This window comes from Melospiza melodia, chromosome 3 (genome assembly GCF_035770615.1).
Source record: "Melospiza melodia melodia isolate bMelMel2 chromosome 3, bMelMel2.pri, whole genome shotgun sequence".
Lineage (NCBI taxonomy): Eukaryota > Metazoa > Chordata > Aves > Passeriformes > Passerellidae > Melospiza > Melospiza melodia.
The window spans coordinates 39736343-39808431 of record NC_086196.1 but is presented as its reverse complement, the minus strand read 5'-3'; the positions used below and the strand labels follow the sequence as shown (position 1 = coordinate 39808431).

Sequence of the window (72089 nt, the reverse complement as noted above, 5' to 3'; positions counted from 1 at the left end):
TCTAGAGGAAATGAGTCTGTCTAGAGCTGCCAGGTCAGAATCTCCTTCCTCAAGTGTCCCGTGTTTCATGCTGATGACCATGTCTGTAGGTCAGGATTAAAATGTTAACACTGTGCTCATGAGGAGGTAGGTGCCAGATAGCTGTTCTGTGGCAAGCCAAGCCAGGAAAAAATCTCTACTGAAGTTTGTGCCAGTTGTATGTGCTAATGTGTGAATGACTGGAGAGTCTAGACTTGAAATCAAGATGAAATATGTGCTAAGTGATAAACCTGGAGTTTCCTGGGCACATAATTGAAAAATCTGATGGGTTTCCAACAGCTAGCTTTAATGACTGTGGATTTGGTGTACATTGTGGGAAACAATAACAACAAAAATAGAACAAGTCCCAGATAGTTCCCAGAAGCAGCTGTGGCAATAATCTTTCTGGTGAATCAACGGAGTTCCGTCTAAAAATATTTGAAGATTTTGCTTCGCAATCCAAAATGAAGGTGGACTTCTTTGGAAATTAAACGCCTCCTGGTGTTATACAATGCAAACTCTTGGACTAATACACATAAATCTTCTGTTGTCTTCAGTGGCGTGAAGATTGGTGAGTTTGCAAGTCTCACTATATTCTGTTGCCATATTTTGCAGCATTATTTTGGATAAATAGAATTAAATATCTTGTTTTTTAAAGCAGCTTTAGAAGCATTGCCGCTGTATTTTATTGATTGTTATCCCTTTTATACTCCCCATGGAAAAAGTCTTGTCTTTACCTTTTTGTAGTTTTCTATTATTCTCATGAAAATTTGCACTTTTCCTGGTTTGATTTCCCACTGTTTGTTAGTCTTTCATACATTTAAGTTTCTTGTATAACTGACTTTCCTCTTCTTATGTACCAACATAACTTCTCAAACTCTTTCCTTAATAGAACTCCCCTATAATCATGACAGAATGAAAAATCTATTGTTCCAGTACTCACACAGTCTCCATCTCCTTAGAATAGTTCTTACTGTGAACACATTTCAGTTACAAAGACCAAACTCTCCTTCGTATTCCTGGTACCTAAACCATCCAACCATTCTTCAGCACTTTCACTGTTTAGTAACATCACTGAATCTCACCTAAATCTCTGAGAATAGTTAGCTAGTATCTAATTAAATAGGAACCTTGAAACATTTATAGTAAGAATGCTAGGGGAAAAAAAGTGATGGTAAGGTAAAAAAGAAAATACTAATTAGACCCCTGGCCTGCACACTCCTCCCAAAAAAAAAAATAAAAGTCAGTGAAGCAGAGACCTGTATTCAAGGATATCATGTGGCAAGTAGGAAATAAAAGAAAACATTTTGAAAAATGAATACAAGAGGAAGAACATAAAGAGCAGGACTGAAGGTTAATACCAGCGTCACAATCAGGCAGATTTATGTAAGGAACCATAGACCTTTTACCGGAGGAAGGACAGGAAGGAAGTATTTCTGCCAGGGACAAGAACACCTATTTCTGAAAAGCAATGAAGAATTCATTCTGTAATAAATTTCAAGAATAATTCTCTTCCAAGGCTCCTATTTAATTAGAACAAGGCTGACAATTCCCAGGCAGAATTCAGAGGCTCTTCAGTGATACCATTAGATTAACCCTTCAAGGAAGTGCTGAGAGAAGTACAAATGAGGATTTTCATGCCTTCCTGACAAGGTTCACTGGATGCCACTTGCTATTCTCAAACTACTGTGGGCCAGAGACAGCTAAACCACCGTTCCCTTGTGTGTGATCTTTATATATTACAATGCAAATGAAAATGAATCCAGCTTCTACTAGATGCAAATTTGCTCTGTGAAGAATGCAGTTTTATTTTCTCTCCTTTCCATCAAACTCCTGAACATAGTGTAATATCACCTTCTTCCTCAGACAGAAGTCTCTCCAGAAGTCAAATTACATTCATTTTTTACTAATTACATTTTAAAGTTTGGCACCCTAATATGACCACTATAAATGTAATTTTATTAGCTCTTAACTCTGCCAAAAGCAACAAATATCAGTTCCTGTAAAGTGTGACATGAACTGTTAATTAGACTCAGATGTTCAGCTTTAGTTTCCCATTTCGAAGCTATTAGGAACACACTAATTGTAGCGCAGCAGGTAAATAACAATCTGAAACTCTATTTCATAGCAATTACAAAGAAGACAAGATAAATGTGCAACTTACAAATGGATTTTAAAAGCACAGTGTGCTTAATGACAGCTTACACATATTACAAAACTTGACTGTTCCTAATAGTCCAACATTTATACAATAGTCAAACATTTGTATAAGAGAAGAGTGCATTTTGATGAGAAGACAGGGAGATCTGTAGTGTTACTGCATGTTCCATCTCCATATATACAGGACAGGATAAGCAAATGCCATCCTTGGTATAGAAGATGGAAGTATCTTGCTTCTGATAGTCACTGTTCCCTGGTGCCATGCAAGAACAAGTGTGACAAGAACTGACAGGGGCCAATAAATCCCACAGGTTTGACCAACCTGGTGACATGACAGTTCTAAAATATGTTAGGAAATACAAGATGATTCAATATTTCCATCTATTGGAGTTCTGAAAGTTTTGTGGCAAAGTGCTGCATTGAGTGTGACTTTGATATGGAGTAGCACTGCTTGCTGAAGTAAATTCAGTAAATTCAGTAAGCAGAGCATTCAGAAATAGCTCTGTCCTTCTTGAGGTTCAGCATTAAATTTAGTTTTTTATAAGTTGTAAACTTAAACTTTTCAGGTTTTGGGTTTGTTTGTTTGTTTGTTTGTTTGTTTGTTTGTTTTTCACCTTGCCATCACACTTCTCTCCAAGCTCAGACGTTTTTTCCCCAGGCCACATTTTAAGGGCAAGAGACACAGCTGGGTAACCACAGTAACTTAAACCACCCTTAATTACAAAGCAGCCTTGAACATGAACTTACAGCCTTACAAGGTAAGCAGATATCACTACAGAAGAGAATATTTGTATATCACCATAACAGAACACTATGTCCTACAGCAAAAAAAGGGCAGATCAATAGCATGCTGGCATTCCCTCAGGCTCATTATTTCATTTTAAAAAAAGTAGTAAGCAGTAGAAGTGTTAAAAAGACACACACACAAGCTAAGAAATTTTTCATAAGAGGCATTACATGAACTAAATACCAGCCTTTTCTGAAGGACTACATTTTGGTTAGCCTGCATCTTCTGTGCTATCTTATGATTTTATGATAAGATTTTTATTTACTGACTCTTTCCTGTATCTACCAAATTTTCATCATTCCCACTGCACTTTATGATGCCTTTGGTGAATATAAATTTCAGTGTCCAGAGATTCCAGGCATGATAAGAAAAAGATATTTGTACTGGAACTTCTTTTAAAATACAGAGGGCTGGTTGAGACCTTGCAGGACCAAGAGGGAAATCTTCAGAAAGATGTCACCAAGGAGTATAAAGCTCTTTGGGAGGGGTCACCCCCACATACCCAAATTAAGAGCAATGGCTCTGACATTCCCCATGCCTGACAGTGAAATAACAGTCAATGACATTAAGAAAATTTACAGAAATTACATTTCTTTTGTGATTTCCAAAATTTGAAAGTGAAGTTGGAGCAGATTTTGAAGGGGTTTCCTCGAGTTTTAGAGTGTAACTTTTGAAAATGTTACTCATTTGTTCCCTCTTTCCTCTTCTACACAAAGCCAGTGTAATCATACTTTTCCTAATTATCTATATTTACATGTGCTATTGAATTCCTCTGAAACAGATTCTGTTTTCCTTGGCATATGGATCTTGCATGGATGGCTCCTTTGAGCCCATATCTCTAATATGCCTCCTGTCTTGCAGTAGCCTGCAAAGCAAAACTTCCCATGAGTATTCATTATTTTTTCTCTTCTAACTGATACAATGTGAAAGGCAATTTCTTTTGGCTTTTTGAAAAGGCTTTATGGTAAATAAAGAGTTGAAATTCACATAACTGCAATATAGAGCAATACACAAAATACAGTCACATAGGATTTTCAGCATTATCAAAGGCTGGTGACATGATTGAACTGAAAACAGACACACTGACCTCATCCTTGAGGGCTTGACACATTTTCCCATGTGTAGTCATTTAAAATCCAACCAGAACCCTGGTAAAAGACCTTCCCATGTCTGCTCAGTGTCATCCAATGCTCAGCACATTGGTGCACTCCATTTAGGATTCCTGACTAAATTTATCCCACATCCCTTTTCTGAAAATCAGATCCTTGGCACATCTATAGCAGAAACTGGGTATGTGTAAGTGGAAATATATTAAATCATCCCCCCTTTCCCCTTTACAAATAGCATTGGTAGTAAAATGCAAGTGTAAGTCAATGCTACAGCTTTGCCCAGAGGGTGCTGCCCTCAGTATAATCCTTTCGTTACAAAACGTGTCTGATGATCAGATCCTATTGGTTAAATCTGTTTCTTCACTAGTGAAATTAGAAAAATGCAATAAGGCTGTGTCAAGAAAAAAACATTTTAAATAATCTTAAAATTCATGTCAATGGAATTCTGAGAGAAAATAGCATGACAAAGGTAAGACAGGACTTGCACAAATGTAACAGTGGAGGGAAAATGGAAGAGAAGTATAAAATAAAAATGGGCAGTGTTTTCCCCCTCTCCCCTGCAAATGGTAGAGCAACTAAAAGGAAGTAACAGAGCCTGAAAATCACAGAGCAAGCATATGAAAAATGGAAACAGACAGAGGAAATTAATAATTTCCTGTACAACAGAACAATGTTTTCAAGATAAACAATAGGCTTACAAATGAAAACAAAAGGAGAAAAAAGTTTCTAGAGAACATTCTTTCTTTTTGAAATGCTAAACAGCCCTGATTCTATGTATGTTCTGAAAGAAACCTTTTCAAGAAAAGCTTTGTGATAGGGCTAAATTTAGCTAATATATTTTCTTGTTGTTTTTTTTTTAATTCAATCAAGTAGATCTGAAATGTATAAAAATATTTAGCCCTGAAGATATATTAGAGTAACAGGTTTTCATGTGGATATCAGGAATAGACAGCTAGAATGCTCTTTGCATAAAATTGTGTGTGCTTCTTTATGATAGTTGTGTTATTTGCATTAAACAGCAAGTAAAGGATACATTAAGTTAAATTATCTAGGACATTATTAACACATGAATAAAACATGCTTTTGATAATGTAAAGTAATACTTTTGGACTGTGAGGGTCCCTAACATTTAATGGAGAGGAAAAGGAGCAAAGCACAGCATGGGCCAGCATACAGTGCTATCCCTCTGCTCACAGGGGTGACGCTGTTTTGCATCAAGTGAGGGTTTGGAATGAAACACTCCCCTTTCCCATTGACAGTCACCAAGTAAAGCAGATTTAGGGACACCAAGTGATGTGGTGTAAGAAAGCTGATCTTTGGCCCTTAAATCTCCTGCAGTTTTGAGCAACTCCAGAACAGCTCCCACGTCCAGGCAAAGTCACACAAATAGCAATGTGTTTTTTATGTCTAAAGGTTGCCAAGCAGTTCAAATTCCCAGCTTTGGGAGCAGCGGGGCCAAGCACAGGCTGATGAGTCTGATATCAGTGGCTGCTGTGATGTCCAAAGGAATCTCCAAGCATATGCTGCAGACATCATGAGGAACTTATGTCTCATTGGATCTTCATTGGATTTTAGGTAAAAGGCCAGCACTGTGCAATGGACAGAGATTCAGGTCAGTGAGACAAGACTCAAGGCAGGAAATTTGTTCAGACTTCCAATCTTAATTCCCTTGCACCACTGGAAAACTGACAAAAGTAGCTTCAAGCTTGTTATTTGAGAACTAAGTATTCACTCATAATCAGCTAAAATCTCTATTTTTCCTTCTAGCTAGGACTAAGACTGCAACTACTGCAAAGGCATAAGAAGATAAGAAGTATAGGGTTTCTTTTTCTATGTTGTTGTACTTTAGTACTTCTGGATGTTAACTTATTTTGATGATCACTAAAAGTTTTTAAAACAATTGCAAATTAATTTCCTGGTCACTGGAAAATGGCAGATAATTTATATAGCCTGTAGAGCCTCCTACTTGTCATGCTTGACAAGGAAGACATGATGAGTTTCTTTTGCTTCATTTCCCTGACTATTTTGACATTAAAATGAGGGGAGGATGTGATGTGATTGCAATGCACATGTGAGAAAAGGAAAGGAGGCACTGAAATTTTCCTACTTAATTACAAATCATAGGCTTATATAATACTGATTTTTTTCTAGTGTGAATTTTATTTTAAAAAAATTTAAAATAATTTTTTGCTTAAAAGGAATAAAACCCATAAAGAATATATAGGCAATTTTCTGTTTGCTTTAGATTGTAAGGGATTTTATCTATCACTTATACTGACTACATTGCAATTACACTGAGCTCTCATCTTCAAAGGATGTTTTGGCCCTAAACTCATCCTGTCAGGAGTCCTTTATTCTTAACAAAATGCAGTATTAGAAGCTGATAATGGGACCAAACAATCTGTCCCAAAGAATTTTGTGGATTTTTAGCTAGACCACTGGTCAGTCCCAGCAACTGTCTGAGTTTTCTTCATAAAGAAAGGAGTTCAAGTCTGTAGAATACTTCAGTCACTAAAGGTTGTTACTGATGCAGCTGCAAAAAAATTATATAGTTTTGCATTATTTACTTAATATTCAGCTCTGTGAGTGTTTGGACAGCATCGTTGGTGGAAGTCATTTGAAGTCAGTGAGATACTTTGGGGATTCTTTAACGTAAAAATTCTGTTTAGCTTAGTTACAAAGTGGAAAGACGAAACAAATACTTTGCACAAACAGAACAATGTGCAGGGGTTACAATTATTTGTCTTACTAATCATACCTCCCATTTGGCCTCTTTGTTACAAACCTGATTTTATAAACTCACCATGCATGTCATTCCATGAGTCATGGAATAGTCTAACTGGTAGATAACATAAAAATTACATCTTTTATTGGAGAATTTACTGGAATTCTGCTGCGTGTTTGGCTGTCTGTTTTTGTTTGCTGAAAATGCTCTGATACAGTGGAAATCAATCAAAATTAAAAGCAAATAAAATACCAGGGGTTTGATTCAAAGGTCATTAAAATCAGTAGAAAGTTTTAATGGATGTCACAGGTTAAGACATTACAACAGTAATGCAGGTGACACCAAGTTGGACAGGACTGTTGATCTGCTGAAGGGCAGGAAGGCTCTGCAGAGGGATCTGGACAGGATGGATCAGTATGGCAAGGCCAACAGTATGAGGTTCAACAAGACAGAGAGCTGGCCATCAGCCTTGAGTCACAACTACACCATGCAGCTCTTGAGGCAGTGTCTGAAAAGCTGCACAGCAGAAAAGGACCTGAGGGTGCTGGTCAGCAGCTACACCCGACGCTAAACAGAGTGCCCAAGTGGCCAAGAAGGTCAGCGGCACCCTGACCTGTAACAAAACCAGTGTGGCCAGCAGGGCCAGGGCAGGGATTTCCCCCCTGAACTCAGCACTGGTGAGGACACAACTAGAGTCAGGTTTTCAGTCCTGGGCCCCTCCCCAAAAGAAAGACATTGAGGAGGTGAAGCAACTCCAGAGAAGGACAACAGAGCTGGTGAAGGGTCTAGAGAATCAGACCCATGAGAAGTGGCTGAAGGAGCTGGGGTTGTTCAGCCTGGAGAAAAGAAGGCCCAGGGGAGACCTTACCACTCTCTACTACTGCCTGAAAGGAGAGTGTAGCCAGGGATCAGCCTCTTCTTTCAGGGAACCAGCTACAGAACAAGAGAACACAGCCTCAAGCTGCACCAGGGGAAGTTCAGGTCCGGCATCAGGAAGGATTTCTTCACTGAAAGGGTGGCTAAGAATTGGAGCAACCTGCCTGGGAAGGATGTGGAGTCACCATCCCCAGAAATGTTCAAGAAACATGGCACTCAGTGCTGATTTCAGTTGGTGTGGTGGTGCTTGTTCAAAGGTTGCACTCAGTGATCTTGGAGGTCTTTTCCAACCTCAATCAGTCATTTCCTCAATGATTCTGTGATAAATACAGAAGGGTTTTATCACTTCATTTTAATTGAAAAAACTTAACAGAACTGTATTTATAGTTCTGAATTATATTCCTGCCTAATATTCCTTGAGAATGGAAAAAAATAAAACTCTTTTTTCTCTGAATAATTTTATTTATATGAAGACTCTTCAAGAAAAATTAGAGTTCACATTTTTTGCCTACAAAAAGTGAAAGTTCACCACTCTGATAGAAACCTGATAAAAACAGAGGATGCCATAAAAGGGGCCAATGATTAAAGCCTATATTATAGACTTTATAGTTGTTATTACAATTGCCAAGGGTGAATGACTCTTTGCACACATCAAACACAAAATTATTTTAATTTTGGTTTTGTTTTCACTCTTACTGTCTCTATACTTTTTGGTTAGGCACTGCAGGAAATGAGTGCTATGAATGCAGCAAAAAACCCAATTCCCTGGGGTGAGGAAGTTGTAAGACATTTTATCTCCCACCACAAGGAAAGATGTTAGTCCTCACTAGGGCTTACAAGAAAATGCTTACAGGAAAATCAGCACCATGGAAGTTATCCTTTAATTTACCAAACAAGCTGTGAAAGTAGAAACAGGAGAAGACTTGGGTGAAATGGACACAATTTTTTTTCCAAGGATATTATATTTGCACCCCTCAATCAATACATTTTTTGATACACAAGAATTTGAAGAGGCCATGTAGTGGCTGTGACAGTATAATAGATCTTATAAGTTTTGTAGAAACAGCATTTTCATAGGTGATTCTGAGTAAAGTCAGGAAAGGACAGAATTAAGAAGAAATCAGTCAATAAACAGGCAATATAAAAATATTCAGGTCCTCATGCCTTGTTCATAATATTATATATGGTTATATAAGTGTATTTATATATTATGTGTATATTATATTTTATACCTAAAGACTACACGTATTAAACATACATGTCTATACACACATATGCATATAATTTGATTTTATTGCGTGATATATGACATACCAAAAAGAAATAACATGCTACAATCTAATAAACGGAGAGAGACACTCCATATGTATGTACATACATATGTTCTGCATATATGACATTTGAAATCTTGTCCTTTCTTTTGATTTAAGCACCTTTGAAACTTCAAGCAAAGACTCTTCTTTAGAAAGACTTGCATCTGTAAAAACTCCCTACTTCTGGGGATTTTATAGTGTTGGGAAAACCTTTATCGTTTCATAACATGTATGCATGTTTTCTTTGACAAATGAGGAACATTTTTGGCCTACTTTTAGGTAATTTTTATCAACATTATCACCAGTTATTAGTAACTTGGCACATAAGCAAGTACACAATGAGTGTGCAGTGAAATTTAAAATAACCAAGACCAAAGTAAGACACAGTAGGCAGATTATTGTCATCAAAATGTTTCAAAATTAAGAACACTTAGGGTAATTTTAACTGTTTCCAAGAGGCTAAAACTCTGGTAGCTGAATCCAAAATAACAACTTTTCTCTGAACCTTAGTGCTTTGGCTTCAGAGAGCTTTGATTAATTAGAACTCACACAAAATAAAGGGCGTGAAGGAACTTGAAAAAATATTTCAGTATTCCAAATCTTTGCTGTGTGCTCAGATAAATGCCTATATGCTTTGTCCATGAGTCTCTGTGCCAAATTTCTACCAGCAGCAGCATGTTGCCATAAGAACAGCAGAGACAAGAGGATAGTGAACCAGGTGACAGAGTGAACCATGTGCATCTGTTCCTCTCTGGAGACTGGGTTGGCTGCATCAGCTGGGGACAAATGAAGCCGAATATAGCAATCCAATGTTAGTGTCTGCCAAAACCCAACACAATTTGGCTAATTCTTTCCTCCTGATATGATTATCTGTTTAGCTGAAGAGTTACCATATTCATTATAATTCTGAACATCTCCTCAATCTATATTAATTATATGGATAATATTATTTAAAACACAGAGCTCACGAAGTCACATCACCAGTCAAGGAAGCACATTAGTCTCAGGCTAATTGCTTGAGTAAATTGTTGGGCTTCTGTACGTACAATTTAGACCATAATTCTGTTCACAACATAAATAATCACTAACTTTGCCTAAATTATCCTTTCAGTATAAGTTCCTATTTATGCTTAAAAGTGGAAACTTTCTCCGAAGTAAATTTAATTTTTTTTTTCTCTTCAGGTATCTGCAATTGCAAAGTCACTCCCTGAGGAGTGACTGTGCTTGTTTATCATGAAATGGAGGCACGATAAGAATTGAAGTAGAAACCAGTATGCACACGGATTGAATGGGATCTTGCTTTATAAACCAATTGTAAATCTAAGCAGCAAATGTATTCTATTGGCAAAGACAAGCTAAATGGTGAGTAATAAGCCAGTTGCAATGCAAAAATCACAAAGCCAATTGTATGAGTTATAATTAATAGAACAATAAACATAGAAAACTGCAGATACATTTAGTTGATTTTGTTGACAATCAACCAATGCCACCAAGTTCATGAATTTTAGCCTTGCAGGGAGGATTAATGCAGATGTGTTTTGCAAAGCAGCCTGAGAGCATTTTCCCTTGCACAAGAAAAATACAGCTGATATATCTGGATACACTAAGAAATCATAAAGCACATGGAAATAAGTGGCCATCATTCTTGGAACAGTAATTTAAAAAAAAAAAAAAAAAAAAAAAAAAAAAAGAAACCTGGTTTGGTAATAATTACAGCCATTCCAGATGAGGCAATTAGAAGCTCAGCTTAGTAAAAATGTGTTATTGTTTAAGACATCGCAACTAAGTCAAGCTGGCTTAGGAAGTGGGTCAGTGGTAAAGAGAAATGCACTGTGTCTGCTTTAAAATCAATCAGGCTCTCTGGGGGGAAGCATGCGACTGCGGAATAGAAACATTAACTAGCAGATTCACTGAAATCAGACCAAATCAGATTTAATTCAGGATACATTTTCAGTGCAAAGATGTGTTAGAAACAAGATGTATAGCTATTTCCACCAGCAAACTTTTAATTCTATAAATCCGTCACCAGTCACAAAATAAAATGGTTTCTGCCTTCTTACACTGATCAATGCCACCCTAAACACCCCTCCCCAAACATGACAGGTAATTTGCACAAATGATCTTCTCTGCTCAGAAGAATTATGCTTTTCTGTGGGAAATGACCGAGCCTGGTTCTGTCTCTGCTTGCACTTCACATTCCCTGGGTTAATTGATCCTCCAGCACAGGAGGCACATTCTGATCTGTTCTTGAAAACACATTCAAGTTCCTTTGAAGTCTCTAGTAATGTTTCTGCTGACTTCAAACAGCTTGGAAATAGCTGTTATAGGTAAACAGGGAAGAAAAATAAGGTAAGCAAGGAAAATTAGCTTGAAAAAAATACTGTTGGTACTGATCTAGAAAGAAAACATATACATGACACAGCATGTGATAACAAAGCATTCTCATGTAAAAGCTGCATCATAAACAATCAATTTTACACGCACAGGCATTTAGGAGGGAAATTTCAGCAAAATTATCCAGATTGCAAGTGGTACAGTGCTTAAGTCAATGCTTCAGTATAGCTCACTGATGAGGTAACATTTCCCCGATGAGTTCTGTGCCAGCAGACCCGTCAGACTATTGCTACCATTGCTTGACCCATCGAGGCTGACAGCCTGGAAGCTCTGTGTGCCCAAGACTGCCTCTGAACCAACACACCGTGCCTCCAGACGTCACCTCCTGCTGGATGTGACCTCCCACACCTGCCAGGCACTGCTCCTGCACACTGTGAGCTTGTGTCCAACAACAAATTAGAGACTCCCTGCCTTGGTCTCCATTTGTACCACAGGCATGCTTTCAGGAGCATGAATAATCCATGGTATCTGCTGCTGCTGAAGATATTAAATTAATCAGAAGGTTTCATCACAACTGCACAAATGTTCCAGGTATCCCTGGCTGCTCCCAGTCTGCTCAGATTTGTCCATTGCAAAATGAGTTCCCTTCTATTTGTACAAAGCCTTCAGTTACTAAAAAAATGAGATAACCTTCTGTATGAAGAAGCATTTGCTTGACTAGGATGGTTTTCTAATCCTAGGCTGGTTTTTTGAAAATCAGAGCCTTAAAATGCTGCAACTGTACTTTTAAAAAAATTTTGAAAGACTGCCCATGGCTGATTTAAAAGCATGAGGGAATACAAGCTCAATCTGCATTACAAATATTTTACTCGGCAAGACACAGTCACAATTCCAGTGCTATAAGCAAAGTCCTGATGTCAGCTACAGTGCTGTTCTGACTGTCCATCTGCTCAGGCTTTGCACTTTGCAGCAGAAATTAGTGGGGTGTGTTACCACTCTCCAGATTATATAGCTGGGGGATATTTACATACATATCTGTATATGGAAGCAGCCTTTGCCTATCTCCTTCAATAAGCTTTATGAACTGATCAGTTGAACTGGCAAGTGCTATTGATAATTCAAACATAAAACCATATTGCTAAGTATTACCTCCATCAACCTTCCTTATCTTTCTAAGATAAATCCTTCTCAGTGTAAGCTTTTTTGGAGGCAGAGAAGAAAGGCAAGAGAAAAGTATTGCAGGAGATGTACAGAAACTTATTTCCCCTTTTCACCACTACTAATTTCCACTCACACGCGCACACACACACACACACACCCATTATGGCTGTTCCAAGTATTGCTACTGAATACAAAGTATACTGGCTTAAAAACGTGGATTTGGAAATGCTGATGAAAAACCTGAAAGCTAGGAAGAACTAGCCAGGTCTTTGACTTCTAGTGTGTCTTGAATTTTTCTCCATTATTTTCATATTAACCTCAGTAATTTGAATTCAGCCAACATGTATTCCCAGAAATAACTCAAACTTCATTTGAAGATCTCAAGAATAAGTGTGATAGTAAAATTACTGTTCTTATTAATATTTAGAGCTTATCTTGGTGGTTTGGCTAATTGAGTAATTATGGCTTTTTAAAAAATGTGCTTATTTTCCCTCATCTAAATTATACAGCTTTAAGTCCAGAACATTTACTTTCATTACATTTTTTTTTTTTTTAAGTGAGCTGGAAAAATCCTAAAATACCTACTATTTTCTCTTCCTGAAGATACTTTTACAACTGAATCACGCTGCCTCTCTTACTTCCCTTAAACATACTAAATAATAGTGAAGCCCTCAATTCTTTGGAAGAAAGCCCTGTTTTACAGATCATTCATCACTTCTAGTCTTATATCCTCCCTATGTGGAAATTTTCACAATCCTTATAAAAATGTGGAATGCCATGGGATTCAGTGTGTTCCTTCCACAGGAAAGAAAAGAAAGTCATTTGCAGAGGTAAAGCCATGTATTTTCTAGTTCTCTCCCTCTATAAATAAGGATAACACTAGACGCTTTGTCTAATGTGTACAGTGGTATTTTTTTTTTTAATCTGGTTCTTGGTTACTGATGAGTATATTGAGTCAAACTGCACTAAAAACTACTCCTTGAAAATCTTCAATGGAAGTTCCTGCACTAGGTACTCCATTCATCCCTTATTTCTTATTAATGACAAGGTTTGAGAGCTTCAGGTGAGCTCTCATCTAATTATCTTGAGCATAAATGCCAGATTTCAATCTGAAGGTCATAAAGCACAAAGAAAACTGCTTACTCAAAGGCTTTGTGTTTTACAGAGCCTTTATCAGCAAAAGTCATTATCTCAATTCAAATTGATGTTATATATTGTAAAACAGATATACTCTGGGGGTGATTTTTTAGCTTCTGGAGAGTTTTTTCTCTTTTCCCGCAAAGGAAGCTACAGTGGTTGCCATTAATAATCTTGTCTCCCATCACTTCTTTATGAATTGAATCCAGTCTAAATTTTTCTATTATTCCCAAGAAGACTGTGACTGTCTGTCGCATACATCTTTTTATGAAAATCTTTTCTTAGGATTTTTTCTTCCTGACAAGCTGAGAGGCTCCAAGAACAAAATGTAAACAATGGTTATATGCTGCTGTGGAATGCAACAGGTGGATCCATGATTGGCCTCGTGTGGATGTTTGGATTTAACGACCAGTAACGGCAGAGCTGGCTCTCTCTCTCTGTCCGAGCCTGCTGCTTTTGTTATCATTCTTTTCTATTCTATTCTCAGCTTAGCTAGCCTTCTGAGATGAAACCTTTCCTTCTATTCGTTTTAGTATAGTTATAATGCAATATATATATCATAAAATAATAAATCAAGCCTTCTGAAATATGGAGTCAAATCCTCGTCTCTTCCCTCATCCAAAGACCCCTGTGACCACTGTCACAACTCTCCAAGCAAATCAATGTCGGGTCTGCAGGAGAAGTAAAACAGCATTTAGTGCTGGTGTCATGACAGGCCATCTACAGAAAAAGATCAGGATTTTTAATCAGTGTAATAAATGCAGTAGCAACCAGCACAGTACATTGTCTTTCTAATTCACTGAATCTCCAGGAACTGGGGAAATTACTGCCAAACACCCTACACACTGCACAAAGACTTGCATTGCACAAGGCACCCTTCCAGTTACTAAAATTTGTTATATCAGTAGAAATGCAACCCACAGGTTTCAAATTTACTTATCTGTGACCTTTATACCTGCTTTTGTGTGAGTTCTGAATCCAAATGCAAAATTTGAATGATGATCACATCTTTGCTTGCAAACTTTGAACACTATTGATTTTGCCCTTTAATTTTTGTCTCAGTTGTATCAGTCAACAACAGCTTTTGAATGTATATGCTTGCCTATGTTGCTATGGTTCCCTTTACTGTGCTGAGCAAAACCCTGTGAAATTAATTTACATTTTGCTGAGAGAAATCTGTCTTTTTGCTTCTTCTCCCCAGGAGATCATTCTTTGTGATATTTCAGACTCTTGCTGAGAACATTGTCTTAAAATTGCAGAGAATTAGGCTTTTTATGAGGTGATAATAACAAAAACTATACCATTTTTTATCAAAATGCTGTGTTGAAATGTAACAAAGATTATTTCATCAAGATAAAACAAGAGGACACTGTACTTAATATTTTCTTATAATTCAATAAAAAGGACACTTCAAACTTTGATTTCTTCTTTTTTTTCATTACAATTAGAAACAGAAAGAAAATAACTATGGTGTTGAAAAAGGTGCAAGAATATAAAGAAAAAATTGAAATTGTTTTTATTTTCTAGAGAATAGAACTACTAGAAAAAAGTCAGTCATATATCAAAGAAAACCTCCTAATATTTTAAGTTTTAACCCCAAAATTCAGGCAAAAATAGAAATAGGCTATTGCTTCCATATACATTTTGTAAGCCAACATTTTGTGCTACTGTCTGATATACTTAATACTGATATAATCTAACTAAAGTGCTGAAATCTTGGATTAGGGAATAAAAGTCACAAAATATCTACATCTCCTGAGCTGATTTAATTTTTGAAAAAAAAAAAAAAGATACCGTAACTGCAAAATGATGTGGTGCTTTGCCAGGTTATTGAAAATAGAGGAGTATGATTTTGTTACTGATTTTGTTACTGATTTTGTTACATCAGTCTAGAATGAAAAGGCCACACCCCAAAAGTCTAAATGATGCTTACTGCCAGGAACTATGTGAGCATGAAAAGGCAGCTGCATGTCTTGAGGACGTATGGCTTGCTCCTCTTCTTAGCAGGAAAACAGCTGACAAAATCTGGAACAGGAGCCCTCAGGACAGTAGGTTTTCTGCTTTTATAGCCACAAACACTGGAGTGCTGTCGCTAGTGTAACTTACGGCAAATTAATTGCATTTCAAAGAAGAAAGGAAGAGTTTAAATTCCCTGCCTTAATGAAACATGGACTTTGAAGCGACAGGAGCCCACATTCATGAGACTCCCTTTCCCTCATCCTTCCTCCCCTAGGGCTAGGGAAGCAAGAACTGGGTATTCACAAGGTAAAGTAGTAAAGCACTCTTTCTGGTGTTAACAGGTGATAATGCTACCATGTGGAGCTGCAATTTTTGTCAGAAGGGGAGACAAAAGTTATTTGTTACAAGTCATCATGCAGAAGAAAGTAGACAGCATGCTCCAAGGATCTCTGGGAAAGGAAAGGCTGTATTTATAAGTGATAATACACTATTTCTCCCTATTTTAACAATAGGGAGAAAGGAACCTAATCCAAATATAATTTGATATCTAATATTACATTCCAAAATATTCAAAATGTTTTAAGTTATTCTTTGTAGTATGTTTAAGTAGCTAGAAGCTACTTAGAATTCTAGGTGTAGCCATCAGAAGATGGTGACATCTTCAACTCAAAATGAGAAAAGCTGATGACTAAAACAGCCACGTGCGGTATCAGAATTATTTCCTAATGCTAGACTTAGACTCATAACACCTGCAAGCCCTACAGTTTCAGAAAACATTGCTAGAGTGTTTCTGTCTAACACAAATTTCCTTCTCAGAAAGAAATCTGAGAGCACATGAGCTGAACTTCAGCCAAGCATAAATAAGAGCAAACATCCTCTTTGGCTTCATGTTAAAGGTCATTCTTCTTCAAAAGCTGTCAGGTGCCAGATCACAGCCAGTAATTTTTCAAGCAGAGAAGTCAAGATTTTGTCATTAAGGGAGATGTTAGCAGAACTACACTGATTAATGTAATTAAGTATAATCCAGCATAATTTTAAACAGCAGAAGGAAGGCTCAGTAATGCCAGTGTAACAAACGTCTGGTCAATAGTATTCATTGGTAAGGCAGACTGTGGAGCCACAATGACTGCAATTATCCATTATTTAAAGTGAGAATTTATATCTCTTCATCAGAGACAAAATATGAGTGGTTAAATTTTCTGTTATAGAAAACTGACTTCAAAAACTAAAAGTCAGCTTTTAAAGCTCTTCTCAATTAATGTGATTTCAGGCTTCTCTGCTACATCTCTTTTTTCACCCCAAGAGACACAAAGTATTATTTAAGCCTTGGAAAAGTCTTCATTGGAGATTCCTTAGCAATAAAAATATTTAAACATTGTGGCCCCTTCTACAAATGTGCTGCTGGCTATTTGCACAATTAATACAAGAACATGAAATAGGATTCAGGAGAAAAGAATAGCACAGAGCGTGCTTGGATGAAAGAGAAAAGAACAAGAACAAAATGAATACTCTTAGAACAATCAGATAAACATGTGATTTTGTATCTCTGTGCTCCCATGTGGGTTATGCATGCTTTCCCTTTCAGATGTTCCCTTAGGCATGTTGTAAGTAGGATTGCATTTAGCTGTTTGTTCACTCACCAACAGGCTCAAGTTTGTGTCTAAGACCTTGTTTCTCCTTTGAACACATCTAATTCCCTTCAAAAAACAGTCTCTACCTCTCCATTCCCCTTTAAAGGAAACAAGTGAACTATTCTTGCAAAATAAAATTATACAGAAGAAGGTATAGTAGAAGTAAATATTAGAAATTCTCCTGCCCTCAGTGAGAAGGTGCCATCAGCAGGGACAGGGGGCCAGTCCCTGCCCCACACAGCACCCCAGGCTGCAGCCAGGCTCTGCTGGACTTAGCGTGGAACATTAGCATGAGCAAGGCTGTGCTGGAGATTCAGGCATCTGGCCATCAGCAGCAGAACACAGGGACCTGGAGCAGAGCATGGCTGCACAGCTAGAAACAGCAGCGCAAGGATGAAAGGAGGAGACCCAGATTTCCATCCCACACAACCTTGCTGCCCCCACAGCCCCCTGGGAGCCCACACCCTCAGTGAGCAACAGGAGGAGGCAGGAACGGGACCCCTCAGTACTGCCAGAAGAAGACAGCAAGGAGCTGCCTTGGCTGGCGAGCTTGAGCTTTCCCAGTTGGATGAGGCAGAAGACCAAGAGCTATCTAAAGGACAAAGGAACAAATACCAGGAAATGACCCAAGGGAAGGCCTGCATAGAGACAGAGCTGACCCCAGGAGATGCTGGCTGTTACAAGGAAATTTCCAATGGGGAGCCTGCATGGAGCAGAAGCTGACCCCAGGGAAATGTTGAGCACATCACTTGGTATCAGAAGGTATACGTTCTGAAGTACCAGAATGTATCCCAAGGGGAAATTTGCTGTGAGACAGAGCTGTCCCCAAGGGAGAACAGTGTCTATTCAGAAGTTTTCCAAGGCGAAGTCTTCAGTGTGCAAGAGCACTCCCCAGAGAGATGCTGCTAGCTACCTGGAAGAATCCAAAGGGGAATCTTGCAATGAGCCAGAAATGTCCCAGGGAAATGCTGGTCACTACCAGGAAACGTCCCAAGGAGAAGCCTTCAGTGAGCCAGAGCGGTCCCAGGGAGCTGCTGGTAGCTATTAGGAAGCTTCCCAGGGGGAAGTCTGCATTCAATGGGAGCTGACCCCAGGGGAATCTCGTAGATACCAGAATGTATCCTATGTAAAAGCCTGCAGTCAGCCAGAGCTGTCCCCAGGGAATGGCGGTAGATAGCTGGATGTGTTGTAAGGGGAAGCCTGTAATGAGCCAGAGCTACCCGGGGAGATGATGGTAGATAGCAGTAGTGTCCCAATGGGAAGCCTGTAGTGAGCCAGAGCTGTCTCAGGGAAATACTGGTATCTGCTGGGAGGTTTCCTAATGGGAAGCCTGCAGTGAGCGAGTGCTGTCCCCAGAAGATTCTGGTAGTTACTAGAACATATCCCAGAGGAAAGCCTGCAGTGAACCACAGCTGACTTGAAGGAGATGATGGTAGCTGCCTGTAAGTATACCAAGGTGTCACGATCCGTCCTTATGAAAGGGTTTTGTGATGGTTCATGGATTTGATCTCAGGGTGCAAAAAACAGACACAGCACAGGGGATTTGCAGTAATAATCAAAACAAATGCACCTTTAATGAATAACCACAGCAAAACGCAATAGAGGGATTAAGGGAGAGCAAAAGATAGAGAAAGAGAGAGAAAAGAGAGAGAGAGAAAGGGGGGGCGGGGGGGATATAGCTACCAAACGTAGAGGCGAAGTCCTTTGGTCCAGTCCAGTCAAGGATACACCTGTTACGTTGGGGAGATCTCAAAATCTCTAGCTAACTCAGAGGTTTTTATTATGATAACTCTAGTGAAAATTGGGGGGGGGCGGGGGGGGGGGGGGGACAGATACAATAAGGAATAGATGTAACAGGTAGTCCATATTCTCAGCAGTTAACGAGAGCCATTGTTATCATGGTCCAGTGGTCACATCCTGCAGGCAAACATCTCTCTTTGGTCAGCTTGCCTTCCCCACACACCTCCCCTGGGCTGGGGGTTTTAGTCCCAGTCCTTGGAAGGAGGACAGGGGCCTTTTCACATGGGGGTTTCATGTCTCAGTCCTTGATGGAGAGGCCTCTTACATCTCAGTCTGTCTGTCACGGTGGTTGTAAAACAGGTGAGGGTCTTCTGTGGGAGATCACCCAAAACTCAGGAAAACTCCAGTCAGGCCGAGAGGTGGGACAGCTTCTAAGGCTATTGTTGCAAAAAGGGCACAGTACCCCTTCTTAGCATACAGCAAACAACACCTGTGAAAACAATAACTTGGCAATGCTCTCAGATCTCAGGGCCTTGTTGGCCTGTGACTTTCTCCTGCAGAGCCAGAGATTCTAGACAGGGGGGCCTTCTCTTCAATGGTCCCCAAATGATGATCGTGGGCAGATGAGGGAAAATTCAGACAGACTCTCACACAAGGGGAAGCCTGCAGTGAGCCAGAGTTGACCCCTGGGGATGACAGTGTCCATCAGGAAGTGCTGTAAAGGGAAAGCATGCAGTGAGGCAAAGCAGGACCCTGGAGATGCCAGTAGCTACCAGGAAGAATCCCAAGGGGAAGCCTGCAGTGAGCAAGTGTTGTCCCCAGTAGTTGTCCCACTTGTAGCTACCACCAAGTGTCCCAAGGGGAAATCTACGGTGAGGCAGAGCTAACCCCAGGAGATGCTGGTATATACTGGGAAGATTCCCAACTGGAGGCCTGCAGTGAGCCAGAGCCGTCCCAGGGAAATGCTGGTCTGGAAGCTACGAGAAAGTGTTCCACAGGGAAGCCTGCAGTGTGCCAGAGCTGGCCCCTGGAGATGCTGGTATCTACCTGGAGGTATCCAAAGGCAAAGCCCGCACAGCTGCCCCAGCCCCTGGGCTCCTCACCTGGGAGCCCAGGCCTTCAGCCAGCAGCCGGCTTCCCCTCAGAAATGTCCCTCCCACCTCTGGCTAGCGCTGCAGGCAGCACACAGCCTCCTCTGCTGCCCCTGCCTGGCGGCACAGCCAGAAAATCAGTGCCCAGTGCCAGAGCCAGGCTGGGCCCCACAGATGGTGGCTGGCATGCAGCCTGCCCAGCATCCCGAGGGAGCCACACAGGCTGCCTCTGCCTGGACATGTCCCTGCAGGCTGAGCAATCCCCTGCTCTTTGGATCACCCCAAGCGGGCCTCCCCCAGACCAAGCGTTATCCATGTGGCCAGCCCCAAACCAGCACCCAAGGGTTGGTGCCAGGTGGCTCAGCAACGAATCACAGAGGGTCACCAGGGAGGGAAGAGACCCTGAAAGTCGTTCAGTCCCAACATGACCCCAGCACCACCAGCATCACCCCTAAGCCATGTCCCCAACTGCCACATCCACATCTTGAACACTTCCAGAGACAGCAACTCCACCACCTCCCTGAGTGACTTCTTCCAACATCTGACCACTGACAGGGGTAAATTGTTTCTGATATTTAATCAGAACCTCTCCCAGTGGAATCTAAAGCCATTTCCTCCCATCCTGACAGGATTATTTGTGATCCTTTGGGATTTTATCCATGAGGAATGGGCACAGACAGGAGGTACTGCTGCCAGGACCCCACTGCACACTGCAGGACTGCAACACACATAATTCATCCAAACCAAATAGAAGCTGGTTTTAAGAAATAGTAGTAGTAAGAAAAGAAAAAAAAGAAAAGACGCCCAAACAAACAAAACAACCCCCCCCCCAAAAAAAAAAACACAGAAAAAGAAAAGGACAAAGAATAGAAATGAGAATAATAAGAAGAAAAAAGAAAAAAAGAAAAATAATCAGAATCTGAATCAGAATCACTTGATGTAAAAAAAAGGTAGTAGCAAATAAGGAGAAAAATAAGAAAAAAGATAAGAACAAAAATGTGAATAAGTATAATTTAAAAAACATAAATAGGAAGAATAAGATAAGAAAAAATAGTAGTAATAGCAGGAAATAATTGGAAGAAGAAGTAAAAGAATAAAAATAATAAGAATACTAAGATGAAGAAGAATTAGTAGTAAATAAAATATTTATTATTATTATTATTATTATTATTATTATTATTATTATTATTATTATTATTATTATTATTATTATTATCCTATTTCTATCTCTCTCCCTCACATTTCTTGTTAAATAAAATCTACCTTAAATAAAATCTGTATCTTGTCATAATATGGTTGCCTTTGCACCTTAATTCAGGCAGGGGCATCTCTCCGTAATCTGATTTTAACACATGAAATGGGCCTCACTGGAAGGGCCGAGAATCAGACCAATTTTATCTATTCCCACTCAACAAAATATTGTTGACAGTAGTCCTATGAAACCTCGATTAGTGTCAATATGGGAATTGCCAATATTAAATAGTAAGCTGCTTGTTAAAAAAAATATTTCTAGTATGTTCTTTGATGAGAGAGTGACTGTGGAATTGAAATACTTCATTCCATCTTATACTGTTTCCCATCTCCAAGTGTTTTGCCATCCATAGTGGAAGGGAATAGCACTGGTAACACCTTTCCTTACTGGTTGGCATGTTCCTCTTCTTTGTAGGTCTTAGTGTTTCCTAGTTTTCCCATTTGGTAAATCATGGTTTGATGACTGATTATTCCAGATGAAATAATGGAACTAGGAAGGAGGTATATGGTAAACCTCAGGTAGCAGCTTAATCCTTTTTCTAAACCAACCTTGGTGTTTATTAACTATGAACAGAGACCCAAATATATTGGATTATGATACTTGATCAGGCCCATTGCAGACCATGGCGAAAGATGAAAGAGAACTCTGCCTACCAGAAGGCTTGGTTTCCAACTTTCTCACAGGGCTCAAAGCTTGCTGGAACATATAAATCATAGAACATGCTGAGTTGGAAGAGACCCATAATGGATTTGTTCAGTGGTGGATTTGATTGAAGCATATTTCATGGAATAATAACCTCTTTGTCCGGAAATTGACTTTTAATGTTCCTTCTCATTAATTTAAGGCTGACTACTTGTATAAATGTTCAAAAGCTCCAGTAAATATGCAAATTAGTTCGGAAAAAATCACGTCTTGATGGAGTTGGTCATCCAACATTAGAAGTGGAAATGTACTGTAAAGTTAAAAATATAAGAAAGTATGACCTGTTTCTTCCTGTTTTATTTATTTTACTAGGACAATATCAGGGAGAGGTACTGTTCTTCTCACATCCCAAGAAACATTTGGTTTTCTATTTTTAATATGAGAAATAAATCCCTGTCACTCAACAATTGAGTATTGTAACTTGAAAAAAAAGAGTGTCGTGAAAACTTAGACAGTGGCAGCAACTATGAAAACTTTATTTTCCATTAATTAGACAATATTTTATGAGTGGCATCTGACAGAATATATTTGTATAATTTTTTTTCTGTCTTAGTGGTCACGTTGGCTTTCCTTACACCCCATACAAACCTTATAAATTCAGTTTGGTTTTATCTTTTTTTGTTAATTTTCAGATCCTTGTGTTTCTCTTTGTGTGACACTCTTACAGAAAAATGCAGTACAGGTGAAATTATAGGTGAAGGCACATCTTTTACACTAAGCTGATATGTTGCTGTGGATGATAATGAAGTCAAACATATTCATTTAGCACCATTCGGCAATGCAAAATTGATGACTCCTCTCTTCCCCGGCCTGAAATATTCAAGTTAGGTCTTTGAACCTCAGCTTTTGTAGAGTAATTATTTCTGATTTCCCCAAGTTAAACTCTGGTCACTTCATTCTTGAATTACAGGTAACTTCATAGATATTCACTGCATGTAAAGCTAATACTGTTAATGCAGGCAAGTCTGTGAAATTTGTGAATTATATCTTCCTAAAGTGAATTTTTTTAACATCATTTATTCCTCTTCTGTACAGAAAAATAGGTTTAAATTATATAAGACAAAAGTAACTGATCATGACAGATGTCCTTAAGCATGAATGCTGATAAGTCGTGGTACAACATGCTACCAACATCTGCAATAAAAGGTGTCCTAATGATTGTAAAATCCTAAAGTTGTGACTTGACTGTAGTACTATTTTTAGGCTCAGTGCTTGACTGTTTGGAGCCAGTATAAAACAGTCCCCAAATACATTGATTTTTGGGAATCAGATCACTTATTGCAGCTTCAGTAGATGCACCCTCTGAGTGTTCATGTAAGCACTGTGGACAGTAAATGTGATAGTGGGAAGTGCTTGGGTTTAAGCATTTTGGATCAAACTGTATCTGAAAGGGAAATAAGTTCCTATGAACATGTAATAAGACCACAGATGTGTAATATTAAAAATATTGTGTTCTCCTTGGAAATTCCAACTGAAATAGGTCTAATTATTTTTCACATCCATTATTAGAAGAAATCAAACGTTTGTACTCCCAGACAGTATAAAACAACTGAAAAAATAATATTTTCTAAAATAAATTATGATTTTTTAAATACATTCAGCACATACTGAAATGGCAATACTGTATTTACTCACATAACTGTGATACACAAGCATATATTTATAACCAAGAAAATATCTAGCTACTACTATCTGTCTCTTAGGAAAGAAGGTGTCAGTGGAAGAGAAGCCCATCCCATCTGCAGAACCTGTTGAATCAGTGCTGTGTGGCAGCTTGGCCATTGGGGGAACATCACCTGCCATAGCAAAGGCTGGTGCCACCATTAGCCATAACCCACTGTACTTATATATTGCACTGCTGAAACATGAGCAGGTACATGAGGTTTTTGTCTTTTGGTTTATTTTAGCCCAGTTATCATAATTACTGCAGAATTCTGAAGCCAGTTGGGACAGTTATTAAATTTACCTCATACAATACACCCTTCACCCTATCGCCTGTAGCAGCCTTTCAACCCTGTGCCATACTTAATATATGTCAGAAATTATTCTGATATTTTTATTTTCACCTGACATTCCCAATTACAGAAGTCACCTAAAAAAACCACTCCCAATGGTTACTCTGTTGAGCTGTGAACAAATTTCACCTGCAAAACTGAAATTAGTGAAAGAAGTTATGCTTATACCACCAGTTGAGTTATCACTTAAACAGGCACTGTTTTTTTTCTTTATAAATGTATTCTATAGACATCGTACTAACTATATATGTACATAAGCATATAGGTGTTTTCAATATAGTTCTTAAAAACTATATTAAAAACTTTATTTTTCATGTTTTGTTGGCTTGCCAGGGCAAAGTTGTAACAAATGCTAGTGCAGAATTCTAACACCCATAACATTAAATTAAGTAAAAAGATTATTTAAAAGAAGAACTATGAAGATTTATGTTAAAAAAAATGTTAATATAGAGAAATAAATCAGTATTTTGAAGATGGTGTCAAGGATTTGTGTTACACAGCATTAGAACATGATTTTGCATTAGTAGATGATAAATATTAACAGTTGATATACCATACAAAACAAGAAAACGTGTAACAAATTCCCAGGAAAGCATAAAATATTTGGAAATAGGTTGCTTTAAAATGAAACTGTGACACTAGAAGGGAATACTGAGAGCAAGAAGGATGGGTGAGACAGATGGGATCTACCCTCTATCTTTTTGTTTAGCATGTGTTGCATTAAAAAATGTATTTGCACAAGATGCCTATCTTAGGGCTGTGATTTCTACTTTGTATGCTGGTGACCTGAACAAATAGCTGAGCTCAATTCTCCTTCTTTTTGCTTTTCCTTTAACTTTTCCAAATTATCTCCCAGAGCTGTTAATAAGGTCACTTATTCACAATATAAAATTTTTGGAAGTTAACAAAGTGATTGAAATGCGTTTAAGCAAGACATTCTTCCTTGTGATTTAATCTTATGCTTGAATTCCCATAAAATTATACAAGTCTATTATCTGTGAAGGAGCTATGAAGACTAGACAAAACAGATGTTTTAAATTTATTTTATTTTCCTTTCACTATAATGATTCTGTATTTTTTTTCTCTGTTCTCTTTCTACTATTCTTCCCCCTGCTTCCTTTTTTTCTGTTCACTCTTGGCTACAATAATTGTAATAATAGTAACTCATGCTCTCAAAACCCACATGGTGTCCCTGTAATGAATCAGGAGATTAGGAGAGTAGTTGCAGCAACCTTTTTTTGAACATAAAATAATCTACCTACTGGAGGACTGTTTTGTCATGGGTTGGCAATGCATAGAAAGAAATAGAAATACATAGAAAAAAATATTGTGGTATTAATATCTGGAAAATAAATCAGAGAAAGGGATTAGACCAGTATTTACAGTGCCTGTGATTAGGTTTGGCTTTCTTCCCAGTCAAAGAAATCAAATGCCTTTAATATTATTAAGAACTAATACTATGTTGAAAGGCAATAGATTTTGTTAACTCATCAAAGTGGATCTACATATTCAGATCTAAATGAATGATACTTCATTTATAACCATCCCTTCTTTTCTACAACTGCACATCCCTTAGTTTAGCTCTTTCTTATCACATTACTGAAGATGAGTTTGCTCATGTTTCTGTTGTCATCAGCAAGCAATTCAGCGAGAAAAGAATGCCTTAACTGTCTTTTCAATTTCAGGTTCTTGGACCTTGAAAAAGGCATTTCCATGGTGTGGCAGCTGAAATAGCACAACTAATCCCAGTGATGGAAGAGCATTCTTGTAGCTCTCATATGAGTTAGCAGGCTGTGGTAAAGAATGGTAGGAAACCAAGCATGTACCCTACCTGGTAAGAACTACTGACATTTCGTCTCTGCTGGTCCATTCTATTCAGTGGCCATCACCAGGAGATGAAGTCCATCACCCATGAAGGCAGAAAGTTCTCCTTGCAAAATCATTAATACAGCTCTAGGGTAAGTCTACACTGCCCTTCTGTGCCAGATCCTTTCCTGCACTGCAACTGGCAGTGACAGGGACATTACCTAGAACAGCTTTAAAGTAGTTTTTCATCTGAAGCAACCATGTCTCTCTTTGTACTGCCACAAAAAATGAGTTGAAATTCTAGAGACCCTGCAACACACTGCCCAAAAATTATTGGCTACCAATTTGCTAATTGTCGGCAGGTGTTCTTTAGGCAGGCATATGTTGAGGGACAACCGATTTGTTCTGCAAATAATAAAAAACTTAGAGTGACAGTGAGCAGCTGCCAATGAACCAGCATCTGGAGCTTTCAGCAAAGGCACACAAGGCTTCTGTCCTATTCATTGTTTGAGCCTGACTCTTCAAAAGATAGTCTCAGGAATACTTTCTCTGCCTATGTAATGGAAGCTGTTGCCGAAAATGCCTGGATGTTCCCTGGTGGATGGATCCTGGAGGATTTGTGCTGACTGGTTTTCATTGACCATGTACTGAGAGATGACAGTATCCACTGCTAGAATCAACATATTTAATCACTTTTAGAAAATTAAGATATCAGAAACTCCCTTCCTAGTTTCTTCCAGGGGATGGAGACTCCAAAGAGTGCTGCATGTGTCAGCATGACCCAGAAATAAGCAACCTTCCTCCTTGCTTCCCAGCTAGATCTTTTTCCCAGAAAACAGTATACAGTAAACTGAAAACAAATCAAGCTGATACAGCAGCTGCCAGAAGTAACACGGGTGCTGCACAGTTCTATCACGGAGTCAATATCTCTTAGGGCAACTGTCCTCCTTGAAGCTGTGAGAGCTTCTTCATGGCCAAAAGGCTTATGTGACAGCAGCCTGCTGACACACTCAGCAGGTACCTCCAGCTTCCCCTAACCCAGGTTCCTGTCTCCAAGATATCACTGCTGCCTGTTCCGTACCTTCAGGCCGACCCATCCCGAGTCACTGATCGGTTTCATCTGTCCATCCCAGCCTTTCCTGTGTGTCTTCTCAACTCCCCGTGAGTGTGTGACGGCCTCTTGGCATCTCCCTATTCTTCACAGCTGGTCTATTTTTAACACCTATTTCACTCTAAGTAATGCTGGAAACTTAAGACACCTAATCATTCTTTCCTTCCTCTCCCACTTTACTTTTGTCATTTACTCAAGCTAAGATGGTCACAAGCAGATTGCTGCCTTTTTCTGAGCTGGCAACCCTTGCTTCAGATTTAGGATCTACGATTCAGTACAATGTGTGGAAACTGCTCATGGTCCATACTCTGCTAGGATTATTGGCTTCCCTGACAGGCTTAGTGGAACACATGCTAAAGCAAAGGGTGGAAGATGAGAGCATATCATATGCATGTTAATCAGAAAACTAATTGAAGAATTATCAGTCTTAACTTCATTGTGTGAATTCCCAGAGGAGCTGGTAGGTTGGAACAGTACACTACTGAAAAACATTCAGTATTGAATCTCACTGTGTAGGTTACTTACTATATAGTCTACTTACTATCTTAGTGCCCATTGTTATGCTTTTCTGATTTTTAAAATCCCTAAATGGGCATTCAGGGAATACTTCCTCTCAAAGGTGACCATTATATTTGTGTGTACCTTAGACAGTTGCAGTCACTTCAGTCATAAGTGATGGACTAAACCACAGCTACTTTTTGATCCATCACATTGCTGTTGACACACCAAAAGAACACCCCTTTACCCTACAGAGAATATTACTCTTTTTACAGGGTTGACTCTTCATTTCTTCCTCCCAAGAAAAATCTTCTCATTGCTTATATGGATGAAAAACCATCAGCATAACAAAGAGTTGGCTTTAGGCAAACAGCTAGAGGACTAATTACTTGCTAGAGGATTAATTACTTGAGAGAAACATATGTTTGGACACCTTTTTGGTCAGTTTTGAGTATGTGAATACTTTGGAAATCCTGCATCAAAATAGAATATTTTTCTGCAGAGCCAGAATGTCTGCCAAGAACTGGTAAAAAGCAACAATTCTGCTTAAAAGTACTACATCCAAAAATTCTGAAAACAAAAACATTGAGTTTGAGGTTGATTAAGAAATACTATTCTGGGGAAGTGAACTGGCAAAAAGATCGAGAGGCCAGTTTTTAGGGATTAACTTCAAATCCTATTCAGCTGTGTCAACTAAAAGTTTAATCCTTTGTGGATTCCTACCAAAATGTAAAATTCTCACTCTGGGGGGAAAAGCCTTAATTTGAAAAGCTACCACAGTACATACTAATCAACCTTCTTTCTGAGAGTCATTACAGATATGGCAACAGCTGAATGAGCATAAAGTCTGGAAACAAGGAAATTGCTTGGCAGTTTTTGGAAATGCAAGGTTCATCTGAGGAAAAAAAAATTGCTATATGTTCTAGGTAATGAATATTGTACTTGGAGAGGACTAAGGTTAATATATGCAAACTAGGGACTAGGCTTCTGATTTTCCCCCTTCTTTTTTACATAATAACCACGTTTCTGCATATTATTCTTTCCCTTTTTAACAGCTGAATAGAATAGTTTTATAGATAGGGAATGACAAATCAAGTAACACATTTTTTGTCAATTTATCAAAGATATTTTTCAAGTGAAAGCTGAGGCATTGTTAATAACAACATTTTTTCGTTCTAAGATTTCATTTATCATGCCAAGAAAGGGGGTTGGGGAAGGAAAATATTTCATAAATTAATGTTTTTATGGTTTAATGGTACATCTACTTGTTTGCTCAGTGCAGGAGACAGTAAGTCTAAGTTTATAAAATGTTCATATAGAAATAAACCACAAGACGGGTAAAATTCAGGCTCTCAAACCTCAGTGTTATTTCCTGAATGGTAAATCACTGAGAGTCATAGAGCACACAAAAAGTAACCAATTTATTTAGCAGCATTTATAGAAATTAATATGAGTTATTTGGCAAGTATTTTGAGTAGGATGTAATGAAAATATTTTTCTAACATTACACTCTGTCTTAAGAAATAGATAACCTGACATTATTTTTATTAGCACTACTTTCATTCTGCTAATGCTTAAAACACCAAGAAAGAGTGAGAGCCTTCAAAGGTCCTGCATGTACACATATTTTCAGGAAAAATAGAGAAGCTGGTGAAAGAAAAGGAAATTAAATGGATGACACTTATCTTAAAACACATCATGCCAGGAAAAGGCTGCACCCTTCCAGCGCTGTTTAACATCTTTGTAAGGAACATGGACAGTGGGATTGAGTGCAACCCTAGCAAGTTCAGCAACACCAAGCTACATGATGTAGTCCACAGGCTGGAGGGAAAGGATGCAATCCAGTGGGACCTTGAGAGATGGACCTGTGTAAACCTCCTGAAGTTAAACAAGGGCAAGCGTGAGGTCCTGCACCTGAGTCACAGCAACCCTGACATCAGTACAGATGTTGGGGATGGACTGGTCCAGAGCAGCCCTGCTGAGAAGGATGTGAGGGCGCTGGTGGACAAGATCCTGGACATGAGCTGTGTGCACTTGCAGACCAGGAGGTCACCCAGATCCTGGGCTGCATCAAAAGCAGCAAGGCCAGCAAGTCGAGGGAGGGGATCTTGCCCTCTACTCTGCTCTTGTGGGATCCCACCACGAGTAGTACTGTGTCCAGCTCTGGAGGCCCAACTTAAGAATAATTTAAACCTCCTGTGCTGAGTCTAGAGGAGAGCCACAAAGTTGACCAGCAGGCTGGAGCAGCTCTCCTACAAGGAAAAATTGAGAGAGTTGGAGTTATTCAATCTGGAGAAGATAAAACTCTGGAGAAAAATTATAGCAGTTTTCCAGTATTGAAGGGGTTCTACAAGACAGCTGGAAAGGGACTTTTCACAAGGGCATGTAGTGACAGGACAAGGGGGGAATAGCCTTAAATGGAAGGAGATATGTTTAGATTAGCTATTCAGGAGAAATTCTTTCCTGTGAAGGTGATGAGGCGCTGGGAAATGTTGCTCAGAGAGGTTGCATACTCCCCCTATGCGGAGGTGTTCAAGACCAGGTTGGACAGAGTTTTGAGCAGCCTGGTCTACTGAGAGGTTCCCTGCCCTTAGCAGGGGTTAGAACTCGATGGCCTTTAAGGTTTCTTCCAACCCATTCTACAATTCTGTGTAATTATTGTATCTGTGTTCCTCACACTGCACTAGTGGAACTTCTCAGCAGCGACCTGCACTGTCACACATCTAAAACTACCCAAGACTAGATGAGTTCACTAGGAGAGTGAAGGTATAAAAGCACTCAGAGCCAACACATAGATATTTTAAATTAACAGTTCTGGTTAGATTTACTGCTGATGATCGTTTTTACAATGGTAATCCATTTAGCATTAATTGTTACCAGTACTTTGTGTGTGTGTGTGTGTTTGTGTGTGTGTGTGTGTGTGTTAAAGGAGTGTTTAGACTTTTCATAGCTATGATTCTGTTCTGCTGAACTGTGCCCAGAGACAGAGGCTGGGACTGTCAGGTGTACATATAAAGGATTTAGTGGAGGTGTAGTGTATCCATCAGCAGTTTCCAGTCTGGGCATAAGACAAGCTATAGAAGAAGTTTAGGGAGTGTAACGTCTGCTCAGCCTAACCACACAGCCCCAGGAGAGACCAGAGCACCTGCACATTGCTGCCCTCATATCTTGCATGCCTGAGAGCCCTGAGTACAAGCTATCCTTACGTCAGGCTGCTCGGCTGGTGTCCACAACGGGACATGTACTGTGGTTGCCAGTTCTCCTCAGGCTGTTTTTTTGCAGCAGGGTCAGGCTGGCTCAGTCAGCACAAAAGGCACATTCATGCACTGGGAGTCTGATGCTTCTCAATCTTCTTTAGGGCTACAATAGTTTGAGAATTTTTCCAAGCATGATCTGCCCTTGAAAGGTATCTGGTCTCAGTAAAGGAACAGTGTCCTATTTCAGTAAGGCTTTTAAAACAAATATAGGACCTCTTCAGTCAATAGAGAGTGCTGGGATTTACTTTTAAAAGTACATAATAGTGTTTTAAGGTCCTTTTGCCTGCCTTCTCAGTACTTTCCTCTCTCTCTCTGTCATACTTCTAATAAAGCACTCATCTACATCACAGTAAGGGTCCTACCACAAAGACCTACCCTTCTTTTTTTTTTTTTTTTAAATAAAAATGGCTAAAAGGAGAAGTTCCCTTTTTACTAAAACTCCTTCTGTGTGGTAAGTTTTTGAGACCAGCCTTAACATTTTTGTATGTTTTTTCTTCCTGGAAGGCATACCAGTGCAGTAAGAATGTCTTGTATTTTTAGGCATTTTCCAACTTTCAGATCTGAGTGAAAGTCCTACTTATATCTCAGCTTCATATCAGCACAAGACTCTGGTACTTGCTAGATCCTCCAGCACGTCACAGACAGAAGGCTGTAGACAGCTTCAGAAATTTTCCTTCCTAAACACCATAAACATCTTGGAGGTATAGTTAGTTCTACATAGCCTGTGAAGTTTCATATATTACCTCTTAAGACTTAAAGACTTAGATGCCTCCTTCTTCCATCCATAAAGTTATAATCTTATGAGGACCACTGATTTTTCAAATTTATGTTCTGTCTTCAATTCCCACCATGGTGACAGTAAGTTTGTCCTTCTATTTCCACCATGGAATTTTTCCAGGAAGAACAACATTAACTTTGCCAATGGAATGGGGAAGGAAAGGAAAAGCCAAATATTATTTATCGCCATAGCCTGGGGGTGTAAAAACAGACTGAGACTATCATATTCCTTTTTTTTTTCTTTTAAAGCATTTCAATCATAATATTACCATATAAAAGATTAACTTCTAGCTTGGGGTTTTTTCTTTCTCTTGTGGACTTCAAAAACTTACTGAATTTAAATAGGAAGATAAAAAATATTCTCTTAACTGCTACAGCACAAACTGCAGCATATTAAATTGTCCAGATGTTTCTCATGGTGTGAACAATCAGAATGCCTGACAGAATGGAAGGTCTGTGCGTGCATTACATTGCAATACACAGTTATAAATGCCTGCTGAAGGGAAGCAGAAGAAGGTCCATCTCTGTCCAAAATCCCCAATGACGTATCGCTATTCTTCCTGTTTCTTCATGACGCCCTTAACTCAATCAGCTCTTATGGATGTATAGCATCATCTTGTTTTAGTTCCCCATAACCTAAGAAAATACAATGAGATCCTTGAAGTATGCTTCCACTTGGACTCTAAGTCCAGAATGAAACCAAGTCAGATTTTCTGAGCAAGGTCTCCTATTTTGAGGAACCTTAGGGGCTTCTTCTCTGGTACCTACCTGTTGTCATCTTTCATTATTTTCTCATCCCATACAGAGGAATTCCTCCTTCTGGGTGAGCATGCTACTGTAGCACCCTCATAAGAGCACATGTAATGCTCAGCTTGTTGGGCACGCTGAGCAGCTCTTGAATTGCCCAGGAAAGGCTGCAGGACTGACTGATGAAAGCCTTACACAGACATGGAAGGGAGCTTTTTTGGGGTTATCAGTGAAGCATGCACTATGGTAGTGATACAGTGTTTTCTGAGATACTCAACCACTTCTGCTTTCAGCACTGGTCTTACAGAGGTTATGCCTTTCTGTCCTGGCAGAGCACCATGATTTGCAGATTATGGGATTCTTCTATTAATGAGCCTTCAAAAGCAATAAGGATTTTACACCTTCTTTTCAGCAAAACTTCTGATTATACTGAGAAAGGACTGTGTATGGAAAACAAAGTGGTCTCATTTATGACTGCCCAGCAAACACATTTCTTTTAAAGGACTTTATAAATATCCAGGCATTCAGGCTGTGCATAACTCTGGATGAGGGCACAGACTCTGTATATCAGAGCAACACACTCCATAGAAGGTGAATTGCACATCTATGCCAGGTGGAGTGGGTTGCAAGTAAAATGAACACCAATCCTGGAAGACATGTCTAGACTGCTTTTGGATGAATAATTACAGTCAGATGAAGCATATTCTTAATTTTTACATTAACTTTGTTACATTAAATTAACATGTTTAGCATTTAAGATCTTAATTGACTCACCAGAAGACTGATAGTGATCTGATTTTGTGGGGTTTTGTTAAGTGCATTTTCACGGTGAGTCTGGTGCTGTTATCCATTCCTGCTTCTGACCTATGCCATAAGGCAACACTCTCTGAAGGGTACAGAAGTCCACAGCAGCCCTATGGGAGGGTCTACTCAGCAGTATCAGGTATGAGATTTATTCTGGTTCCCTGGAATTATGGATTGTGACAATTTTGTATCATTTCAAACCTATTTGTCACTTAGCAAAAAAAGTGCAAAACACATGCATTGCAAAATGAGTTTTTTCCCATTGATTACACCCCCCGAGGTATTTTCTGCTCACTTAGCAGACATTGTTTGCTGCATTTTCAAAAACACAAGAGAAAGTAGAAGTCACAGACTTGACATTTTCTCTTATTCTTTATGAGTACTGCATGCAGCCATTGACCCAGCAGGATTACATGAAAGACAGCTACAAAAAAGGAAAGTTTTAATCTATCTGACATGCCTGAAGTGAGTACCCAAGGACTATACCTGCTGTGTATAGTCTTGCTTCAGTAAGAAGAGAAACTGCTTTTGCATTGAAACATTCTCTTAGTTCTGCCACCATGCAAACTGTGGGAAAACACTGAAGTGTTCTGATGTGCCATGGCTTCACTTGTTCAGTGTCTGATATTAGACTGTGTCAGAAAATATCTTTATTTTCACCTGACAGACTGATGGAATAAGCACTTTTGGTTTCTGCCTTTTAGTCAAATTACTGTGCTGTTCTTGTTCGTATCAATATCTTTCACATTAAATAAAAGCCTTACATAATGTTGCTAAATATAAAGGCAATTCTCTAGTAAAAATTCACAGTATACATGACTTGACACATATCACTTTTGGATATACACACTTTAACATATATCACTTTTACACATATCACTTCTGCATGGGGACTGCCAAAGAGTTCCCTAGATTTAAGATTTATGCCAGGGAGCTTGAACTGGGCAGTTTGGGTTTAGAGAATCACAGAATAGTCTAAGTTGGACTCACAAAGATCATAAGTCCAGCTCTGAGGTGAATGGCCCATATGGGGATCAAACCCACAACCATCATATAGTTAGCACCATGCTCTGACCAACTGAGCCAAATGGAAATGTTCTTCTCCTCAAAACCAGAAAATCTCTGCCATTAAGTAAAATATCTGATTTTTCTCTGTTTTTTGCTTAGATATAAGAAATACTGTAATTTTTCTTAGATGGTTTATAATTTGTTTTTTCACATAAAATGTGATATTTTCAAGGAAAAATTGTCAATATCTTTTGCATAATTTCTTTTCTTGGGAGCAATTTCCATTTTTAAGACAATCCTAGTGGAAAGCATCACACAGGACAGTTTGGTTTCTAGTTGTTCTTTGTTGGTTTTGTGCTTCTTTGAGAATTATAGAAGCTAAATGAGATGAATAAATGGATTTTTAACAGGCTTATTATAATGAACACTTGCCAACATGTTCTCAGCTTGAAACATAAAGCTCTTAAGATTTAATTTTTAGCTGCCTTTCTCCAAAAGTAAAATTTAATTAGAACTGAATTATACTGAAATTGAGGTAACTGCTGAGGTAGTGCAATGGATACTCAGTCCCATATGGTCTGATTTATAATCCACAAGAACTTTGAAGAACTACCTTATTGTTTTCTCTATATTTATATGCATTTCCTATTAACATACATTAGAATTGCATGGCTGCTTTGCATGTATTTCAGAAAAAAATTAAAGTTATATAAGAATACTTTTACTATTTGTTTATTTTACTATATATTTACTATGGCTTTACACTGCTAAGAATAAACATGCATAAATTGATGTTATATTTCAGGGCCTGAGAGTTTCTGTTGAAAAGATAAAGAGGAAAGTAAGCAAATCCTCCAGGAAGACCAGTATCACCTTCATTCCTTTGTACAAAAAACCTTCCCAGAAAATACAAAACAAGGTTTCCTATTTTGTACTCACACCAATGTGAGCCCAAAATAATGTTTCTAAACAATTGATTTCCAGTTATTTGAGACTTAAAATGAGGTTTTAACAAATATCTCTAAGCTATACGTGATTCCATTAAAATAAAATTTATTTAAAAATCCCCAACAATAACAAAATAATACAGAGATCCAGACTATTTTCTTACCTCCACCATTTTTCTTTGAGGGAATTTCTGATGCCTTTAAGGGATTTTATCTGAGATTTTTAATTAATTACATGACTAGAATAGTTCTCTTAACTGCTAGAGCATAAACTGTAGCATATTAAATTGTCCATATGTTTCTCATGGTGTGAACAATCAGGAAATGTTAAGAGTTAAATGGTAATTATTTACCTACCTGATTAGCATTTCCTATAAAATAATTTGATGTTGTCTTAGGTTAGTTTGTTAAGCTCAGGCCTTTTTCTCAAAAAAAAATTTTTGTTTTCAAAATGGTTTCTGTAGGATAGTAATTTATATTTTAAGAACAATTCTCTGGGTGATCAATATGATGATACGGTTTGGCAGGTTAGCTAAATGGCAGTAAGGTAACAAGTACTAAGTGTTGTGTTTTGAGCTCAAAGTCTTGCCTTCTTCTCCATAATGGAAAGCTCCTCTGAGTCCCTGTCATTCTCTTAGATATAAGAAACTTAAAAACATATTTATTGGATCTATTTTCTCCAGTTACACATCTGATTGCAGATCTAATATGTTATGGGAATTGCCAACAGTTCTGCTTGTTGGCAGCTGAATGTCACTGAATGCTGATACTGTACATCACCACATAACTTCTCAGATCAGACTTGCATCTACAATCCAAGCACTGCCACAGAAAGCTGATGAGTGTTCCTAAAGAGAAGGAAAGACTCTACAACCCACCATGTAAACAATAATTGATCTGCAGCATTCATACACCCATAGAATTGTTAAGGTTAGAAAACACCTCTAAGATCACCAAGTCCATCTGTCAACCCAGCAGCATCACCATGTTCACCCTTAAACCATGTCCTGAACTACTGTAGCCACGTGTTTTCAGAACATTTCCAGGTCTGGTGACTCCACAGTTCTCTGAGAAGTCTGTTTCAAACCCTTTACAAACCCTTCTGTATTTTTTTTTCCTAATATCCAATGTAAACCCTCCCTGGGACACCTAACTTGAGGCCATTTCTTCTCATCCTGTCACACATTACCAGGGAGAAGAGACCAGCACTCACCTGGCTGTAACCTCCTTTCAGATACCTGTGGAGAATGATAAGGTCCTCCTTGAGAGTCCTTTTCTCCAGGCTAAAGGACCTTCAGTTCCTTCAGCTCCAGATTTGGGCCTGGAGCACAAATCTTCTCATAAGATTTGTGCTCCAGGCCCTTCACCAGCTCTGTTGCTCTTCTCTGGACCTCGTTCCATTATCTAAATGTCTTCAATTCAGTGCTTGATTATGTACTATTAAAAACTACCAAAAACTGTGGTCCATTTTTTTTAGCCCAATTTAGGCTGCTACTCTCATTATAAAATAATCATAAAACATCTTTGAAGACCAGTTCAGAAATTGGTTAAATTTCTAGCACGTGCTTGCCTATTTGGGAGTCTCACAGGGTGTGACCATCATCATGCTGGTTTTCTCATGCATAATGTGTAAAAAGATCATTTCCTCCTCTCTGCACGTAGTCTCTGTTCTCTATTGCACTTGTGGGAAAAAGACTCAAACTGGGAGTTTGCATCTGCTCAGGTTTTAATAATATTATTCCAAAATACATCTTAATTAGCTGATTTTCTGGTCAGCTGCTGCTAAATCCTTTCCAGGTATAAGCTGATTTGAAGCTTTGATGTTTAATTGAAATGTATTTTTGAGCCTGTTGCTAGTACTGGTCAGTATACTGGAAAATGCAGCCTGGCTTTTTGTGATATGAACTGCCAGGGTGACGCAGATGCTTTTTTTCAATAAAGGCTAAACCCATAAAACTGCTCTTCTCTGTAAACAGCACACAAAGCATTCAAAAAAAAAACCACGGTAAAATGTCAATTTTCAAGTGGCAAAGCAAAGATCTCCAAAATAAGTAAATACTGGATTTTCAGTGATCCTTACTATGTTTATGTCCTTCACTGTGCAGTGCATAAAGAGAAGTCCCGTGGAGTGGAAGAGTTTGTGGTCCTAGAAGTAATGATATCAATAATGTCTCGCTCAAAATAGACACACCACTGATTTTAGCCTTTTCTTCTTTGTCTGTGCTCTGATCCGCAGCTAAGCCAGACTACTAGAGCAACAAAATATCATAAAATCATGGAAGGGACCTTAAAGATCATCTAGTTCCAATCATCCTGCCATGGACAGGGACGCCTTTCACTAAACCAGGTTGTTCAGAGCTCTATCCAACCTGTTCTAGAACAATTCCAGGGATAGGATATCCACAGCCTCTCTGGGAAACCTTTTCTGGTGTCTCACAGCTTTCTTTCAGTTTGATCCCATTCTCCTTTGTCACCATATGACCTGGTAAATAGTGTCTCTCCATATTTCTTGCAGGCTTTTTCCCTTTTACTCCTGGGACTTTACATAACCGCCATAATTTTTCAAACACCTTAGGAAACAAGATCTTTGAAAAGGAAACATCTTTTCAAACAAACGTAGGAAAGTGATTACATCAGTCAATTCCCTCAGGACTCTGGGATGTGCCTCTTCAGATCCCATTGACTTACATTCAAGCTCCTCAGGTGGTCATGAACTGATCTTTACTACAGTGATCTTTGCTTCACTCCCCCAGTCCTCATCTTGCTCTCTAGAGATGTGCAGGAAGAGAGGCGCCATGGAAGACTCAGGCAAAGAAGTTGTTGGGTACCTCAGCCTCCTCATCTGTTGCTACCAGTTTATCAGGGGCAGTACACCTTCTGACTTCTTTTTACTGGTTAATATACCTGTAGCAGATCTTCCTGTCATTTTTGTGTTCCTTGTCAAGTTCAGTTACAGCTTCACCTTGGCCTTTCTCATCCCCTCCCTACACAAGAAAACTTCATCTCTGCACTCTTCAAAGGTTACCTGTTGTTATTTATACCATCTATCTATGTGCTTCTTTCCCTGTAGTTTGACAAGCACTTCCCAACTCAGCCACGCTTATCCCTTGCCTCCCTTGCCCTATTTCTTACTCCTGGGGATTGCTAACTAATTGCACTCTGTAGAAGACATCCTTAAAAATATACCAGCTCTGTTGCACCTAGCCCATTGTCCCTGAGGGCAGTGTTCCAGGCATCCTGCTGACTATCGCCTTGAAAAGCTGAAATTTTTCTTTCGTAAAGTTCAGGAGTCTAACCTTACTCCTTATTTCACCCATGTTCCTAAAGAGAGCAACCTCCACCACTGTGGCCCAAACTACCTCCAATCTCGATATCCCGAGCTATCTCACTGGCATTGGTTACCAGCAGATTCAGTAACATCCCCTCTGGTAGGACTATACCTGGATCAAGAGGTTATAATGATGCTCATATCAGGGGAACAAAGATGGTTTAGAACACTGTCAGAACACAATCATTCCTTCACTGTATGGAAATCTACTATAGTCCATGTGTTTTATTTGATCTGTATCTGTACGAAAGTGGCAATAATGAAATTTGAGGAACACATCAGCTTTTGCCATCAGAGGAAAAGCAATCAAACTGTGTGAAGACATAGGAAAATTATTAAACAGAGGCTGGTGCACAGTGAAAGCTATAATATTTGCCATTGCTGGCATTCTCTTCTACAGGTAGATACCTCCTCTGCTGCTAACAGTTCCATTCTTCACAGCCACAGAATCAGATTGAAAAAGCTGCTGTAGACTCACAAGCCCACCCAAAGCTATGCTGTACTTTTCTGAAATGTGTGCGCCATTACAGAGGTTAATTAAATCTGCTCTCAGACAGGTAAAGCTGATGGGGCCTCAGCACCATTTAGTTGCAGACATTGGGATGCTCAAAAGTAAAAGTACTTCATAATTTTAGAATTGGCAGTGGTTTTAGATCATATTGCTTATATTGAGATCATCTACCCTTTGCTTTGAGTGTACCTCCAGATTTTCACATCTCATAAAATACAAATTCTATTCTGGCTTTTCTAATCTTCTCCCTATATAACCTTGTAATATCCTTATAGTCTCCACAAATTGCCTGACCCTCCTTTGAGAGATGATAGATTCTCTTTTTTTCCCCAAAATTCCAGCCCAAGTTCTCTGTTTAATCAGGCTGGTATTTTTCCCTGATGATTTGTCTTTCTACAGTTGGGGGCAGCCTAGTCCTAAATATTTAACAATTCCTTTCTAAATCACATCCAGCCTTTCTAAACTCCTTTACTCTTCTGAACTGACTACTGAACTGACCACTAAAGGGACTCTGTCAATCAATGTTCTAAGCAGGCCAAAGTCTGCTCTTCCAACCTCTCTTCCAAGGTGGAAGTCCTGCTGGTACCTCTCCTTATTTGACCCATTACTGAAACTCTACGATTTCCTGGCCACTGTGTCCAAGATAACCACTGACTACAAAATCACCCACCAGTCCTTCTGTGTTCACAAAAAACAGGTCTAGCAGGACACCTTCTCTGGTAGGTTTATTTACCAGTTGCGTTAGGAAGTTGTCTTCCATACACTCCAGGAACTTCCTAGATTGTTTTCTCCTTGCTGTGTTGTGTTTCCAGAAGACATCTGGCAAGTTGAAGTCACCCATGAATACAAGGGTCAGCAATCATGAGACTTCAGCCAGCTGCTTGTAGAATGCCTCCTCTGTCTGTTCATCCTGGATGGGTGGAATAAACCAGACTCCCCCCACCCTGCCGTCCACCCTGCTTCCTTCCTCCTGATCCTTACCCACAGGCACATCCCACCGCCTCTCCTGCTTTCCCTTCTAAAGGGCTTATAGTTATCCATCGCAGCGCTCCAGTCATGAGAGTCATCCCACTATATTTCCATGACAGCAAATACTTTCCTGTTGTACAATGGCTCCCAGCTTATTGTGCTTGCTGCTCATACTGCGTGCATTGGTGGAGATGCACCTCAGCTGGGGTAATGGTTTTGCCCTCGTCACAAGCCTACTACCCCCAGACTGATCTCTAGTAGCCTGGTCTTATCTTTTTCCACCTCTGAGCATGGTTTAATACCTCTCAATCAGCCCTGCTAATTCCTGGGCCATAGTTTCTGTGAATCTGTCTTGACTGAGTTAAGAAAAATATCTATGGGGCAGGTATGTTGCAAAAATCTGTCCCTGTATTCAAAGTGAAGCGCCTTTGTTGAAGATAATTATCACATCACAGTGTAATGCTAAATGAGATCTCTCAGGCTGGTTGAGAATTTAACCATACTGACATTTCAGGATTCAGCAGTGTATGTTATACTTCTAGTATTGACAGGGTGAAGTGAGAAGATGCTATCAGACTTACATTGTACTAGCTCTAGTCTACAAAAAATAAATGTCTTACACCGATGAAACAGTAATTACCTCTATTCTCTCATTTTTCAAAAACTAAGAAAGATTGGTAGTTTTCTCAATCGTTGCAAAAATATTTTTGAAAGAAGCCATCTCAAGACTCAGGAGAGGAAGATAGAAAAGAACTGATGTTCCTGAAATAAGAATATTTTTATAACAGGAAAAAAAAATCAGATGGCATTTTAACAACTATTTTGGCATAGATCTCAATGCAGTATATGAAAAGCTGACATGATCTTATTTGCAGATTTTCTTTGTTCCTTTGACTACAGTTGGAAGAAAATACTTCATAAAATGCATTCTACTATCATTTTAATTGTTAGCAAGCAGAGTTGTCTGAAAATAGCTTTATACATGCAGCTTATATACAACATGTACAAAAAAACAATAACAGACACTTCCAAAATGTGCACAGTGGGTTAGCAACACTCCTAGTAAATCTCCAGACAGATTAACTCATTCCCCCATGCCATGCTACAAGAGTTTGAAAGGAGCTATATAAAATTTAGTTTACTTACTTGAAACAGAATTTGCATATTAAGTCTGGGATATAATGAAGCAAAACCATGCTGATTTCCTGACAACAAGGGGTTATAGTCTACCTCTGAACACCTTCCCCTCTCAACAAAAAGGAACAGACTGTAGCTTTCCATTGTGCCAGAAAGCTGGTTCATGCTGTCCATACCACACTCAGCAATTTAAGACATTGGGAGGGGAGAGCATGAATCAAACAGAAACATCAAATCTACTACAAATTAGTTACTATTTTTCCAGTAGAGCACCTGTATCATCTGGTAATGTTCACATCAGAAAAATTCACTTTGGAAATAAAAGCAACAATGGATTTAGATGTTCTGTGAAAGGCTATGCAGTGTAGAAAGATTATCAAACAAAATGAGGAGCAGGGAACCACAAAATCCCCAGCAGAAATAAACAGAAAACTTGATCACAGTCAATGATAAACACCAAGAATTGACAAAGGAAGACTTTAAGCATTAGTGCTTTGCAGGTGCAAAATATTTGTGAGTGAAAAGGACTTGAGACTGATCAGAAGAGAAGGATCCAAAACTTTGTCTGTCATCCAGGAAGAACTAGTGATATAAAATTAAAAAGTACTTCTGAGAACAGGTGGGCATGTTCTCAGAAGGCAAGAAGAAAGAGAAGAGGTAAAATGTAGAAAAAGAAGGATGAGGCAGTGTTAGGCAGTTATGGATGTGTCCTGGTTCCAGCCAGAAAAGCGTTCATTTCTGCAGTTGCCAGGAGGGACATGACCAGGACCTCGGGGTTACTCTATACCACCTCATGCCAAAGCAGGGGGCAGGGGAGGGATGGGCTCCTTCCAGTCAGGCCAATGGTGAAGTGAGTGGTCCAGGAAGTGCCAGGTTCCCTGTGGTAAGTGATTGCATATGAATCCTTCACTCCTTGTTATTAATTTTAATAACACTCTGTTATTAATATTATTGTTGCTACTGTTGGTTGCTTGTTTCATTGCTGTTTCTAGTAAATTGTTATCATCTTAACCCTTGATATGTGCCTTTTGTGCCTCCAATTTCTCCTCTAGGCCCCACTGCAGGGGAGAGGGAATTGTGGAGTGAGACAGCAGCACACGGTTTGGAGTGTTTCAGTGGGAACACTAAATTGGGGAATTCCGTTCCTAAACTATGACAAAACAACAACTTTCTAAACCATTCCACATAGATTTAGAATTCATGTTAGTAATCTTCTTTGTATGAAGACTTCTAAGGAGCCACTGAAGCCACAGGGCAACTGCAACCAGCTCGGGTAGGCCATAGGAAGCCAGTCTAAACTGAACTTAGTGTTTTCTCATTTGAATGCAGCACAACTATAGGTCTCACCAGCTAGACCTTGCTGGTTGACCTTAAGAACTTCAATCTGTTACTTTCCCTGTTGAGTGGTTACAGCTGGGGAAATTTTTTTCCTAGATAATTAGCTAGAACACTTACAGTTTACATCAATATAAGTTCTCATTGCTTTAAAAATGTGGGTAGGGATATAGCTAGTCTTGAAAAAAGAGGAATTGCAAAAGAAATTTTGAACTTCAGGTGATTCACAGACTCACAAACAGAACTAAATAAGTGCAAGTGTATTATTAAGGACAAAGGGAAAAATGAATGGATACACTGCATTAGCACTTCAGCTTTTGAAATTATAAGACTAGCAACTAATTCCAAAGTCCAGTCTAAATTTCTGGTGTGCTCTCTAGTATTCACCTTAGAGAAGTCACTGCAGAAGAACAGGATACAGTGTTGTGACAGAGACAGATCTGTGCTGGAGCAGTTCCACCCAACTGTAAAGAAAAACATACTTAAAATTACATTTGGCTCACGAACTGACCATAAAAAAATTACTTCCACAAGGTGCCTTTGTCTGCAAATTACTGCCCCTTCTAAGAAAGACACTGTGAGCACCTTCTCTCTGGAGCTCAGACATGAAAGCTAACCTCTCACCTGGCTTGGGAATGATTATTTGTCAGTTTCTATCCCACTGTATAAGGCGGGATTCAGCTTTGACACCCTTCTTCAAACTTTTATATGAACAGGCTTGTACAAGTAGTGGCAATAAGCTTCAGTCATTGTGTCAATTTGACTACCTGTGTCGCAATGTGAGCTGATTAAAGAAAAAATAAATTAAAAATAAAAGTTTAATGGAATCCAAAATGCCTAACCGTCGTAATCAGCAAAGCTAGCACACACACAACAGAGCTAAAGTCATGCAAACTCTGTTAAAGCAATACATGAGCCTGGATCAATATTCAGATAAAAATACATATTTTGATATCAGAAAATCAATACTTTTTAAAGCAATGTTTGATCAGATACACTGCTTTCTTTTATGTAAAACATATATCAGCATCTCTTTTAAAGTACAATATTATGTCAGTCAGTTTTGTTTTCTCAATAAAACATACTCTTCACTTCTAAGAGTCAGATGGTGTGAAATAACCTCATATTGGCCAGAATTTAACAGAGCCTCTCCTCTGAGGACTGTCTGAGAACAAGAGCCAAAAGTTACTTACAAGCTGCAAAGGAAAAATTCAGATTTGTTTCACAGTCAAAAATCACACTCATTAGATCATAATGACATTTCTTGTTTCAAGTTGTGCCCATTCAGTTGTGTCATGGTAGTCACTGTGTTCCTGGTATTGCTTTTCAGGGAAGTCATTTGAATGGCAGAAGAGTTGCACAAATAGCTGGCAGATCTCTCTTTCTGAGCTTTCTTCCTGCAGCAGAGCTGGTTGTTGAAATGTCTTCTAAAACTCTCACTGAGGAAATACAGTGCAAATGGGTTGACACAAGAGTTGCAGAAGCTTAGCACTCGGGCCACTAAGGTAACAACCATATGTCCCATCGATGGATCAATCTTATTGTAATTAAAGGATCTGTACAAGTATAGCACATGGTTGGGAAACCAGCAGATAGCAAAGAAGCCAACAAAAACTAAAACAATTTTTGCCAGACGCTTCCGAGTTTCCATCTAAAAAGATGAAAAGAACCCAAATGAACAACAACACACAGAGCTATCCCACATAACAGGTTTCATTAAAATATGTAGCATTTTGCTATATTAGCTTCAGCAATTGTCATGAGTAAGGCCTGCAAAAATTCTTCCTTCAGGGGCTGAATTACTTTTGCTATCTCATTTCCTTTTCCTCTTTCAGTTAACTCTCAGTCAACTTAGCTGTTTGCAGTTACAGAAGGTTGCTCTTTCTATATGATACACACAGCAAGGGCGATTCATGACCCCAGGAAGCACTGGCTTTTAGTCTGTAAGCATGCACCACAGGGTGTTGTGAAACGTAACCTTTTCTTATGAGATCTCAGTGCTTGGCTTGAAACTTAAGTTTTAGTTAGGAAGCTATTCAGAAATAGGTTCTGGCTTCAAAATCTAGAGGTATCCTTAGATCGACATGACTAGGGTGTTAGCTACACAGTGATACTTATATCCCTTTGTTTTTCACTGAGGGTCTCAGCTTGCACCTCTCTCCTGGGGAAACCACCAAAATTGTATTACGCCATCTAAAGCATCTTAATTCCAGGGTAAGGTGAAAGGTTCCATTAATTGCAATAACATCACAAAATGTACCTTAATTGCAGTGCTAAGGCATAACAGATTACATTGTAGATACTGAGAATGGCTGAAAAGATGGCACAATAAGAACCTTCACAGAAGTTCCAAACTGAGAGAGGGAGATAAACTGGCCAGGTAGAAGGCTTCAGAGAGAAGCAGAAAGTTTCCCCCTTATTCCTCCTAAAAGATTTGTTGTGTATATCAGGTATGAAAGTTTTGCAGAGGAAGGAAAGTTTTCTACTCTGCTCAATTTTCTGGGGAAAAAAGAAAAAAAAAAAAAGGAAAAAAACAAACAAGTGAATTTATTCTAACATTTTTTCAAAACCTGTGAAATTAATCTTTAAATTGTTTTCTTGGGTCTATCAAAACAAAAAACTGGGGAAATCAAAATAGCTGGGAAAACTCTAACCTTCAAATTTGGTAGCATTTGCACTCAGACAGATTGCTAGAGCAGACTAAAAGGTGCAGAAGTGTAGTGTGAATATCACACTTGGTTTAAAGAAACATGAGCTGATAGCAATGGCCTGAATTTATTTCCTCTTTTTGGGAGATATGTAAGTCCACCAGAATTTTCTATTCTTCAGAGCCTCATAGATTAACAAAGAAGAAAAAAAAAAAAACAACTAAGTAGAATGAAAAAATGTGTTCTTACTTTGAAAATACATGTGAATTCAGAAATGTGTTATAAATTAAATATTGTTTCCATCCAGAGGGTTCAGCCAAAAGGCTCTCTATATTTCACGGGAAAATAAAATAATACATGAAGTGCTAATATATATGCACTTTTGACAAGAAACAGACTAGAGTAGAAATGAAATGTTGCTCAAAAAAGGACGTAAAGGAATGTAGTCTTTTGAAAAGAATGTGTGCATGCAAAGAAATTTCTGAGAGTATGAAAGTAGTTTTCTAAATTACTGGCAGAGAAAACAATTCAAAACTGTTTAAATTGGCATAATTATTTTTCTCTATCAGTACTAATGCTTTTGCAAAGCAGCTGAGGCACTTTCACTGCAAAAGCTGCTGTTTGTACATATGTGTATTCCTGCTAATGCTACTATCTTGTTGCTCCCTGTGCCTCACGGGGAAGATTGGCTTTGCCTAGCATTTTAAAATGGTTTGTCTCAAAGATATACAGAATCTATACCAGGAGTTTTATAGCATCTCTAACAGAAAAGATATTAGAAAAGTGCGAGTTCAGTATTGTATCCAAGTAAAAAAAAAATCAGTTAATGCTCTCTGTTCAGGTCTCCAGCACTCCTTAATCTGAAAAGAATCTTAGATCCCTTAAGTAAAGTTTTCCCTGCCTATGTCAGTTTTCTCATTTCCAAGCACAAAAAGGAACAATTCTCAAAACATTAATGTAAGATTTCTTTCCTAAAATGACTGCCTATGGAGGCGGTCGAAGCCACCATCATTAACTACAAAAACATCATTCCTCAGTAAGAATACAAGTAATGGTTACAGTAACAGCACATACAAACATATATACCAATCTCATTTGCTGTTAGAAATGAGCATTCATGGCACTGAATTTATAATTTTCCTTGTTCATATTCATTTACATACTGGGCTTAATATTAAGTAGTCTTGAAAACAAGGAAAATCTTGAGAAAATCCTTGCCTTATTTCATGTGGAAACTGAGCTAATGCTCTGCAAAATCCAACAGCTTGGATGTTATAATTCCTTCACTTTCATTCATAAGTGTATACAGCACACAAGTCTTTTACCAGGATGTAAAAAGCAAATTGCTTACCTGTCTTTTGGAATGCTCACTGTGTTCCCCAGGGATGTTGTGAGCGCTTTTTATTAAACTCTTTGCAATATGATAGTAGTAGATACTGATAATTACAAGAGGGACAAGGAAATACACAAGGAAAAGCAGCACAGAATGGATCTTTGGGTGCATGTCGTCTGTCATGGGGTATGGTATGCATGCTGTGAAGGTGGCATTATCGGTGTCATTGATGTGAGCCAGTTCGGAGAACACTGCTTCAGGAACTGCCAGGAGCATGGAGATTACCCAGATGGCAGTGGCTTTGAGACAAGTCCACAGCACTGCACTGGAGGTCTGGATGTCCATGGGATTTACAATTGCTTTGTACCTGAAATTGACCAAAATGCAGATACAAATTAAAAGGTATTCAAATTCAACATGCAATCCACAAGCTTGCTTCATATCTTTGATTAAAACAATGTCATATTTTTTCCTAATTTGAAATGTCAAGGGGCTTTTAATCTTTCTTTAACTCGCATTCTCCAAATCTCCACGTTTTTTTTTTTTGTATACACTCATCAGAGGAGGCAGAAGGAGGCCTGGATACAACCTGTGTCTGTAGGTGCCCATTCTGTGCCAGTGTGGTGGAAGCGAAGAATCAGCCATGGCTCTACCCTTTCCTTCTTCAAATATCCAAATATCCACAAGTCATCCTACTTCAATATTCCACGTGTACCAGCACATGCACACTTTGTGTTTCCTTCCTTCTTTCCTTGGCTCCTGAAGCTCAGGCCTCTCTGGCTGCCACCACAACTTTCCCACTCTAGGATACTCCCAGCCCCCCTCAGAGGAATATATGCATCTTCATAAAGTCAGGCATTTATGACTCCCAATGGCCTGTGCAGAAAGTATAAACTCCTACATAAAGTAAACATTTCCACATCAATAGCTGGAAGCTGCTGCTCTACACTGCATTTTGGAAAACTGTCTCATAACGTATGATTGCATATAAACCTTTGTGGAACTGATAATTTCATAGCCTCTGCAATGGAAAAAGGAATAATTGCAGAGAATGGAAATATCACTCTAGAGCAAAATAAAATAAATTAGTAGAAGAACATTTTGGTCAGGAATTCTTTTATTTAAAAAAAACATTCCAGGAGGTGATACGAAGTCAAACTTTCCACAAGAAAATGTAATTGTTATAAGGACAAATAGAATTTGAGAAAAATATTTCAAGGATACCTTAAAGATCTACTTAAATTTTAAATTTATCTAATTTTTTTTAAATGTAAGTAAATTATGCTTCAATGTTTTTATTAAAAACTAAATCTTAAACAAAGGTTAAACAAAACATTTCATTTTGTCTAAGCTGTGGCAATATGGAAGTTCAGGGGATTTTTCTTAACTGCATTAATTTTCCTGTTTCTGCTATCAATTTGATTTGGGATGGCTGTGATTTCTTCTGAAAGAGCAAAAGTTTTGAGAAATGGAAAAAATTATTCTTCTTTAATATTCAAGGAAAAGTTTAACAGGATAAGGAGAGTCAGTAGAGGTTCATACTCCAGGTACATAACTTTTCTCATCCTCGAGTGTTTGTAGTCTGTGAAGAAGTATGAATCACTTTTAAAGAGTGTTTCAGATTTTAGGTATATTAAATCACCCTCTAGGGTGCTTGGGTTTTTTCTCTGCTAGCTACACAATGAGCTTAGATTAAGGAGAACAGTAAGTTAGATGCCTCTACTTTGTGATAAAATTCCATATCCATGTATGTAGATAGATGCACATGCCTATAGATGTATAAATACGTATGGGGATGAGCAAGTGACTAAATACTTACCAAGGATTAGTTTATACCCAAATATGACTTGGTTGCTGAAGGGAATGCTGATAAATGGAGCTGTGATCCCAAACCAATTGCCAATTTGCAGGTCCTGACAGGTAGTTCATAGCTCTTCAACACCTTAAGCTGCTGTTTGCAACTGGCTATGCCCTGAAAACATCTAGAGTAAAGCACTGCAACAGTACCCAAGGAAACCTTTCCTTCACAGAATATGTCAGTCAAAACGTGCCTTGGGGTTCTCCTTCTCAGGTTTGTGATAAATCATATGATCATTAAATAATTAAAAATAATGGCTATTAATGTTCATATCCTCTCTAAATTCAGAGAGAATTTTTACTGTATTTTCACCCCTATCATGGAGTAGAAAACAAAATTCAGCAAACTGTCTCCATTAATTTATAGTTACCATCTCTGCTAACACGCAGTGAGAAACTCCCTGGACACCAAGGTGTAAAGAAAGCCTTTATATTGCCATAGGAAGGACAGAAGCTTCTGCACAAAGCATGAATATTCCCCAGCACAAACTGTGACCTTATTATTCAGTAATTGCTTCCTATTGCTGTCTGCCTTTATTTCATTACATAAAGACAGACCCTCTGTTTCTGAGATGATGTCAAGTCCTTACATCTGCTCATTTTTTAAAAAGTTTGTGTTCTTAGGGAAGAGCCAGTTGGGGATTTTGGGGTAGGGGGAGGACATTGGATAAAAATAATATTTTGTTGTACAGATTTTTTTTCCTCTCCTTTTCCATTTCATTGCTTCAAAATATTTTGACCACAGTCCTATGACCCAAGTAAATGACCACATCACAAATAATTCTTTTAGCAGCAAATGGGCCTAGTTAATCTCTAAATGGAAGAATTTTTCAGAAGTCTTTACATTAGCAGAAGATGTGACATATATTTGTACCTTGGCATATATTGCTGTTTCAGCAAATACTATGCTTTTCCCTGAGCCATAACTTACTCCAAGTGGAAAGGTATTGAAGCAGAGCGCCCTTTTTCACAAAACAGATGAGTTTAGTGCAAAACAAATCCCTCCTTTCATTCAACTTGCTACTTTAGTGGCTACAAGGTGGCACTCTGCCTAGGTCTCAGCCCTTCACAGTACTCAGCGTCAAGAAAAACGCACTGTGTTTTACAAAAACATCTTGTCATCTTGTTTATATCTCTAAAAAGCTATAGAGTGAAAAGAAACAGGTTACAGATAAAATGAAATGTAAACTGAGTGGAATGAGAAGTGTTCCCAAAGTGAAAACCCAACCTCTTCCTTTGTATAAAACCAGTGTAAAGCAAAAATATACCAGCAACCATTCAAATCGCAAAGACCATCTTTTCCATCAATAAAAACAATGTCAGTAAATTAGACTAACAGTGCAAATTAGTCAAATTAGTAAGTAAATTCATCTTTTCTTTTACTTCACTGATGAAAAAGAGCAAATTATAGGCTGCCATGAAGTCCAAGAAATAATTATAAATATGCATTTGGTTTTAATTAAAAGCCATCAAGTAAATTCTGTCTCGCTATATCCTCTATCATTATTACTGCTGACAAAGGGACCCCAACTCAGGAAACTCTTCCTGCCTTTGGAGCAGTGGTTTCTGCCAAGAGATACAAGCACAAACTTGCCCACTCTCCTTCAGCAGATTGCTTTAAAATGGCAAAAAAAAACTATACAAAAAACCCAATCTCCTCCCTTCTACCCAATCCCAAAATAAATTAATGAATGAATATCCTCTTTCTCCAGAGATATAACATTTTGCTACCTTCTAAACTCCAATCTATTTTATCTACTTCTCCTGACCTTTGTTTTCAAAGACTTTCTAAAGGTATTTCTCAGCTCCAAATTGGAATGGAAAGCTCTAGTCCTGTTTCTGCTGCATCCACAATGCTGTTTCCCTCCCACACAGCTGGTTTAACAGAAGGTGCTCCTTTAATAGACCTATTCTGTCCTTCCTTTGCTTTCCTACCTCTTCTTCTACAGTACTTTTTTGTGATGACCTTAAAAAAACCTAAAAAGAAAACCCCAAAATAACTAGTCAATACCTAGGCAGCCACTGGAAAATAGCCTACCATTCTAACTCAATTAGCCTCACTATCTCCTTGCCCTTTTGATTCTGCATGGTCTCTTGTACTTTTTTAAAAGCCCCTCAGGTCAAGGACTTTCTTCTTCTTGCTGTTTATATAGTACCTACCACAAATAGGACCCTAAATTATCACCTAATTTCCTACATGACATCACAATGAAAATAAATATAATGAAGTGTCAGAGGCCAGGCAGGGAAGTTTCACATTACTTCAATTTTCATTTTAATCCTGGAGCTGGAGGGGTTTGTACTATTTGCCTCATTATAAATAAGCTTTTTAAAGTGATGTTGTTGTGTCATTGTACTGCATTTCCTGCAAACTAGAGTAATTTATCAAAACCATTCATATGTTAATCTTTTATTGTGTCCCTGCATGGTGTTTTCAAACACAAAAATTTTAACAACATAATAGCTTATAAATATATCCAAAAAGGAAACCTGGATGCGCAATCAGTATTTGTTAAAAATACTCATATCATGTCCAGTTGCAGTCCACTCTACAGTAAAATGAAATTTTGGATGTTCCAAAGCCCTTTTCCTTGTATGGGCAGCTCTATTGGCCCAACTCCAGCTGAATCATTAAGAGCACAACAATTTATCTAGCTGAAAACATTGTGGTATCATTTTATCACGGGAATTGAGATGTGCATTGCTCTATTTTATTCTTGTAAATTCTTGCAATGTAAAGTACATTTCTCTTTTTTTTTTCCAGGTAATATCAATATTATTCTGTGCTTATCTCTTGAGAGCAAAGAATTTCATTTACTCAGGAATGAGCATCTCTGAGGTCTGATAGTGAATAGAATAAACAGTATTTGAAATGCAGACTAGAAGACCATGTGCAAACACACTTAAAATCAATGTCAATGACATGTGTTCTGTGTTTCTCAGGGGAAAAATCTTAAGATTTTCCTAAGTGGAAAAAGTTTTCCACTCTGTAAAAATACACTCCGTTGAGCCAAAAACTATCAATAATGGTTCAACTCTTGTTGATGGTTTCTCCACCCTGAAAAGAATCAAACCAGAAGTTTCCCAGGATGGTGGAAGGGTTCTTTTCTGCATGAAGTGTATTACCTGCCCTGTCCACCCAGTGTTTCAGAGGATAAGTGTTCTCTTTCCATTTCATTTTTTCTTTTCTTTCTACTTCTGCTACTTGCGATTTGCCTCATATTGGCTAACTAGGCTTCCTACAATCTTGTGCAAATCTTGCAATGCCAGCATTCTGGACTTTACTTCTACTTCTCTAAAGCCAGTCATTGATACCTGCACTAGTTAAAATCACGAGTTAAAAGTACCATAATTCATTTGTTCAATTCTGCTCCTGAAAATAATATTAGTAAGTTGTTTCACCAGCTATTATTCAGAAAAGTTCATATATGTCAGCATTTCCAGTAAATTTATATTTAAGTTTGATAATATCAAGTCACTGATGAACACGTTTTAACATATCTTAAGACAGACTAATAGGTCTTCATTAGAGTTGCAGTTTCTCTAAGTTTCTACTGTGAAAAGGTGGAGAGGACAGAGGAGAATCAAATCTAATAAAGATGCTACATCTATATGAGCAAACTAAACAGTGCCACAGTCTATTTTTAGGTCTGGAGGCCAAACATCCATGACTATTTAATTAATCTCTCAAATTGCCCAGTACAAGACCACCACATTCAAACAAATTAGGAAGTTTACACTTCTGTTGGTAATGGCCACTGGGCTTGTGTTCAATCCTGAATCATGCCTAGAAATTGTTTAGAGAATACTGATTGACCCAGGTCAAAACCACATCATGGACCTCTAGAAAACCAGTTTGACAAGTGTCTGACTACCAGTCCTCAGTCCCATGCCCTGGCACTGTTGAATATGGGTTTGTGCATATATAGATAGATATACACAGACATAAGTATATGCATTAAAAAAAAAAAACACACACACTTTCAGACACCTGAAAACATCATCCAGCAGCCTTACACAATGGCTGGCCCATCCCAACCCACTGTGCCCATTCTTGACTTTTAAAATAAGCAAGCAGTTGTATTTCCCCTGCTGTTCATGCCAGGAGCTCCCTGGATTGAAACTACTCTGTTTGCACCTAAGCTTCATTTACAATCCTGAAACTAAGCACAGCCAAGTTGAGGGGCCTGATCTCAAAGTTATGTTTAAATAATGGCTGGGGCACACCAAAGTCATCACCCTTCACAAAACTGCCACTGCAAAGGCAGCTCTGGCATATGCCTCTCCAGGAACAAAATGGGGCCATTCATGCAACCAGGGTGTCTGGGACCCATTGCCCAGGCTGCTAGACTCAAAATTAACATTTCACCTGTGAGGAGAGAACTTTATTCTTAGCCTGCTGCATCACACAAACAACTCTATATACTATTTCCCAGGGGGAAGTATAAGGAAGTTTAGCATGTATAGTTTCTTGGCTTCTATCATCTTTCTTGACTCTTTATCTCATTCCAACACTAATTTGGAATTCTGGATTTGGATTCTGCTCAGGAGGGGTGGATGGGATGAGGGGAAAGCCAGTATCCAGGCTGGATATTAGGCCTTGCAATGCGCAGCCTGGACAAGCTTATGTAATTTTTGGCTTTGTCCCCTAGTTCTCTTTTCTCCTGTTAAAAAAGCTTAGAAAACCACAACTAACCTTGTTTAATTCTTTCAGTGTTTAGTTTCAATCCTGAAGGGTCAAAGAACTTGGAGAAAAGAGGAATCCATTTCTCCAAATGAGTTTGATCCAAATCCCATCGATACCCCAACCTTTAGACTGATAAGAGAGAGTTGCATGCTTGTCTGCATATTTACTACATGCTTCCTGCATGTCTCTCAGCAAAAATATCTATACATACTTGAATAAGATCTCATAAAATCATCATTGCTGGATCAGAAGGTCAAGAAAAATATCAACTACAGAAACTAGAGTGTCTGCAAGAAGAAATGCCACATGTAAAATATGCTTAGTGCCATTTTACCTTTATAAATTTTTTGTTGTTACAAAACAATTTCTCCCATTTCAGTGATTAATTCGGTTATAATCTAGGCCACAGCAGATAACACACTGTTGTGGAGAACATAACATGGTCAGATGATTTTTAGAAATGTTACAAGCCAGGAAGAATTAAATAACCAAATCTCTATTAATATACCTAGAACAGACTTAGATTTTCCCATTTGAGAATATAGACCCTAAATCTCTAATTTCTAAATTCAAAAGTTAGCAAATTCATCTACTTGCTCCAGTAGTATAATCTAAAAGCTTTACTCTCTCCCTTTTAAACACATTTCCACTGCAAGTTTATTTGCAACTTCTGATCTTGGGCTGCCCTGTAATCAGTGTAGATGGAAAATACAGAAGTACACAACATGGTAAAAAGGAAAGGAATATAAAAACATTATAGAGGGAAAAGTTAATGTAGCAATCCTTAAAATACATTTAATCAAACAAACTTGGAGCCAAAACACAAGTATGAAACTATTCTTAAAAAACACTATGAAAAGCAGCTGGAAAAAATGAAACAACATTTGGAATAATCGTGTGAAGGAAAAGATAAAGTTATATGAGATATAATTACATCATATCAGAATAACCCCTTCTCTCATGTTCATACACACACCACAATTTCATTTTGATATATGCTCATGCAAACTTGGAAATACACAAATCTACATGCAGCAGATGCAATTATGAAAAGATTTTGTGGGTTGTTTATCTTGTGGTTATCTTCTCTGACACCTGAAAAGTTGTGTCAACTTAGGTCCAAAATATGCTTCTCTTCAATGGACAACAAAGTAGGTTTCCTCTTATTTCTACAAATTTAATGAAGAACTTACTTGCTATTTGTAATTACACTGTCAAATTACACTGAATCTCACCATAGTTTAGAAGTTGCATGTTTAGACCTAGAATTGTGACTACATATACCTTGTTTCATTAATACAGATAAAACCCCATAAAATAATTTAGCACCGGAAATATATAGTCTGGTTCTGCAGCAGAATTCATATCATAAATGCACAAGTTTTTCTGTAATTAAACAATTTAAAATGAAGATTCAATTAAATTATTTCTTGATAATTTAAGATACTGAAGAGTTCCATCACACTGCAGAGATGTATTATTTATTCTCTAACAAACTTACCATGTGAAATCTTTTCCCTAGACAAAGCTTTGGTAGAGCATACTTGATCTTTGACATCATTTCTGAGGATCTGCTAAATGCTGACTTGAGAATTACAGCATTCCAATTCGTATTAACCCATGGCAGCATAACAGATAAGGGAATAGTGTACCACATTATGCTGAAGAGCAAACAAATAACATAAATGGATGGTGATATACATACTTGTTAAGAATTGGGCTGGATCTGCTGTTTAGCAGCTATTTTGTGTGTCACAGACACAGGCTTTTACTGAATAGCTCAAAGAAGCAGGAAACAGGAGGGATGGTTTTGGAGCTGTTTCTCCCTGTTTAGGTTGCAGCCTACAAAAGGCAATCCAAACACCAGCATTTGCAATAGTTAAAACAAAGTGGCTTCTGCCAGCTCAACACAGGCACTGCATTGATCACTGATCGGGATAAACACCACAGCCGTTTCTCACTTCACCATCCTCAACCTGAGCTGTTTCTCTATGGGCTGGAGAGTACACACAGGACATGCACAAAGGCAGGAGTTTAACAGATGCATGCATCCATATGAAGTCTGAGAAACAGTAGTGCCTAACTTGGCAGGAAAATGTTATTTGCTGAGAAATCATTTTTAGCTGAGCAAAGACAGTCACAAGAGGAACTTCTCCAGCAGCTGATTTGAATTGCCTGGTGTGGACAATATTACCCTATAATAGTTAACTCCTTAATCTACTCCAGACATAAAATTCTTTCTGCAATCTCTAGATCTAAACATGTTGGGGAGGCGGAGGTTCTGCTATCTCTCTTTTTTTCTGGAATATTTTATATTGTACCCCGTTTTATCTGCATAAGATAGATATAAATTAATTGGAAAATTATTGGGTGGGGACAGGCCTCATTGTCTCATTTGACAAAGGTTTTCTGGGAAGCTTTATTTTGAGAGTCAATTTGCATACATGAACTAAAAGGAAAGTTTAAAAAAGGTGACAGACAAACCTCTCTTAAATTTCTTTTGCATTACCTGTTATTGCATAATTATAACCATACTGCTGTAGCCTACAGTGAGAGAAACATCTGGACCATCATTTATTTTAATGTACTTCGCTCATTCATTCGTTCAATACATTTACCTCAAGTGTTCTATATCTAAAATAAATATTTATAGAATATCATAGTTCTACTTGGTCCATATATTTTTGTTTTCCCATCTACTGTATAGTGCTAAGGCATAGTTTTTCCATTTATAATCTTCCATTTTACCGTTATTTTTTTTATTTATTTTTTTATTTGATTAATTATAAGTAATTTTCAATATGTCATTCAATACTATTTTATTCATAAGGAGTCCTTAGTTCCTGACTATCAGCTATTAGAGCTCAAAAGGAAATCACGTCCACTGTCCTGCTTCACCTGCTTCACTACATGTAATAAGAAATGAGGGTTTTATATTTTTCAATCACTGTATTTCAGCCTGAATCAGCATCTGCCATAATAAAAGAAGAAACTAAAAATAAAGTGTAAGAAAAGTAAAAAGAAGTTTTCATTAAAGTGATATTACTAATGAAAAAACCAAAGAAGGTGTGTGGCAGAAGGTAGTAGGGCAGCTTTTCACACTTCAGAATATTTCCAAAGTTCCCAAAGAAAATGAGATTATAGACTAGCAAACTGAACCAAATCAGATTTTGCTATCAGATGTCATCAGAAGTCAGCACAGAGTGCAAATTTGCAAAAAACATTTTTTATTTTTTTAGATACAGAGTGCAGTCTCCCAAATCTAAAACAAAACAAATATAAAGAAAAAAATAGATGGAACGGAACAAATAGTTTAGCTATGAAAATCTATAGAATACATTTTAAGCATCTCAGGCACTATATTCAGCTACTTAAGTATGAATTTAAATTTTCAAACTGTTACATGTTAATCACTTATTTGTCTCATCAAAGGTGTCTATGTCGCATTACTTAAGAAGAAAGAAAATACAATGCTATTGCAATTGTAGTAGGGTGAGTTCAGCTTTGCTGTCTCCATTAGAGTGCAGCAGAACTGCATTAGATCTAATATATTTAAATTTTTCATTAGAAATAAAATTCCGTGTAGGAAAAGAAACAGAATTAAATTTAATCCTATTTTTACAGATCACTTAAAAATGAGGCATAAATGACAGCTAAAGAGAAAAGAAAAGAATGTGTGGGACAAATTAAAGCTGGTTGCAGGGGCTGCTGTTTATTCCTCCAAAGACTATTCACTGCAGATGCCTTGGCATTTTGTGGGTACCACACAATAAAGCAGTAATGCCAGAGGTGCACATTGTAGCACCCAGTCTTAATTCACTGCACCCAGAGCTGTCCACACCAAGGTTAAAATGTCATCCAGACCTCTAACTCAGAAAAGAATCCTGGAAACACCTTTCCATACTGCCCTGCTTAAGTTCTTACCCTACCTAGATTCCTTCCCATGCACAAAACAGCAAGATCCCTCTCCCTGAGAATAAGATAAGGATCCCTAGAGGCCTGGTTTGCCTTCTGAGCTAAATGTAGGGTCCATCATGGACACAAATTTGAAAAACATTTTGTGCAGCAGTAAGCAAGTTCATTGGATGGTTCAAGTCAGGCTCATCCCTGGCTTCTGTCCTTTTGGCAGTGAGGAGATGCTGGCACATATTTTCTTTATGCGTGCCACGCTGCAGTCCCTCTGGCAAACATTTCTCACTTCTTTACTTTTATCCTCCTTCTCAAAGACCACACCAAGTCAAGTCCTGAGACATTCTCATCAACACCCATTAGCCCTTGCCAAAACTGCAGTCCATGGGCCCTAGAGAAACAAGCTCATCAAGGCCCCATTTGTCAATTTTTGTCCCACCACATCTTTAGGAAGTGCATCCCTGATTACTGTGCACCAGCTCTGAGCACTTTTAGGGTGTGCTGAATGCTATTGGGAGTGTTCTATCCTACACTCCCCCTAGCTCCCCTCTTTTTTTTGGTACATTTTTGTCTTTCAGCCCTCTTCCTCTTCCTCATTTGTCATCCAGTCTATTAAGTTTTCTCTTTCTGTTGCCCACCCTCTCTTTTTCCTTTGGTTTTATGAACAAGAGAAATATTAAGGTCTGTGGAGGTGGTCTGGTTTCTGCACAATAGAGAAAACTCAGTGGCCATGAGGGGCAGGGTTGCTCTCCCTACATATCCTGTATGGCAGTGAGAAGGGACAGCTGGCTCAGCAGCACATCTCCTGTGCTGCCTTCTCCATCCCGTAGGAGAGGGAGACTGCATCCTGCTCTGACACCAAAACCCTGTACCACCAGTGCCACCACTGCATCATCTCTGCTGCCACCATCCCCACCTGCACCACTGACCTGCATCCCTCTCTGCCCCAACAGTGTGGGGCTGCAGCAGGGCACCTCTCCCCACAGCTGGCAGCCACACCTCCAGGAGCTCAGGGCTGGGAAGAACCAGCTGCTATTCCTGTGATGGGGATGGGCAACCTCAGGCAGATATGCTGCTAAATCCCATCTTGCATGGAAGTCTGGAAAGTGTTAAAAATCACATACTACATTTGTACACACACATAAAAAAACCCAAATTAAAACTCAAATAACCTCAATACAAGATAATGAAGCTTCCAAATAAAAGGTGCGTGTTTGTCACACTGAAAGCATTACTGCTGCTGAGAAGGACTTCCGTAACAAAAACAATTTGTATGAAATCAAGCAACTTTACAAAATATATACATATGCAACTATATACTACTACTTTTACTAAACTAACAGTAGTCGTATGTGATTTTTCTTCCTTCAGTTTGTTGGCAACAATCATTCAGAGTTTGTAGCCTCTGTAGCTTTTTCTGTTAAATGTATCACACACAAGGAAATAATTATGCCAAATTTCCACATAAACAATAAGTATTAATTTGACTGTGGAAACCAAAACAACCTCCCTCATCCTAATTTACACAAGCATGCTCCAAAAAATCCTAAGTATTCCTAAATCTGTTCTGTAGTGTAGTCAGTCTCTGGCATTCTATACAGTCTCATGGTTACAAGGAGCAAAAAGCACGAAGGGCTTTAATTAAAATGTATTTTGAACATTATCTGTGAAAGAAGAGGCCACTAAGAAGACACTGTGCACCAGACCAAATACTGGATTGTAATGGAGCCTTCTTGGTGGCATCACTGCTTACAAACTGCTAACATCCTACCCTAGATTCACATATCTGGAGAAAACACTGCCCACAGCCAGGCCTCACCTCCTCAGCACCTCTTGTGTGCAGGATGCTGCCAACACTTCTGATCTGCCAGCATAATCACCCACAACTGATCTAGTGACTACACACATTACAATCTGGCTATAGATTGGTGTCACAGAAACCCCTCCACACCAGTGCCTCCCCTCTAGTCCAACACAAGTGTTGTACCAAGTGTTGTACAAAGTGTAGATTTGACTCCAACCCAGACACAGCTGAAAGCTCAGCCAGCTTCACTCAGCAGTTTCCTGGGCCCTAGGACACTGGTCTCTGAAGTCAGTGGAAGATCTTCTGACTGGAAAATAAAAGTTTTTTGGTCTCAGTGACCTAAAATAAAACTCCAAAAGTTAAAGAAATGTTGTAAATTCCTAGCATAACCATTTCTGACATTGACATATACTGTGGGGTCCAAAATGCTGGAGAAATGTATTTATTATGAGCTTATTTGGTCTCTGCACTCAAACGGTGACTGTTTTTTAGTATGTGCAATTCTAGATGCATTAAGCATAAATAGAGTCAGTATTATAAATTCTTGACTCTTTCCTGATATAAAAAGGGATATAAAATTATCTGGAAAAAATCAAACAGTGAATGTTCCAAATCTATATAAAAAGCAAATTAATGAATCCTTAAACATTAAATCACCAGCATTCCCTCATGTTACATTTCTCTAGAGAAATGATCTCCACTAACTTCTTCCCTTTTCAAACAAGATGTACACCACAAGATATTAAGGAGTGGAAATAGAGCAGAAAGAGAACTGCAGGGTTTCCTTGGATCTGTAAGGACAGATTTTTGAAATACTATTTAACTGAGATAATCACAGACCTACAGGTGTTCACTTTAAGATATGTTTTGCAATCTCTTCTTCAAAACCATAATCCATTTTCACAAGTTACAGTTTTTATAGACAAATATGTTAGGACCTGATTCAAACATAGCTGAAATGAATGTTCACTGAAAACTATCCTCAAGTGAAATCAAACAATGGACTAAATTAGCTAAAAAAAAATAAATCAACAGAAAATAAAGGATTAAAAGTTTTAAACATGTTAGGATGTTATCCTAAACATTACTCTAATTGTGAAGATGTATTTCTAAAGTCAACTCTTCACATCATGCACCAATATAATGCAGTGGCTCAGTTCAAAACCCCACAAAAGAAAATTGATGAATATTTATGGAGAAGGAATTAAACATTTTCATTTCTGGCCCAAAAAAATTGCTCAGATAAAAAATAAAGATCATTTCATATAATTTAAGTTTGCCATTACACTGCAAAATTTTGTCTTTCAGAGCCTGCAGCATAGTTCTACAGCCACTCAGTTGCTATAAATTCCTTAAGTACCCATTCACAGTAATTGGGAGGAAAAACTGGGGATCCAGCTGTTTGTTTTTTCCTAGTTTGACAAGTACTGGAGATAAAAGTGTCACTTTCTAATTTGTTTGGGGGGTATTTCCTTTTTAATTTATTTTCCTTCTTTTCTAAAAGTTCAAAAGACAATAAGAATAGTTTCAACAAAGGTTTAAGATTGACATTTAAAACAGAGCAATTTGGGGTCCCTGAATTCCAAGAAGCTAAGCTACTTCTGGCAGTCACCTCTGGTAACCTGCTCTTCTACTAAGGCACAGACACACATACAGGCACACATGAGTACAGCTTCTCAGCAGAAAGAAACAAATTGATTAAAAATACATTTGTGCCTAACTTGGTTTAAATCACTCACTGCCCATAGACACAACACTGACTTGGCAAGGGTAATATCTGGCATCTAAAACTTTACTCTAATGAATAAAATTGCAATATATGGACTGCTACAGGACCATCCTAGAGATGCAGAAGACAGGGCTAAACTCAATTCTTGCAGCTGACACCCTGGAAGCTGGGGGCCAGGCACAGCCATTTCCAGATATTCTTTAACTTCAATTAGTACCATCTAGAGAAGAAGAAGCACCTCACAGGTTGGAATGAGGGGATTGCAAACCAGGGATGCCTTATCTAGAGAGGTGCTTTACCTTTCATCAGCCTTAGCCCAAGTTGCAGAGAGCTGAAGTGGCAGCCCAGCTTTCCTACCTGTCAGCACTGAGGGCAGTGAGGGTGAAGACAGAGACACCAACAGAGGTCAGCTGGATGACGGGGATGAGCTTGCAGCCCACTTCTCCAAAGAGCCACTCTTCAGAGAAATACCGGGAGGCATCCACGGGCACACAGGTCACTAGCAGGAGCAGATCACCAGCAGCGAGGCTGGAGATGAAGATGTTGGGCACACTTCGCATGGCGCTGTTGGAAATGAAGATCTTCATGAGGGTGATGTTGCCCAGCAAGCCGACAGTGATGATGAGCAGGTAAAGCGAAGGGATCACGCAGCGGATGATGAACACGGCCGTGCCTCTCCCCGGGGACAGCAGGGCTGTGTCGGGCACCAGGCGCACACTCCCATTCTCCCCGAGGGGCATTGCTGTGAGCTCGGGCGGGGGCTCTGGCTCCATCCTACAGCTTCGCGCGGGCTGAAGGTCTCCAGTCAAAGTGCAGCGGGAGCCACAGCAAAGCTTCACCTCTCTGCAAGTCAATCAACTCTCTCCCCCTCCTCTACTGCCCTTCCTCCTACCCCTTCTCTGGCGAGTTTTCTCCCTTAAGAAATGCAGAGGAATGTCCGCCGGAGCAGTGGCCGGGGAGGGAAATAAAAACTCCCGTGCGCTGTCCCTCGGCTCTTCGGACGAGCCTCTCCCGGTGGGCAGGAGATCGTGAGCCTGGCGGCAGAGGACGCCGTCGGGACAGCCGCCCCCTGCCCGCGCCCTCGGGAGCGCCCTCGGTGCCAATGCGCGCTCCGGCCGCCGCGCCGCCCCCGCCGAGCCGCCAGCGCTGTCCGGCGCCGCCGGTGCTGCCGGGGCCGAGGCGCAGATCGAACCCGCTCCCCACTCGCTCGGCAGCCCCGGCTTATACCTGGTAGGGCGAGGGGCCGCCCCGCCCCGCCCCCGCCCCAGCCCCGCGCCGCCGAGGGGGATCTTGCGGGGGAGGCAGAGGCGGATCCCGGAGCCGCCGCCGTCCCGCGGGTGCCAGCCCCTGAGCGCGATGGGCACGACGCGGTGAGCGGGAGGGAGTGGGAAGCCGCTCTCCCCGCCGCTGCCCACCGCGAAGCAGCCCCCGCCAGGCTCTGCCCGGCAAACCGGAGAGCTGCCCGACACGTCGGACAGAAGGCAGGATCGCCTCCGGAAACTCGTCTTCCAGCGTCTTACTCAGGTGAAACCACGGTGCTTTGAAACGCAGGGTGGCAGGGAGCAAGGGGCGTGAGAATGAAGAGATTTTATTCCTGACGTCCAGCTGTGGGGTGTGCATAGATCTTACTCAAAGGCATCAGCTGTGTTTAAAGTTTTAAGGTTTGATTTGTGAAGCTGCATTTCACAGTGGTCTTGACTATGGAAAGGGGGATAGGTGAAGTATTTTTATCTGTTACTTACTCTGCAAATGGAGAGTGAATTTTGTTTCCCTCTTTGAAGAGTAGAATTTGTCTCTAGTGCTTCTTGATTCTCAGTGAGGTAATGTCTTTTACTTCCGAGTGTCTGCACATGTATCGGCTTTCCAAACAGCTCCATCTGTTTCCAGCAGAAGCCATGAATGTAGGTAGTCAAGTAAATATGCTGGAAGACAGGCAGACCCATTGGACTGAATTTTCCAAGATAAAATTTTTAGGTAGAAGAATACGAGCATTGTCCAGTACCATGCTCTGCAGACCAATTCCTTTATTTCTTTTTCTCAAAAGAGAGGATTCATGAGCTTGTAGAGAACTAGCTTGTTCATATTACTACAGCAGTTCTCTTGAAGCTCTATGAGTTTATGACAGGTTTATGGAGAATCTGAGCACTGATATATCAGAAGCAAAGCATGTCAGATGTGCATGGCCTGTCCATGGCATGCTGTCTAGTATAGGAATTAAATCAGTGATTTCTTCTTAAATAAAGTTTTACTAAGATTATATAAAAAAAGAATTAAAGAATTAAGGAATGTTTCTTTAAAGTTACACTTCTCTGTATCTATTCATTGATCATTGTGACTCTTCTCACGTCCCTGAATATATAAATGTGTTAAAGTTGTGTAAATTACTGATTCATATAAATGAGTAATTTGTTTGAACCCAACCAGTGCTAGGCCTCAGAAAGGATCAGGCTAGATGCTTCACCTTTACCACCAAGCAGCTCATCAGAATCATCACAGAGCTCCTCTGGAGGAGATTCTTGTTACTGATCAAGTTCTTTCCACACAGTTTTAAATTCAGCTATGCTCCCTCTGAGGCAGCCTTACTGGCAGCTTACATATATATATAAATCACTGTGACCCTCTATTTTGTTGAACACATGTGAAATTTTCTAAGATCAACTATAGTCAAGTTTCTGTTAACACTCCAAATCCCTCTTTTTGGTTCCCATTGGCTGGATCCAACATAAGTCTTTAACTCTGTGAGTTTAACACTGGGAGTATGGTCCTTTTGCTAATTTGTTTGAAAATGGGTTTATATATCAACAGACAATATGATTCCCATTGGGAGAATAGTTTAAATTCAACTTTTCTTTAACACTGATTTTCTTGGGACAAGAGGAAGTTGAGTCTTTTTGCATGAATATCAACAAAAGAACCCTTTAGAAACTTCTATTGTTATAAACTTGGTGCAGTTTGCATGGAGAGAGGTGAGACCCCTTGCTTTTTGTTTCACAACACTACCACTCCTACTGCTGCCTTCCAGGAGAATTTCTTCTATCCTAGTTAATTTTATCTGTCCTTTAGTCCACAGGATAGAATTCCTAAGTTTGAAGAATCAGAAACATTTTCAGTGGAAACATATTCCTGATTTTTATCAGTACTTGATTCTATCTACTCCATGTTTTTTAGAACTCTAACAGCAAGGAAATAAGCTTTGAAGAAAGTGAGTGGCTCCAGCTCAGGGAAGACAGACAGTCAGATAATGCTTCTACTGCAGTATGAATATAATTCAACCAGCTATCATATTCAACCAGTATGAATATAATTTCCTGCAGAGGTAAAAAGGCATGTGTGGGGAAGATCCACAGACCCTGACATAAACCAGTCAGAATTCAGATCTGCACATACAAACTGTTCATCATTCTCTTTTCAAACAAGAGTCCACCCATGACTAGATGTCGTTTCAGATTACAGCCAAGAGACAATTTAATTGTGGAGCTCTGACACAGTATTTGGCCCAAGAGTGAGGGAGACAGTGCCACAGGTGAATCTCCCCAGTGGGAAAGAAACTGCACAGGCACAATCAGAATCACATCACCACAGATGGAATGCAACACCACGGGGGAGAAACCACAACAACTTGGAAATGTGAGAGGGAAAACTTCATCAGTAATTCCCAAGTGTAGGAATTCATAATCAGTTCATGTAGGAATGAGGAGCTCCACACACCTCACAAACGCCCTCTACCGAGAAGTGGGTCTGACAGGAAAAAACACTCTTTTCACACGTTTATGCAGCTCAAGGCACTTGATAATTCTAGGGCTAATTCCGGGTTTGCACATCACAACATGTGTAGTCCCATGAAGAGCCAAGCATATCTGCCACCAAAACTACCTGCAGTAAGTAGCCTTTAAATAAGTATGTGTACTTGCACATTAAATAAAAACCAGATCCAAATGGAGCCCTAGAAGTGATCATGTTTGAAGGCCTGATTGTCAGTCAAGTTTTAAAAAGAAACAAAGCAACAACCAAGGAACAAATACTACCTGAATTTAAACACCTAGCATTAGGAACCAAAACTTTCAATAAATTTTGTAATATCACTCATTACACCAGTAGATACAGCTGGAAAGTGGGCATGCATTGTAGCAGAGAGTGACTTCTTCCAGGCAGTCAAAAGTACAATAACCTAAAGTAACTCACAGGTTTTTTTCTTGTTATTTCAATAGAAGATTTCTTATTTTGATGGAGGGAACTCTGCAAACCAAAATGGAAGTTCATGTTCTTCCAGTACTAGACAAAGCTGGAAAGCAAGCAGGAGTGGATTTCTCCAATATTCATGCAAGTTCTCTTTTGGGAAACAAAACCTTATCTTATTGATATCAATTCAAATTTTGTACCATTTTCATGGTGCTAGTTTTATTTATGGCATGAGGGTAACAGGTGCCATTACTTTTAACCACATTTATAAATTAATGAATTGGGTGCTTAATGTTAAACATACAGGTCATCCCTCTGAGCACAACTGTAGCTTTATGCATGCATTTACATTCCATTTATTTTACTGCATTCATTCAGTAGGACTTCAACTCATTAAAAGGTTAAGGAGCACACCACTGAGCTCCCAACTGGAGTCAAGATCCAGGCTTCAGACTCACTCAGAAACAAATGTCATATCAACATCTTCCATCCCATTGTCCATGATAGAGAACTAACAGACAGCTGCTCCTACACATTCAAAACAAATAATGATTTTCTGTCAAGGAAGTATCAAGGAATGGCTTGAGTTCCCTCTGCACTCAAAAGGACTGCACAATGCCAGCTTACTCTACTTCCATCCTAAGTTATCTTCCTAATGTGGTGTTCAGAAGCACATTATTGAACACACATGACAAAAGAAAAACATTGCTATTAGTTCCTCCTAGTGCGAAGATAATGGGATTCCTGTGCTTGAGCTCACATGACACTGGAGCCACTTCAAAGAAAGTGACAATTTTATGGTGGGCCCATTCATCACACTCAGTGGGGTTTTACTGCAGACACCCATGGGGTTTGTATTGGGTTTATCTGACAACCTCTCCAGAATTAATTTGTTTTTTATATTTCAGTGCAGCTGTATTCCTTATGTGTTCCTATAAAAAAATCAGAGCATTGCCAGCTAAGTCTTCTTTCAGCATCTTTATCACATGACAGAGATTCAAGTTTCTATATTGTTACTGAGGTTGATTGTTGATTGTCTTGTATTAGACAATCCAGTCAGGTAAGTAATCATATGATTCTCACCTAAAAATAAAAAAGATACAAAGTAACATTTGTATCCTGCAGATTTTTATCTAAAAGGTGTTCTGAAATATTGTTTCTATTTATAGAGGAATCAAATGCTGACCAAACTTTATGGGTTCACATTCATCAATTAATGTGCAAATAATCTCTACTCTACCAAGCATGACAAAAAGCTTTGAAAGATCTATCTCCATTTAGAAACTAGTTGTTGAGTTTTTCAATGGTGTTTTTAAACATTTCTATTTTAAGAGATCCTACTAAATACAAACATAACTACTTTTTGAGGTACATTCAACAGCAGATTTTCAATAGGCATTTCACATTTTAAAATAATTAAATTACTGAAATATTATTGACATTAAACATGCTGAACTAATTTAGTCATTTCATAGTATTGTGGGAGCACTAGAATTGCATTTGGACGATAATTAAGTTCCATTTGTATTGAAAAACTATTCACTGTAACCAAAATCACTGCATTTTGGTCAAGATCAATCACCACGCTGAGAACCACAGTACTTTACTGCAGATCACACACCACTGAGAGACATTATTGCTTTTAGTTCATTTGATATACACAAACCTCAGCGTTCTCTCTATGCAGCAGAGCAGCAGATTGCATTAAAAACGTTTGGAAACCCAGTCTGGGTGCTACCGATACAGCACCTCTACAGTACTCCGTGAGACAGACATTTAATTAACCGCCTGAACTAGCAGCTGCAGTAAATAACATGCACTTATCACTTTTCACCTTCTTTCAGTAGATGCAGGGCAGGTTCCCTTTACAAAAGGTGTTCTCATGTCTTACAACAGTTATTTCCCCCATATCATTAATAGGGTCATTGAGATACCTCTTAGAGACGCAAGAGCTCAATCCATAAATAAAATAAACACCAATTTCCATCACTTCCCCTCTTCTGCCTATGTTTCCATGTCTATGAGCATACATGACAGAGAGAACAATGCTTTTTGATACATCAGCTTGAAGTCATGCTGCAGCCAGTTACAAGGGAAGCTCTCTTTTGAGTTTAGAGGCAAAAGAGTAACGGCCCCTCACTGGATTTGGTGACCTGATTTCACCTTCCCACGCACGCCAAATAAACTACTGCATACCACTGAGTGAATGACAAATTAGCATTTCCCCTTTACTGGTTTCCCATCTCCATCCTTCCACTCTCCATCTTCCCACAGAACTCCCACTGGGTTCAAACTACTGAGTTGAAGTACTTCCTAGCGGCAGATAACCAGCAGGAGTGCCTGGCTCATGCACGGACTCGCATGCACAGCTCTTCTGGAGCTGCTCCAACTCCACATACTGAGTACGCTGGCAAACTATTAGTAGCAATTATTGCCATTAAGTTATTTGTAGCAACTTTGAAGTGGGTAATACTATTTGTTTTCATTCAATTTCTGGTTCTTTGAATTCAGAATCGTGGATCGGCAGCTTCCAAGTCCTGCAGCATCCTTTTCTATTGGATTTAGTCATAAAGTTGATAAGCTCTAGATGCTCCGGCTAGCAGGGTCCCGGCTCTTCCCGCCGGCGGCAGCCGGGACGAGGATGGAGGCCGGGGCAGGGAGCGGCTCCGGGGCCGTACTCGCTACAGCGGGTACCCCGGCGCGGCGGTGAAAAGCCGGCGGGGCAGGAGCAGGGGCAGGATAGGGGCAGGGACAGGAGCAGCGGCAGGGATAGGGGCAGCGGCAGCGACAGGGGCAGCGGCGGGGGCAGCGGCAGGGGCAGGGGCAGGGACAGGGGCAGGGGCAGCGGCAGGAGCAGAGGCAGGGACAGGGATAAGGGCAGGGGCAGCGACAGGGGCAGGGGCAGGAGCAGAGACAGGGGCAGGGGCAGGAGCAGAGACAGGGGCAGGGGCAGGGGCAGCAGCAGGAGCAGAGACAGGGGCAGCGGCAGCGGCAGGAGCAGGGGCACGGCCAGGGACAGGGGCAGGGGCAGGGGCAGGGACAGGGACAGGGACAGGGGCAGGGACAGGGGCAGGGGCAGGGACAGGGGCAGGGACAGGGACAGGGGCAGGGGCAGGGGCAGGAGCAGCGGCAGGGGCAGCGGCAGGGACAGGGGCAGGGACAGGGACAGGGGCAGGGACAGGGGCAGGGGCAGGGACAGGGGCAGGGACAGGGGCAGGTGCGCGGCGGGCGGCGGTGGCGGCCGGCGCTGCTGACGGTGCTGCCCGGGGATTATCGGCGGGCGCCGGCCGGCCCCGCTTTTGCTGCGCCCGCTGCCGGCCCGAGCGCGGGGCCCCGCCCGGGGACAAAGGGCGGAGAGAGCCGGGGCCGGGGTCGGGGCCAGGGGCAGGGCGGGCTCCGGCTCCGGCCGCCGCCGCCCACACAGGGCACCTTCCCCAGCCATGTCCCCCAACTACATCCGGAGCTTCTCGGAGGGATGTGTGAGTACGCGGGGCGCGCCCCTGGCCCCACCGGAGCCGGGGATGCGGCCCCAAAGCGCGCACGGGCCAGAGGGGCCGCCCGCCCGCCTGCGCTTCCGGCCCGGGCTCGGCGGGGCAGGCGGCCGGAGCGGGCTGACAGCCGCCCCTTTGGGGAAAGTGGACTTTAATTTGCGGGAATAAGGATGGTTCTAAGCATGGTTAGGTTTGATGGTGGCTCGGCGGTCCGTGCTTTGCCATCACCTGACATCATGTGAATGAATCAGTACAACAGCAAAACGAATAGCCTTTGGGTCGAAGCGCTCAGCTCCGTCTGGCGCCTTCTGCAGCAGCGGAATACTGATAAAGGCAGTGAAACAAATGAACTGGCAAGTGCTAGACAAATTAACGTTTATATAAAGTTAGAAGGAACAATAAAGTGTTGTAAGAACATTATTTTGTTAGAGAGCTACTGCACCCTTCATAGGCAAACTGTCTCCTTTAAAACAAGTAGAATAAAATAAATATTCTGGATAATGAAAAAGAGCAACTAGACCTCCAACAATAACACTGTTCATTTTTGTTTTTTATGTTCAATGAACCCTCTGATTTGCAGCTCAGGCCGCCAACAGTAATTGGACAATTCCACACTCTTTTTTTTGGCTCAATTCGAATGTTTTTCCTTGGTGTTTTGGGCTTTGCTGTTTATGGAAATGAAGCCTTGCATTTCAGCTGTGACCCAGACAAGAGAGAGGTTAATCTTTTCTGTTACAACCAGTTCAGACCTATAACTCCTCAGGTAATTATCTTTTTCTGTTATTTTTTTTTCATGGTAAAAATCCAATGTAAAGCAAATTAACTGCAAAAATTAAAGCATGGTTTTTCCATATAAGTACTAACTGACTAGGCTAATTATCACTAGCTTTTTTCATTAATATTTTCCTCTTACTATCCCTTTAGCTGTAACTAAATATGGAGCTGTGTTTCCTGTCCTTCAAAATAATACTAATGTTTCAGAACCCAACTAAACTTTTCAAACCAAAACATAACTGCTTTTTACCTTTACATTCCAAATATATTAAAAACAGACTTGCAAAATGTTCCAATATGCATGTGTTTTAGCTGTTCCAAAGCAGTTGTAAATGATCTGACAGATACATTTCTGCTGCATTTTAGGTATTCTGGGCATTACAGCTGGTGATTGTACTGGTTCCTGGAGCCTTTTTTCACCTTTATGCTGCTTGTAAGAGCATCAAACAGGAAGATATTCTCCAAAAGTCATCATACACTGGTTTTTATATCTTCTCTGTTTTCTTAAGGATTGTCCTTGAAGTTGTGGCTTTTTGGCTTCAGATTCAGCTCTTTGGTTTCAAAGTGAACGCAATCTACATGTGTGATGTGGGAGCACTTGATAAAAAGTTTAACATTACCCGGTGCATGGTGCCAGAGCACTTTGAGAAGACAATCTTTCTTATTGCAATGTACACATTTACTGTGATTACAGTGATCTTGTGTGTTGCTGAAATTTTTGAAATCTCATGTAGAAGACTAGGTATCTTAAAAACTCAGTGATGTCAACTTGCACTCATTTACTGCTCTGTCCACCTGCAGTTTTGTAACAATGGTTTCAAACCACAGCAGAAAATCATCTCCTGTCCTCTATGCAGTGCTGCAGAAGAGAACCACTCTCATGATTATCGAGGCAGAATAGCCACTTGACATAAACTCCTCATCTAAAAACTTGCACACTATGAGAATGATATTTGTTTCCAAGTCAAGGTCAAAGGCACTAAGATCTCCAAGAGCAATATATTTTCATGACCTGCCACCTATGGTAGTTCTGCCTCCAAAGGAGTGCGTGTGTGTGAGGAGATGGTTATTTATAAACACACTTCTATTCACAGCTTTTCTGAACACATGCTATCTGAGTTAATAAGGCCATTGCCCTTCTAGGAAAAATTATTGCAAATTTTTTACATGTTCTTATGGCTTGAGAATTGAACAATAATAATGGATGCTCTCTGGGTACCAGAAAGTATTCAAGCATCTTCCCAAGAAGTGCCACTGAGATGCAACCTGCAACTCAGCCCCCAGGGGCAGAGGCTCCTGGTTAGGCTGTGGTGACAACATATCCATGGATACCAGCTTACTTTGCAGAGGCTCAGCTACTGTCACCTGCTGGTTCAGAATCTCCTTTTAAAAGTGAAAGAGTAGCATGGTATTCTTTGTGCTGACTGCAACGCCTCATTATGTTTTGGCTTACCGTGTAGAAGGCTTTTACCAATATAGTATGATCACATTTTGAAGGAGGAAAAGGGCTTTTTAACAATTTTGCATAAGCGGCTTCAAAGTGTCAAAACAGAATCTTAGAGAAAAGCCTTTCCTAGGCCCAATCATTATTTGATTTCAATGTGTTTTGCTTGTGTGTGACTGCAGAATTGGGCCCATAGAATTTTCTGATGTTTGTGTCATATCTAACTTTTTCTTGCTCTGACTAAAGCTGCTAGAATAACAGTGAAAAAGAACTCTGCATATTAAAATTATTCTATGCAGTAAGTGTATTGGGTTAGGTTAGGTCTTAAAATTTTTATAGGCATCAGATGGTTTTGTGTGCAACAGCTTCTTCTTAAGGTTCAATAAACATATTAAATTTAGAAGTGATTTCCTTGTGCTGAAGTGAGATAAAGGAAAGAAAACAGATTTCAGAATCAGAAAAAAAGGAGGAGGTAGTTTCCTGTATAAAATATCTACAAATAGCTATAACAACAATCAACAATTTTCCATCTGTTTTTCAAACATAAAAAACTGAGATCCTGATAACAGAATCTGGGTAATTTCAGAAATATTTAGAAAATTCTGGAAAAAATCTTACCAACTGCTTTACCACTAATTGTTAGTTAATTAGTCCAAATATGATTCAGCACAGCTGAATTATCATAGCCTTGTAATTCTCACCCACAAAAGTAAACCTGCTAAATAAATGGAATAGCAAGTTTTAGGTGTCTTGGATTTGATTGAATCTGAGTTGTCTGAAACAAAGTGGGCTACAGCTAGATGTGTGGTTTTTTAAATATGCTGATCAAGAACAAAACTACATATTTCAATACATGTGCTATATTAAAGCATTAATATTACTTTTCCCTATGGAAATAAGTTTTATGTTGTCTTTAAGAAATGTCCAGTCAAAGCTATCAGATTTATGCAATATTAAATTAGTTATTTGATATTTGCAAGCATTGCAAGTGAAATAAAAATCACTGTGCTAACTTCTTGTTTACATAATATGCCATGTTCTTTGGTTGATACATGTCTAATTTTTCACTGTATATGTCAATATCCATCTGGAATTATTCTTTCCAATTGAAAATTGTAATCTCAGGTTAAAAAAATATTTAGAAAAACATACAGTATATAGAACTACTAAGAAAAAGAATGTACTTTCATGTGCTAGGAACAGTTGTTACCAACGGTACCCTTGGAATCCCACTTCATCAGTTATTTGTATAATAATAAAATAACTTAATCACAACCTTGTCAGTATTTTCCCTGGGGTTCAATATGTCATTGCTTGTTGTTCTTCTGTAAATTTCCAAACACTTCAGAAGGGTCAGAAGAGTGCCAAAACCCCCAAGCCCTCGGGAGTTTTTTAAGTCCTTGTTAGCATCAAGAGCCTTGAAGAACAAGTACTAGCATGGGACTGTCTGAGGATGCCTAGAGTGATTTAGGAGCTGGGTTACTGACCACCATGGCCTTTTTCTTTCTGGTCACATTCTGGAACATATTAAAAATTTCCCTTCTTCCAAATCAGATACATCGATTTTTTTTCTGTATTTCCTGTGGAATTAAAATTGTCAAATTCCTCAGTCCTTCATTTAAAAAAAAAAAAAAGTGCATTATTGCCTTTTAGTGCAAATGTTTTTCTGTGCCTCATTCTGCCATTAGTTTCTGGAACACACTGATGGAGATATTATATCCATGTAAAGAAATCATTTCCCCATGGATGTCAACACTTCTCTTTCCTATATTTGCCATTTGTTTTCCTGGCAATCATTGTATTCTCAAGTGTCTATAAACTTTTCTTTTGCTTAGTCTTCCAAACTCCCACCACTTTCATTCTCATTTACAATGTTTTCTATCAGCTTCCTTCCACCCTTACTCCCTCTGAGATTGATATGCCTTCATGCATTTCTCAGTGTTGAGCTGATTTTTGCTCAAAGGCTTAGCAAGTATTTGAGACGATCAT

The 72089-nt window shown here is 39.4% G+C and overlaps 2 protein-coding genes across 3 annotated transcripts; one reads left to right on the top strand and one right to left on the bottom strand.

Moving 5' to 3' along the window:
- Positions 1-42632: 42632 nt before the first annotated feature.
- Positions 42633-61187, bottom strand: NMBR (neuromedin B receptor). Its single transcript, XM_063151423.1, has 3 exons — positions 60570-61187; positions 46245-46593; positions 42633-43896 (listed from the first exon to the last, which is right to left on the bottom strand). The coding sequence occupies exons 1-3, from the start codon at positions 60983-60985 to the stop codon at positions 43495-43497; spliced, it is 1167 nt and encodes a 388-aa protein (XP_063007493.1). The 5' UTR covers positions 60986-61187; the 3' UTR covers positions 42633-43494.
- A 416-nt stretch (positions 61188-61603) lies between these two features.
- Positions 61604-71375, top strand: GJE1 (gap junction protein epsilon 1). 2 transcript variants are annotated; one of them, XM_063151422.1, is made up of 3 exons: positions 61604-61736; positions 68463-68645; positions 69023-71375. In XM_063151422.1, the coding sequence occupies exons 2-3, from the start codon at positions 68520-68522 to the stop codon at positions 69416-69418; spliced, it is 522 nt and encodes a 173-aa protein (XP_063007492.1). In that variant the 5' UTR covers positions 61604-61736; positions 68463-68519; the 3' UTR covers positions 69419-71375. The 2 variants fall into 2 exon arrangements, with proteins under 2 accessions (XP_063007492.1, XP_063007491.1); XM_063151421.1 differs by lacking the exon at positions 61604-61736 and adding an exon at positions 67788-67870.
- The last annotated feature ends 714 nt before the right edge of the window (positions 71376-72089 follow it).

Excerpts from the sequence above, each read along its gene's own strand:
- GJE1 (XM_063151421.1), top strand. The coding sequence starts at position 67,832 with ATGTCCCCCAACTACATCCGGAGCTTCTCGGAGGGATGT. Across the intron at positions 67,871-68,462 it reads GGAGCTTCTCGGAGGGATGT|CTCAGGCCGCCAACAGTAAT; the intron begins GTGAGTACGCGG and ends TCTGATTTGCAG. Across the intron at positions 68,646-69,022 it reads TCAGACCTATAACTCCTCAG|GTATTCTGGGCATTACAGCT; the intron begins GTAATTATCTTT and ends GCTGCATTTTAG.
- NMBR (XM_063151423.1), bottom strand. The coding sequence starts at position 60,985 with ATGGAGCCAGAGCCCCCGCCCGAGCTCACAGCAATGCCCCTCGGGGAG. Across the intron at positions 46,594-60,569 it reads ACTGCCCTCAGTGCTGACAG|GTACAAAGCAATTGTAAATC; the intron begins GTAGGAAAGCTG and ends GGTCAATTTCAG. Across the intron at positions 43,897-46,244 it reads GTGAGCATTCCAAAAGACAG|ATGGAAACTCGGAAGCGTCT; the intron begins GTAAGCAATTTG and ends TCATCTTTTTAG.